Raw genomic sequence first — 72,089 nt, forward strand, 5'->3', positions numbered from 1 at the left:
AATTGTTTCAGCTCTCAAAACACAAAAGTCTTCGAAGGCACCCGGTCCCGATGGTCTTCCAATGTCCTATTATAAAACATTTCAAACCTCCTTGATACCTCATCTTACTGTGGCTTTCAACTGTATTTCAGAAGGTTCCTCATTTCACCCGCACACAACTAGAGCTACTATAACCGTCATCCCGAAGCCTAATAAGGACCCCCTTTTAGTGACTAATTACCGTCCCATCTCACCACTTAATACTGACCTAAAGTTCTTTGCTAAGGTAATTGCAAATAGACTCAATCCCCTCCTTCCCTCATTAATCCATCCCGATCAGGTGGGCTTTGTCCCGTCCAGGCAAGCATTGGACAATACCAGACGCACAATCGATCTAGTTCACTATATTAATACTCACAAACTCCCCTCTCTGGTGCTTGCTCTGGACGCGGAGAAAGCCTTCGACAGGGTCTCCTGGCCTTTTCTTTTCCAAACTTTGCGCCAATTCGGATTCCAAGGACAGTTTTTACAAGCCATCCAAGCCCTCTACTCCAATCCCTCCGCTACGGTCTCAGCAGGAGGCCTGCTCTCCGACTCCTTCTCAATAACAAATGGGACCAGACAGGGATGCCCTTTATCACCACTCATATTTGCCCTTATTATTGAACCACTCGCCTCTCGTGTACGGGCCAATCCCGATATTACTGGAGTCAAGGTTAAACATTCTCAATATACCCTATCTCTATTCGCAGACGATATACTTTTTACGCTAACCAAACCACTCACCTCTCTTCCCAATCTGTTTCGAGAACTCTCTATGTATGGCTCCCTGTCTGGTTACAAAGTTAACCATACCAAATCCGAAGCCCTTCCTATACATCTACCCGGCAACATGAAGTCATTATTGCAGTCAAATTTTAATTTCATATGGAAAAAAAAGACTCCCTCAAATATCTAGGAGTATTCATCACTAAATCCTATGAATCTCTATATAAAGCCAACTACCCCCCCCCTCATCAGCTCAATCCAGAGAGACCTACAACAATGGCAAACACACTTTCTCTCCTGGGTAGGTCGTATCAACGCCGTGAAAATGAACATTCTCCGCAAACTATTATACCTATTCCAAACTCTCCCTATTCCTATTCCCTCCCACACCCTCAACACACTTCAAACTGCACTTTGTAAATTCATCTGGAACTACCGCAAACCCCGAATTCGTCGAGATATACTCACTAAACGTTCCTGGGACGGAGGTTTAGGGCTACCCTCACTACACCGCTACTATAATGCAACCCGATTAAGTCAGTTGGCCGCCTGGCACTCTAACCGCCATGTTAAGAGATGGGTTGATTTGGAGAGCGACTTAGTGGATGTACACTCAGTCTCTTATCTACCCTGGATGCCCCGTAAACACAGACCTAGATCTGCTCTTCTATTCCCCACTATAGCACTGACACTTAATAACTGGGACTCCCTTAATAAAAAACTGGATCTTTCTTTCTCCACACCCTTCCCCTCTAATCCCCATTTGGAACAACCCTGCATTCCCCCCTAGTCTATCTCAAACAGTGGCTTCCCCCTGGATTTCAGCAGGCATTACTAGGCTTCACCATATAGTTGAAGTATCCTCACCTAGATCCTTCGCGGACATTCAAGACAAACATAAAATTCCCAATAAACTTCACTATCAATATTTACAAATCCGCCACTTTGCTAGCTCGAATCCCTCCACTCGCTCCCCTCCTAACCCCACACCTATAGAGAGACTATGCATGTACAGACCTAATGACAAAGGAGCTATTTCGCACTTTTACCACTTCATACTGGCGTTGAAGCCTCCTCCGCTCGAACCACACGAGCAGGCTTGGGAATCAGATCTTGGCCTTTCTCTTGGGGAAGAAGCATGGGACACTATACGCTTGACTATTTCTAAATGCTCCATCAGTGTGGCCATCCGCGAGAACTCATACAAGGTATATACCAGATGGTACTTCGTGCCAGAACGTCTACATCAGATCTATCCCAGCACCTCTAATCTCTGCTGGAGAGGGTGCGGTCAACTCGGAACTTATTTTCATACGTGGTGGTCATGCCCCCTGATTGTCCCATTCTGGAACATGGTCCGTACCCTACTTTCCCAAATTGTTACCATTCCGATCTCTCTTACCCCAGCTATTCTTCTACTTTGCGCTCCGATCGATTCCATCCCCAACACTACAAATAAACTAATCCTTCATTTCCTGCGCAGCCAAATTTCAAATCGCTCGTAATTGGAAAGTTCAACACACTCCCAGCCGCCAGGAGTTAATGAACAGAATTTGGTTTATAGCAAACATGGAATATATCACCAGTCTACAAAACAATGCTGTTCGGAAATTTCATACCGTATGGAATCCCTGGTATACCTCTCAAAATTCACCTCTCCCAGGCCTTGGTTAGCTTAGTCCCAAAGCTTCTCATATAATTATATGTGAATACACTATTGTGGCTTATTCTCTAACACTTCTCCCCCCATTTTTTTTTTTTTTTTTATATTATTATTTATTTATTTATTTTTAATTTTGTTTTCTGTTCCCTCCCTCCCCCTCATATAAGTTCCTCCTCATTCTACTCTCTACTAATTCCTTTTCTATTCCACTATACTCACATTTTAAATGGTTTTTGATTGTTAATTACTTATATATTCTGTGGCAAATGTCGTTACCTGTCTACAGTTGATATACGATTGAATAATTTTGTTCAACACGTCATTTATACAAATTACTGTGCCACCATTTACATTCAATAAACGAATACAAAAAAAAATGTATTACACTATGTTTTTTTTTCTGATTTTGTTTACATATTTGTACATGTTGGGAATCTGAGAGGAAAATTACCTTTTTTGAGGGAATAAGAAACACAGCGACTAAAAATAATCTGCATTTTATTATTCACATCTAGAAATTTCTTGATTTCGACCAGTGGATATAGATTCCTCATGTTTTCTGGCATTGGATACACGAATTCATAAATCAGTTGGAGCCACACAAATAAACAGCTCTGCCTGGATGATAAACAAGCTTTGGTGAAAAAACACAGAGGGAAGACAAACTAAGCAGTGTAAAAGTTGCAGGATGACATGTACAGGCCAATGAAAGGTACAGTTAGTGGTCTAATGGTGGGCAACACATTTACCTTTCATTGTATGCCATTCATCCTGTAGTGCTACAGGAACATTGTATGTATAATACAATAATGCCCAACCCCTGTATTTACAAATCTTTCCAAGAAGAATAAAAAAAAAATAATTGCAAAACTATATTTGCATTTAGCCAGAGGAACAAAATATATAGGTTTCGAAAGATAATACAAATCATATACAGGTCCAAAGGTCATGTAACACCAGCCGCTGAATAATTCCTCACTCAGAGCTCTTACCGTGCTGTCCAAGTGTATAGGGGAACAGGGAGGCACCTATCAATAAATGCTTGTGAGAAGAGTACTATTAAGGTCATTACAGTATGGATATGGTAAGAAAGGTGGGCAAGCCCAATGCAAGAAGACCTTCCTGTCTTACAGAAAGCGAGGCACGTATATACTTTCTAGATGAGGCACCTTCTGTAAATGTTGTCGGCAAAGGGCAGATGATTAATGATTCTGTTTTTATTGCAGGAGCTTTCAGTCATGGTTATTGAAAATACACAAATAAAGTTCTTATTTCCTTTGGTTTCACTGTGATCACAAAGCCTTCTATAGCCTTCATAGATTTCCTTGGATCTGCAAAATAAAAATGTATGTGATCAGCAGCATCATTCCCCTTAAAGAGCAAGTAGCCCAATACATGAGGCATTAAGGGTTAATTCCACTCAAAGCTGAATGTCCAGCCCCAAAAGTTTACTTGCAGTACCTGGGGTCTGGCGTTCAGGCCATCTAGTGCGTACCTCTACTGAAACAACAGGCCCCATTATTTGCAGGAGCACCGAGGGCAATGCTGAGATTTCTGGAGCATTCGCTTTCCTCCTGCTGACTTGATATTTTTGTAGACCGGCAGCAAGTTGTTCATAAACAACGGAGCCAGTTGGATGCTACATGAGAGATGGAAGCGGTGCCAGAAGAAAATTTGTTGGGTGCAACGAATGCCAGACATCAGGTAAGAAACTTTTGGACATTATTTTTTACTTTCACAATTCAGTTTTGGGTGAAATACTCTCTTTTGAGTGAAATTGACCTTGAAGATTATACCAGTGCCTGTGTACATTGCAAAGATACAGAACTGTATGGTTCATCTTTAATTAATATAACAGTGGTTCCCAAATCTGCAGGGGTGCCACATGTTGGTGGTCCAGTACTGAATCACATTATTTATGGTCCATGTGATACACAAAACCAGCACAGGTGGCTGCCAAGCATGAAATATGTGGGCAAACAGAATCACAACCCTGTCCTCCACCACGTAACTGACCCTAAGGGTGACATAGAAGCCCAATTTACTTAATTTAACTATTTTTGATTATTTTTTTCAATGAGAAACTTTTGGCCCATTTGGCAGATACTCTAGGGCGCCGTGATACAAGAAAGTTTGGGAACCACTGCAGTATGATATTCATTCTGTCCCATGCCTATCAGTGAGAACTGAATTCCAATGCTGTTTAGGTTGAATCACTCCAGAATGGCGAAAGGTTGCAGCAGCAACAACACCCAGTAGACTATAGCTACATAAATGCAATCAGAAAGCTTCAATCAAGCTCCGATACATGACCAGTGATGTTAATAAAATGTAATTTATGACAGTGCAAAAGCTCAGTGGACATACTGTTCTTTGACACCATGCACCAATCGGGTGCCTCTGTATGGTGAAGCACATAGATTCTGCCTCTCTGATACTGTAGTTTAATCGTCTGATAGTAAGAGCCTGGTGATTTAAAGGGGGTCTTAGCCAGAGTGAGGCACACCAATGCTCTTGTTTATGTACTCCTCCTGTGAAACAAAATATTGTTTTTGTATAGGTGTTATTTAACTGAGGTGAAGAAGGTACATTAATGAGAGGTTTCCTTTCATGCTGGGGCCACGTAACATTTTCCTCCCCACAAGGGATTCCGTAGTTACTTTCTACACATAAACATGACAGGGTTACTGAAGAGAAAACGCCCAGTACAGTTTTCTCTTCACATGTAGAGTACAGCTCGCTTAATAAATGTGGTCTACATCACATGTACGGAAAAAATATTTTCTCTTTCAGAAAAAGGTGATATTATGCTGAGATAGCTGGGTACCTCTGCTCACCAAAACCAACAGATTTCCTGTGGAACTGGTTCATATAACAGAAAGAAAAAAAGGCAGCACAGCTGTAGTTATGAGTTTATTCATTCACAGAAACGAAGCCAGAAAGAATCTGTACTCCATAATATGTGAAATTGTTGCAACACCCAATTCACTTTTGCTACATGGAGGGGAAAGAAGTTCAAATAATTTAAAGCAACGATCCCATGAGCTCTGTGTTTTATTAATGTAAAATGTCTTTTTTTTGTTTTTATTCTATTTTATGCTAATGATTTATAAATTCTATAACTTGTCCTAGAGTATCATGGCAACCACAGTCAAATGGCACATGAGGTAGTAAGCAGAGAGGCTTTAGAATACCCCTCTGAGCTCTATCTGTATTGTGACATCCGCCTCCTCCTTCTCCCAACTGCCATCACTTGACATACGAAAGCTGTGTGAGCTGGTGTCTGTGTAGCAGACTGACTGAATCTCTGTCTGGCAGCCATACTTGTTTTTCCTTCAGAGAGAATTTGAAAGCATATAATAATTTGCGGGAGGATAGCAAAGAAAATTCAGAAGAAGGCTTAAAAAGGAACTTGTTATTCAAGGAAAAATAAAATACAAAACCTTGTGCAGGGGATTGCTGCATTGCGTTATGCAATATATCCCCTGCCTTTCTATGTGCAAACTTTATCTACGCTATGACGCGCACTGAGATCACACCATGCAATCCTATGGACTCGCAGGTGCGAACGCAGTGCGCGTATACGCTCGCACGCCTCGCGCCATGTGTGGCGCAATTTGCCGCATATGCAGCAAAGATGCAAGAGGACACATCTTTATATATACACACACATATTAAACTTGTTGGAAGACTTGGAGTGCTGCTGTTTTTATATATACAGTCAGGTGCATAAATATTGGGACATTGACAGAATTTTCAGATTTTGGCCTCTATTCACCACCACAATGGCTTTGAAATAAAACAAACAAGATGTGATTTAACTGCAGACTTTCAGACTTAATTTGAGGGTAATTACATCCAAATCAGGTGAATGGTGTAGGAATTACAACAGTTTCTATATGTGCCTCCCACTTTTTAAGGGGCCAAAAGTAATGGGACAAACTAAACAATCCTAAATCTAACTTTCACTTTTTAATACTTTGTTGCAAATCCTTTGCAGGCAATTACAGCCTGAAGTCTGGAACACATAGACATCACCAGACGCTGGGTTTCATCCCTGGTGATGCTCTGCCATGCCTCTACTGCAAATGTCTTCAGTTTCTGCTTGTTCTTGGGGCATTTTCCCTTCAGTTTTGTCTTCATCAAGTGAAATGCATGCTCAATCGGATTCAGGTCAGGGGATTGACTTGGCCATTGCATAACATTCCACTTTTTAGCCTTAAAAAACTCTTTGGTTGCTTTTGCAGTATGCTTCGGGTCATTGTCCATCTGCACTGTGAAGAGCCGTCCAATGAGTTCTGAAGCATTTGACTGAATATGAGCATATAATATTGCCCGAAACACTTCAGAATTCATTCTGCTGCTTTTGTCAGCAGTCACATCATCAATAAACACAGGGGAACCAGTTCCATTGCCAGCCATACATGCCCACGCCATGACACTACCACCAGCATGCTTCAATGATGAGGTGGCATGTTTTGGATCATGAGCAGTTCCTTTCCTTCTCCATACTCTTCTCTTCCCATCACTCTGGTACAAGTTGATCTTTGTCTCATCTGTCTATAGGATGTTGTTCCAGAACTGTAATGGCTTTTTTAGATGTTGTTTGGCAAACTCGAATCTGGTCTTCCTGTTTTTGTGGCTCACCAATGGTTTGCATCTTGTGGTGAACTCTCTATAGTCACTCTTGTGAAGTCTTCTCTTGATTGTTGACTTTGACACATATACATCTACCTCCTGGAGAGTGTTCTTGATTTGGCCAACTGTTGTGAAGGGGTTTTTCTTCACAAGGGAAATAATTCTTTTGTCAGCCACCACAGTTGTTTTCCGTGGTCTTCCGGGTCTTTTGATGTTACTGAGCTCTCCGGTGCATTCTTTCTTTTTAAGAATGTTCCAAACAGTTGATTTGGCCACACCTAATGTTTTTGCCATCTCTCTGATGGGTTTGTTTTGATTTTTCAGCCTAATGATGGCTTGCTTCACTGATAGTGAGAGCTCTTTGGATCTCATATTGAGAGTTGACAGCAACTGATTCCAAATGCAAATGTCACACCTAGAATCAACTCCAGACCTTTTACCTGCTTAATTGATAATGAAATAACGAGGGAATAGCCCACACTTGTCCATGAAATAGCTTTTGAGTTGACAGTCCCATTACTTTTGGCCCCTTAAAAAGAGGGAGGCACATATAGAAACCGTTGTAATTCCTACACAGTTCACCCGATTTGGATGTAATTACACTCAAATTAAATCTGAAAGTCTGCAGTTAAAGCACATTGTTTGTTTCATTTGAAAACCATTGTGGTGGTGAATAGAGGCCAAAATCTGAAAATTCTGTCAATGTCCCAATATTTATGGACCTGACTAAATATATATATATATATATATATATCATACACACACACACTTATATATATATATATATATATATATACATACACACACACACACACACACACACACACACACACTAGAGGTGAACGGGTTCGGATTTCAGAGATACGAACCCACCCGAACTTAGGGGACCCGAGTCGACTCGGATTTTCCCGGCTAACTCTGATCAAAAAACGAGGCAAAACGTCATCATCCCGCTGTCAGATTCTCGCGGGTTTTGGACTCTATAAAGGTCCCACTATCGCCGCCATTTTTCATTCCAGCTGTGAAGAGGGAGGGAGCTGGGTGCGGTGCTGTGCATAGGGCTGGATACAGTTGTGTTGCTTAATGTCCATAGGGGCTGGCTGTTGTCCATGTAGGGTCTGGCTGACTGTTGTTGTGACTGAGGTTGCCCTGTCCATCCATAGGGGCTGGCTGCCTGTTGTCCATATATAGGGTCTGGCTGGCTGTTGTCCTGTCCACAGGGGCTGGCTGGCTGTTGTCCATAGGGGCTGGCTGTTCTGCTGTATTGTCCAGGGGGTGCTCTGTCCATAAGGGGTGCTCTTCACCCCCAGTGTGGCTTATTTTTTTTGGTGCGCATATTAGCCACACCTGTCATCAACGTAGGTGCGTAGGGGTCATGTGCTGCTGTCTGTCAAGGGGCTGCTGCCTCTTTCAGGGGTGCTCTTCACCCATCCCCGGTGTGAAAAAAACAAACAAAAAAAATTTTTGTGTGCATGTTAGCCTGCCACACACTACCAGTGTTCAAAAATAAAAAAATATTTTTTGTGTGTGTGTTAGCCACACTTATCAGCAACGTAGGTGCGCAGGGGTGCTGTGCTGCCTGTGTCTCATTTATTAAGGGGCTGCTGCCTCTTTCAGCGGTGCTCTTCATCCCCAGTGTGAAAGAAATATATATTTTTTTGTGTGTGGTTGTGTGCGTTAGCCGCAATTTAGCTGCGCTATAATTGCTTGGTGACACTGCTGTAAGACCGTAGTGAGTATGGAGGACAGTCACATGACAGGAGAGCAGGATCCACATCCCAGTCTTGTAGCTGTCGGCAGCAGTCATGATGACGATGCAAGGTAGTCAACGTCATCTATGAAGGCTGATGCACCAGGGCTTAAGTCAGGCCATGTAAAAAGATCAACAGTGACATTCAGCCAAGGGTTCTCAGCCCTCAAGGCTGCTTCATGGCCCAAAGGTCACCTGTCGTCACTCCTCACCAGCCCTCAAGGCTGTAAAAGCCACAACTTGCCAAGAGTTCCAGCCCTCAAGGCTGTTGCAGGACTGGTTCCTTCCTAATCATAGCTCTGTATTCCACTACTACTCAGCCCGGAGGCTGCATCAACAATTAATTATCATCTATCAATTCTTCAGCCAGTGGCTGTACCAATATCAACTATCAATTCTTAGTTCAGCCAGTGGCTGCACCAATTATCAACTCTTATTACTTCAGCCAGTGTCTGCGCCAATTATCAACTATCAATTCCTCCTTCAGTCAGTGACTGTATCAATTATCAACTATCAATTCTTCAATCCTCAAGGGGTACCCCAACCATCATCTTTGCACAGTCCCCAACTCTATTTATCACTCAGTTTTAAGCCAGCTAGCTGGATGCAACCTTTTGGCCCTTAACTAGATGAAAAAAAATCAATATTGTGAGCTGTGAGGTGGTCAAAACTGACTGGAAACGAGTGGAAATAAATGTTATAGAGGTTAATAATACTATAGGAACAAAAACGCTGTAATCATGATTTTTTTAAGAATAAAATCCAGATCCAAAACCGAAAAACAAAACACGGAGGTGAGGTTTTGCAAAACCAATCCAGATCTAAAACACGGGGGGGCGGCGCACACCTCTAATATATACACAAACATACACATACTTTGTGTACCAACTGCATATTGGCATTTCGCAAGTTCTGCATATCACCCATAAGGCAGCACATGGACAGCAGTAAAATATGCAGCACGGACAGGAAAATAATAACATCTTCACTACATTCATTTTTCACATTATTATCTATGTCAAGCATTTATCTGCTGTCTTCTTGGATATCACACATGGCAACTGATCCCCAGACACTGTAGTAATAACTGCAGCATATGTGATATGCTGCCATACACTGCTTTGCTAAGTAACCCTTTATTGCATTATACTGCTGCTCTATGATGCAAGGTTGTCATATCGCTTGTCTAAATAAAACAAACTTATTTAATAGCAAGGTACAAGTATTACAAATGCTTATCAATTAATCAGCAGTTCAGGAGGCTATCACTTCTTGTGGTCCATAATTAGGGAAGACAAATCACTATTCAATACAAATATTGAAGGTTTCTACCCACCGTTGTTCTTGGATCGAGCAGACTTCCATGTCCATCGTTCCATGGAGCCCAGGTCCCAGGTTCCGGTCAGAGAACGCTCAGTCACTACCGTCACAGTCCCGAGTCCTTTCAGGAGAGACTAACACAATAAAGTATTCAGTAGCTCATCTCCACAATGTCTCCTACTAATCAGTGCAGATATCACTGAAATGTTTCTAAATATATAACTATTTAAAAGGTTCTTTAAAAAAAAAAAAAAAATCTAAATTAATATACAGAAATCTAGAAGTTTTTTTTCTCTTTAAATAGCAAATCAAGTACTGTTTAATTGAGCATCTGCTTTTTGTTAGCTATAATCCTACAAATTATCTCCTTTTCAAAGAACTGTCTGGCAGGAACACAAATATGGCTGTCAGAAACAAAGCATGCCACGCCATGAAAGAGGGGGAGGAGAATCATTGTTTTGACGGGATCGCTGCTTCATATTCAAGTTAGTCAACAAATTGTACAATGTTTAAGCAGTTTCTGGGCCAGATTCAGAGGTAGACTCAGTGCCGACATTTGTGCAGTTGACAGATGATTTTTGTACCACGCATGCGTCCGAGCCACAACACACATGCGTCCCGGATGCCAGTGCACAGGGATGGATCACACAATTAAAAGCAGGGTTTGAAAATTTGGGTGGGCCTTCCCTGGAGGTAACAGGGGTGGCGAAGCTAACCCAGGCGTGTGTCTGGAAACGGCTGTGTTCAAAGTGGCACAGTCACACACCCAGGAAGCAATACTCAGCCAGAGAAACTGCACCTGCTGTAGGTCTGGTAAAAGTTTCGATGGTGTGTCTAAAGACACACATTGCCGGAAATCCTAAAAAGGCGCCATTAGCATAAAGACACGACTACGGCAAGAGACACAGCCTAGGCCCCCACAGCATCAGGTCCACAGTGCAAACCATCTCCAACACATTAAAGTTACAACTTAAACATTTTAGCTGTGTTTAAATGCAAATAGCGAATGGCAAACATCAAGTGAAAGCGAACCGCAGTGTTCAAGTTCAAATTTAAAAATGACAAATCTTTAAAATTAAAAAATATTATTTAAATAGTATTTACAAATATAATTACTTTAAAATACACATTTTTTTAATTTTTTTTTGTAAACATGCTCAAGGCCATCAAACCGGTGAAACGCGTTATAATATAAAACCAGTTCTAAACACCTGAGCATCTCAAATTATAACTTTATTGTAATAACGTAAAGATTCCTCGTAAAAAGGACGCCAGTAAAGTTACCTACAAACCTGATATTACCTACATGTCCCCATTGTAGCACATACACAGGTGAAGAAATGTGAGCTGAGGAAATGTAGGCTTATTTTAAAATGTTCTTTTAAATCACTCGGCGACCTATGTAGTGCATACATGTTTAGAACGTGTCACAGTCATAGTTGTAAGGAACAAATGTGATGCTTTTGTAAGTGACAGAACACTTCTACCACAGTCATTGTGATTATGGTGATCACCTCACTAACTACAGAAGTGACAGAGGATACTGTATGCTGGTGTTACATCTACAATACACATTGGTGACGCCCCCTGATCACACTGTTCTCAATATGATCAGTGGTGGGGACCACAAGTAGGGGGGTTTCAGAATACTTGATTTAGGGACAAAGCCAATAAAAACTGCCGCATTAAGCCTAAAACAGACACTTTTTGGGAGTTAAATTGTTTTACGTACTGTACATACGTACGGTTGAGTCCCAAAGTGTTGCTTAAATACACTACTAAGCTCAATCTTATTAAAGGTTCAAGTGTATTTTATACACTATAAAACAAAGTGTTACCTGCACTGAAGTTAGCTGCATTGATGTGTGTACATTCAGCACCGCGTTAAGTACGCAGCAAGATACGTTCGTTCATCAAAGAGACGGTAGTTCTCCATTTGGTCAATGCCACGGACTGCAAGTAACATTCTATTGTCTTACGTTTTCATGGTCGCCTAGTGTGCTGGAGCGCTTAGAATAAATACTGCACAGGGACGGACTGGGCCAGGGGGCAGATGCCCCCAGGGCTGAAGGTAAGGGTGTCACCTGCCAGGGGGCTTGGGGAACAGGGGAGGGTGTGATATTGTCAACTGTGAGGAAGCCTAGAGGAGGGGTAGTGAGGTGCGGGGAAGATGACAAACTCTTTTTGGGTACTTGATGCAATATGTACAAAGAATTCAGGTGGCCACAGCGATCAGGATAGATTTTTTGGTGTTTTGTAGATAGCACATATTCTTAATGCCTCACATTATGTCCTGTGAGCCAACACAGATGGCTCCATCTGTATGAGAACATACCTTGATATTTACAGTGGCAGGTTTGGAGAGGACAGGGTCTTCATCAGTCTCATAGAGGTGCTGGATCCTTAGCAGCACACGGTGAAAATCTGCACCACCCGGTCTTTTACCTGGAATTACCCTTATAAAAATCACTTATTTTCCTGACGAAAATGCAATCACCACGTCAAACTAATCTCCACTTGTCAGTGATTACTGAAGTCATTAGAGTTAGTGCAGTTATAATTACATTAACAACAACAAAGTCAAGGTAAGACATTTCAAATCCAGCTCCTAGTATTAACTCTTAAGCTGCCCATCCATTACACGATGCGGGGACGACGGCACGATTACGACGCCGTCGTCGTCTCTCACGGGGTGAAGTGCATACCCTGAACGTTCAGACGTTCAGTGTATGCAGATCAATCATCCCCGAACATGGCAACTTGACGGCGGTCGTCAGGTTGACCGTCATGTTCGGGTGATGTTTGATGTTAAAAACGACCAGCGGGCGCGCACATCGCTGGTCATTTTTTAACATTTTATTGCCCGATTAGCGGGCGAAAACCAAGCGATGGAGCGATAACGACCGTCGTTATCGCTCCTTCGCTAGGTTTAATCGCCTAGTGGATGGGCAGCATAAGTTCATCTGCTACTATCATATAAAAAGAATAATACTTCGTTAAGATTCTATAAAAGGTAGATTTACTAAAGTGTGTGTTTTTAGACGTGGAGACGTTGCCCATAGAAACCAGATTAGAGCTATTATCTACTAGAAAGTGCTAGATAAATGTTAAGTAGAATCTGATTGGTCGCTTTGGGCAACATCTCCACCTCTAAAAACCTGCATAGCATGTACTACTGCAGAATAGTCACACAGCATTTCCACCAAGGTAACATGAAATACAAGTCATTGAAGTTTCTTTAGCGATCAGCGTTTTTTTTGAGAGTTTTGCAGCGGGGTTTAAAGTGGCAACTTTTTTTTTTTATAATGCAATAGACGCCGCTTTAACTCTCACAGCAAGACTGACAATAATCAGTGATAGATAAATATAACATAGAAACCCTAACAGTGTGAATATCAAAAAACACACACATTAGCTTGGCATTACCCAACAAAACTACGAGATGGGAGGAATTGACTCAGTTATACTCAATTAAATGCCGTATTAAAAAGACTTCTCTTACCTCTGTGTACATTGTGCATATGTTCTGTGTGGTTTGCAGAATACCTCCAGCCTGGGATACTTAGGATCTGAAGGTGAAGATTGGGTGGTAAAGTAATGGGGACATCAGCCACCTTTTTAGATTTGGCTTTGCCATGTCCTGACAGACAATAATGAATATAAAACTCATTACATTAGGAATCTAGGTACAGGGTAAACAAAACAAGGAATAAAGGCACAGCAAGTTTTCTTATAAAGTATATAAGCCAACTGCTACAATAGGATATACAGGGCTTCATTTAACAATAAGTCATCACCACTCTTTCACTAGCTTCCTATGCTAATAGGGGTTAGGACAGCACTTTGATATTTAATAAACAATGGGAAATTATTACGCCAACTATAGATGGCATTAGCGCACAACCCCCATTCTCCTCTTTTATTTGATACCATGTATAAAGTACAACAGATAAAATGCATGGGTCAGACTCAGTGCTGGGATAATGAAGGGGTGGCTCTCACCTGGAAAATCAAAGCTGTAATAATATTGGGCCTTATTCACAGTTGTATACTGTTGCTGCCGCGGCTGAGGATGTGCGAAATGATGGTAATGGAACAGCCGCCGGGATTTGTACGGAAAAGCCCAGAGCTATCGCAGCTGTCCCGCAACTGCGTACACATACCCAGCATCGGACGCAGATCATGCAAACATCGACCTGAGCGAGTTTGTGGTCACTCAGAATGGACGCCCTAACTGAGGCGCCGGAGCCATATTTTCTGCATATGGGATCACAGATGCAGGATGTGACCACGTTTTCTGCGTACGGGATCACAGATGCAGGATGTGACCACGTTTTCTGCGTACGGGATCACAGATGCAGGATGTGACCACGTTTTCTGCGTACGGGATCACAGATGCAGGATGTGACCACGTTTTCTGCGTACGGGATCACAGATGCAGGATGTGACCACGTTTTCTGCGTACGGGATCACAGATGCAGGATGTGACCACGTTTTCTGCGTACGGGATCACAGATGCAGGATGTGACCACGTTTTCTGCGTACGGGATCACAGATGCAGGATGTGACCACGTTTTCTGCGTACGGGATCACAGATGCAGGATGTGACCACGTTTTCTGCGTACGGGATCACAGATGCAGGATGTGACCATGTTTTCTGCGTACGGGATCACAGATGCAGGATGTGACCATGTTTTCTGCGTACGGGATCACAGATGCAGGATGTGACCACGTTTTCTGCGTACAGGATCACAGATGCAGGATGTGACCATGTTTTCTGCATACGGGATCACAGATGCAGGATGTGACCACGTTTTCTGCGTACCGGATCACAGATGCAGGATGTGACCTGCCCCTGAAAGTGATGAGACTTGCAAAATCCAACACAGAGAACAAATGATTTCCTGTAATCTGCTATATTTCCCCTTTTGATTTATAGAAAGTGTAAGGAGTTACCAGTTAGCGGAGTAAACATCACCAGTGGTCTATGCTCTAGAGACAGCCCAAATCTCTGGTACAAAGAACCTGTGACCTCTTTGGATCCCATCATGAGCCAGGTGGTTGGACGGACAATGGAGGTATCGTTCAATGTAAGATTGTAGTTCAGGTCCCATTCCATGTTGTTCCATAGTCTTCTATGCAACATGAGCTAAGGAATAAGCATATTAACTGCAACAAAACTATACCTACTACTACTATTACTATTGCGGGCTATGTCATTAAAGATCAATCCTTTGTCCCTGCCCCATTCGCATCAGACATAGAGTCAGACATTGATTCCCTGTGACGATTTTGGCGCAATTCATTCAAGGTGTGTCGATTACAGTTTTCCAAAGTATGCCATGCTTACACCAATCCATTTCCTACTAATTACATGTTCCCTCCTTAGGATTTCTGCAGGACAATGGGATTAAAGTTTTAAATATATCTGTGAAATCATAAAAGTAGTCCCATTATCATATCCCCGCACTCTGGGCCTGATTCAGACCCGCTCGCTAGCGGGTCGATGATGGCCCAGTATGCACGCGAGGCGCGTGCGCGAGCCCCGGAGCTAGCGCAGAAAGCGCTAGCTCCGGGACTCACTACAAAAGGGGCGGCTGTCGATGTTGATCGACAGCTCGCCCCGTTTTGTAGGCGTGGCTTCACAAACGGAGGCGTTCCCAAGCAAACGCCTGCCATTTGTGGGCGGCCCCACTGACATCACCAGTGATGTCAGTGAGAGAGCTTCCAGCTCTATTTGAGCCAAAAGCTCTCTGGGGCTTGCGGCCACGAGACCCTACCACAAGGGTCTCGTCACAAGCCCGATGGTCACGATGGTCTTGACCATCACGACCATCATCATGGCCGCTCGCTATAGCTGTGGGTGGTCACCCACAGCTATGCGAGCGGCCAGGAGGCCACTCCTAAAAAAACCAGCGCCCGCCCTGATTCAGAACGAGCGCCTCTGAATCAGGCCCTCTGTCCATGCACTGGCTTTTTCTTATCATACCGGGACTCTATCCTGGCCACATTGGAGCCATCCAAGTGTAGAGTCCAGTGAGGGATTCCTTCATTATATCCCTGGCCGGCAAATCGTAGGACAACTGCTTTGGTAGTCAAGTGAGTTATGCTATCACCATGGGCATTTCAGGAGGAATTATAAAGCATGTTAAGAGATAACTCAGCAGGTTTTAGATCTAGAGAATCGAAGTTCCTGTCTGATTGATTAACATGAGATGAACAATACAAAGCAGATACAGTAGTTGTGACCCAGCAAAAGGCAGGGAGACTATGGCCTGGTGCTATCCATTCTTAGCGGTAGTGTGGGGACCATTAGACGGCTATACTGCCATTCTATGCCTTTTGCAAGTTTGAGTTGCGTGAGTGGGCTAAAAGCCAGTTAATATTATTTTATTGTTTGTGTTTGTCTTATATGTTAGCAGGCACTTTTATTACCGAGAGGGATTGTATTGTCAGTTGCTGGAAATTAAAATAAATGTGCTTTATTTTTCATAACACAATCCCACGGTGCACAACACAACTGATGGGAAATCAGTGAAATTCAGAATAGTCCCTGCCCTTTGAAATCATTACATCACCCACAATGCTTCAGCCAATTTTTTATTTTTTTTTATATCATCAAAGTCTTGCGATACCTCTATTTGACCACTGTCCTGACTGGAGACCCCATGTGATCGCTCAGCCAGAATGATGAGTCGTGACTGGTCATCTTCTATATAAGCTGTACGAACCATCGGGTAGTAGTTCTAAGAGAGGAAAACGCGTTAGCTATCATGGCTGACATGGTGTTAATGGAATTCGTATGGCCATTGCCGATGCTCTACAGGAAATCCTCAGAACACCTTTCACACATTATAGCTTAATCTACAATCCAAACAATACATAGCTATTAAATTAAACCTAGCCAATTACCGGGAGGACTAACCAATAAGATGACTTGGAATGACTGTAATCAATACAATACATAGGTTGATGTGACACAGATAGCTTTCCACATGGAAACAACACTGAATAGGACTCTACTGCTGCTGTTTAGGGCAGGTAGGCCTCAGGCATGATGTTTATCAATGTAGCTGTGGAAACTGATCTGGTCACCAAACACGTATGTCGGTGACTTACTATAGTCATCTAAAACCATAGGTTGAAAACATACCACAAGAACAATGACCATTTGTGAGCAGCAGACTTTCAATGCCAATGACGACTACAGAAGTCATATTAGGGGTGACCCTCAGGTCTAGCAGTGATTTCGGCGCAGGTTTCAGAAAACCATCATCTAAATCTAGCCTGTAACCAACAAATAAGCCACGTGTGCTCCTTAGTATGTACGGATGTTGAGGCCACCATACATGTCTTGGAAGACTCTTATATCCCGTAGCAGAATGCTTGCGGCTTTTCACTAACATAGTTATGGCGTTACTTAGCTACAGTATACACCATTGCGCATTTCCATTAACAAATGATAACCTGTATTTGGATATGGGCAATTCTGTGGCTTCCCTATGACCCTATGTTGGATAGAGTCACTCCAGAAGTAATAACAGGATTTTGGTACTTACCGATAAATCCCTTTCTCCGATTCCACAGGGGACACTGGAGATCAAGACAGTGGGCTATAGTCGGTGGTAGAGCATAGCCTGGCACTTTAAATAATTTAGAAGTGTGACTGTTTCCTCCCCCTCTATGCCCCATCAGCCCCAGTTTAAGAACTGAGCCCAAGAGGAGACGGAGGACAACAGAAAAAACGAGGAGAAGGAGAAGACCACAGAACAGAACAAGACCGACTGAAGGAGAACAGAGGAACCCACTGCAGGGAACACATGCAGTCACACAACCATACAAAACAAAACGGCAGGTACGCAGCGCTGGGCGGGTGTCCAGTGTCCCCTGTGGAATCGGAGAAAGGGATTTATCGGTAAGTACCAAAATCCTGTTTTCTCCTTCATCCACTAGGGGACACTGAAGATCAAGACAGTGGGGACGTCCCAAAGCCAACTTCCTGGGTGGGAAGCACGGAGAACTTGCTGACCCCTCGGCCAAACCGAAACAGGGACCGCTAAGAACAACAGGCCCAGCAGAGGATCAAGTGTCGTAGAGCACAGTAGACAAATACTACTTCTCAGAAGACAGTCACAGAAGAACTTCCACAACGTATGCACAGTAGAAGCCAAAAGGAACCAAACGGCTGGCGAGAAAACAACCACAATTGAGAAGAGGCTGAAAATAGACCAAACCAGACAGTTGGTAGCAGAGAGCCCCAACAAGAATCCATAGGAGAAGGGCAGAAAACGAGAAGAACTCGTGAACCTGCACAGGAAAGTGCAACAGCTGCAGACAGCAGAATCCCAGCACCACTGGTCATAATCGTATAGATAGAAGTATGACAATACCAATCAACAGATACAATGTTGATCCTGTCCACAGACTCCTAACAAAGAGTATGCCGGGAGGTCAAAGATAAGACCGAACAGTTGCCCTGAACGATCCTTGAGGTCCAACTACAACAAAGTTGTGAACCAGCGGAAAGGTTAGACCATAGACGTCTCCAACGAGTGGAGATCCCACGGGGCATGAGGCATAAGCGAATACGAGAGGAAGGTGACTACAATTCCTTTCAGAGGGTCAGACAGCAATACAACCCATACTGAAAACAGGGATAAAAAGACAACTTCCAACCTGATGGAAGTGCGTAGTCGGTACTAACTGCCGGCCCTGAACATAGTGTGAAAACAACCAGGAACTTAGCAGTAAAGGATCACGAATGTAACCCCACCCAGGGAGAGCTACCAATATAGGGAAGCATCCCACACAGCAAGGCCAGGGCAGCAGGACAACCATGAAAGTACCCGTCAGGTACCTATCAGTGTGATAAAAATCTCAAAAGATACTGAACAGGAAAACCCAACCAGGCTCCCTGCATGGAACATAGTGACTGTCACACTTATGTAAAGATGTGCACTAGCCCAGAGATGCACTTTGGTCCATAACCCCAACAGATTCTAGTACAATAGTGTCGCTAATCTCAATGTTCAAACTATGCACCCACACACCAGGGAAACAGAGCCAACTGATTAAAAGAGCAGAAGGCTGCTAGGACAGCAGCTAGGCTGCGTAAGGGAGATTAACGTTCTGTATATCAGGTTGCCTGAAATAGGAGCATCTTCTGAGGCATTAGTGAGGTAAGCTCTTACCTGTGAGCGACCAGAAGCCCTCTGGACGCTATGTAGAATGTCACTGACCTTTTTTATCACACAGCAACCCGCCACGTTAGGTATAGAGAGTAGCTTCAGTTGACCTAGACCAATGCTCCACAGCACGGACTTCAGTCTGGAGAAGTGCAGTAGAAATTAGTAAAATGTTAGTGGAGACAAGAACAGGACTCTAAACTGAGCCTATTCTGCGGGAGGCCCAAGGCCTCATGGTATGAATTGTACCTAAGCGCCCTTTTGAGACTCATTTTATTGAGATATGCGACAAAAATATGGAGTACCGGAATAGATACTGAGAAGGGTACTTGTAATTAAACATAGACTGCGTTGGTTATCCCAAGTAAGAAGGGATATATCAGTGGTGATAACCCCAGTTAGTGTTAAACAAAAAACAGGTTTTTCCCAATTATTCAGAAATATTAATACAAGTGCACCACTGTAGTTATAATGATAATGGGTCCCCCGAACGGGGCGCCATAGATATAGACTGAAGGGAACCGGACTATAAACCCCAGAGGGTGTAAGTACCTATCTTTATATACATGTGTGTACATACAAGAAGACTACAGGACATGTATAGGGTCCATACTGGAAGCAATGCCCAGGGAATTGTGACTATCACTATGTAAGCTGCAGAACATGACTCTAGTTTATAGAGCCACCATATAATAGGTATGGATATAGCCTACAGCTTCTGGTAAACCCAGATGGCTACGCATCCGTGGAATAATAGGTAAACCTAATGAATGTGGAAGTATAAACATAATATATACAGTCAGTCACACACACACAACCCAATACCTAGGGAGAGATAGTGTAAAGCGGAGTTATTGTACCAACTACCGCATCAGGAGCGTCCAGCCTCTAATCGCAGCACCTTTAATTATGCTAGTATGTTATGGTAAGGATAAAAAGCGATATCCACATATGCATACGTGTACCTACATCAGAGCCGGATTTAGACCTCATGGGGCCCTAGGCAAGATACCAGTTTGGGGCCCCCCTCCCTCAAACAAACCATAACACTATATGTGATTCATGCCCCTTGCATATTTTTTTGGTTTTTTCCTCCTTATATTTAACTTCTTAAAGCTTTTTAATGAAAATATTTCCACTATGTACAAAGGGGAACATACAGGGACAGTAATTGCGGTAACCGCTGTCCCTGCAAGTTATATCCCCAGCAAATTGCAGAAGTCTTTCACAAAAGTGAAAGACTTCTCCCGGAGAAGCTGGCACTGAGCATGCACACAGCGTCAGCTTCCAAAGCCGGCTGGGGGCTGCGGGGGAGAGATCTAAAGATCTCCTGCCCCTAACGCCTCCATAGGCTTACAGTAGTTTACACCATCTGATGGTGTAAACTAATAGGACTAAACTCTGAAAAGCTTCGCTTTTTGGAGTTTAGTACATAGGGGGTCAGTTCGTAGTCCCCATTGATAATAATGGGGACTGCGATCTGCAGCGCTAATTAGCACTACGCCGGAGATTTCTATGAGACATCCTGCATTGTGATTTATTACATATACTGTACTATACATGACTGGAGGGAGTGGCGGTAGGAGCAGGTGAGCCCCGGAGGTGTGAAGTGGTGAGAAAACAGGGCAGGGGGGAGAAGGGGTTGGATGTAGAGGAAGGTGAAGGAAGCTGGGCCAGAGGAAGGTGATGGGGGCTGGGGCAGAAAGTGACAGGGGCTGGAAGCAAAGGAAGGTGAAGGGGCAGAGGAAGATGAGGGAGGCTAGGAGCAGAGGAAGGTGATGGGGCAGAAGGTGACAGGGGCTGGAAGCAGAGGAAGGTGAGGGGGGTAGAAGGTGACAGGGGCTGGAAGCAGAGGAAGGTGATGGTTCCTGGTGACGGAAGAAGATGAAGAGGGCGGGGGGCATAGGAAGGCGATGGGGCTGGACACAGAAGGTGACGGGCTGGAAGCAGAGGAAGGTGAAGGGGCAGAGAAAGATGAGGGAGGCTGGGGCATAGGAAGGTGATGGGGGCTGGACGCAGAATGTGACAGGGGCTGGAAGCAGAGGAAGGTAATGGTGCCTGGGGACAGAGAAAGGTGATGGGATGTAACCCCGAAACGTTGATATTGTCAACGTTTCGGGGCTACATCCGTTCATCAGGATACACACATAGGGGGGGCAAAACATATTCTTTTACCTGGGCCACCACTCTCTGGTTCCACACTGGTTGTATAAATATAATACAATAATAGCGCCGCTCGTCTATCCCGGACCAAATTAGATAAAACAACTGATAGTAGTAATATGTTTAATAGAAGGACATAATATTCTAATTTACTGTATATAAGTCAATTCTGGATATATGACCAGGGTTAAGAAACATGAATAATTCAATAAAAACCAATGGTTAACCTGACATCACACACACCTAAGCTGTGAATATAACAGATCAATTACACTGTAAATTCTAAAGGTGCCCACACATATAGCGACATTTTACACGATCTGGCCGATTCTCACGAATCGTGGCGACAGATCGTGTAAAATATGGCCAAATTGTGAGGAAATCGTGAGTCCCCACTCACGATCACGATGCGCGTCCCCGCTGGTCGCACATCGCATCTTCAGATCTGCCGTGCAGTAGGGCTGATCTGACAATCTAGGACACGATGCACTGTGAAAGCCTGACTGCAGGAGAGATCGTTTGAAGATTGGACACCAAATCGTGTGCATATCGTGTGGAGATCATGTGCAGAGCTGCCGGGGAGAGTTTCAAGGGAAATCGTACACAAATCGTACACATCGGCTGATCGTGAGCACATCTGTATATGTGTGGGCACCTTAAGAGTGATGGCAATGTAGTATTGCTTATAGTTGCACACCACAATAAGTGCACAAATATTAACATATTAATATCCACACTGGTTGTGTGTGTGTGTGTATATATATATATATATATATATATATATATATATATATATATATATAACAAGAGATATGGTAAGAACTTACCTTTGTTATCTCTGTTTCTACGAAGTCCATAGGGTCCACAGGGTGACCTTGGGGTATAGCTGGATCCTGGATCCTCGGGCACCACGGAGTTAAAGCTTTTAGCTGCTCCCAGGATGCACTTGGGTCCAACCTCCCCTATACCCCGCCCCCGAGCCACAGGCACCTCAGTTGGTAAGCAGCCCAGGCCGGAGGAGGAGACGAAACAGAGAGAAGGAAGACTGGAACACACAAGAACCATACTCACAGAAATGGGAGACGGAAAACCGGTGACCAGTCACAGAGCCCATATGAAGCCAGGTGCGTCAGGGCGGGTGCCCTGTGGACCCTATGGACTTCGTAGAAACAGAGATAACAAAGGTAAGTTCTTACCATATCTCTTGTTTTCTACTTCAGGGTCCATAGGGGCCCACAGGGTGACCTTGGGGATGTCCCAAAGCAGTCCAACTAAGGGCGGGGACGCTCCTGTGCTGATAGGAGAACCCGGCGCCCAAAGGATGCATCCTGAGAGGCAAAGGTGTCAAACGCATAGAACCTCAAAAAGGTCTGAATGGAAGACCAGGTGGCCGCCTTACAGAGCTGAACAGCAGAGGCGCCACGGCTAGCAGCCCAAGAAGGGCCCACGGACCGAGTGGAATGAGCCTTAACAGAGGCTGGAACAGGTAAACCCTCCTGCATATAAGCCTCAATAATAACAGAACGAAGCCAACGGGCTAGAGTCTGTTTGTTGGCAGGCCAACCCCTCTTGTGAAAACCAAAGAGGATAAACAAAGAATCCGACTTCCTCACAGAACTAGTCCGGTCCACATAAACCTGGAGTGCCCTTACAACGTCTAAGGAAGTCTCCCCAGCCGAAAGATCAGGTGACTGAAAGGCTGGTACAACAATTTCCTGATTAATGTGGAACCTGGAAACCACCTTAGGCAGGAAATCAGGACGAGTGCGAAGCACCGCCCTGTCCTGATGAAAAATCAGAAAAGGGGGACGACAAGAAAGCGCCCCCAAATCTGAAACCCTCCTGGCAGAAGCAATTGCCAAGAGGAAAACAGTTTTAAAAGTTAGCCACTTGAGCTCCACTGACTCCAAGGGCTCAAAAGGAGGACCCTGTAAGGCCCTAAGAACCACCGCCAAATCCCACGGGGCCACAGGTGGCACAAAGGGAGGCTGGATTCTCAAAACACCCTGGAAAAAGGTGTGTACGTCCGGCATAGCAGCGATCCTGCGCTGGAACCACACCGACAGACCAGACACGTGTACCTTCAGTGAAGAAAGACGTAATCCTAAGTCCAAACCGGACTGAAGGAAAGCCAGAATACGCGAAACTCGGAACACCTGGGGATCATAGTTTCTGGCCTCGCACCACTGAAAGTAAGTGTGCCACACTCTGTGATAGATCCTCGCGGAAGCAGGCTTGCGCGCCCTCAGCATGGTGGTATTAACGGAGCTAGAAAAGCCCAGAGACCTCAGGACGGCTGTCTCAAGAGCCACGCCGTCAAAGATAGTCGACCCAGATCCGGGTGAAGACAGGGCCCCTGAGACAACAGGTCCCGCCGTTGAGGTAGGAGGTACGGAGCGTCGATGGACAGGCTCCGCAGATCGGAGTACCACGGCCTTCTGGGCCACGCTGGGGCCACCAGGATCAGTGTGCCTCCGTCCTGTTTGAACTTGCGCAGGACCCGAGGCAGCAGAGATATCGGAGGGAACAAGTAAGCCAGTTGAAACAGCCATTTCACCGACAGCGCGTCTATCAGACTTGCGCCTGCGTCCCTTGTCCTTGACCCGTACACAGGCAGCTTGTGATTGTAACGGGACGCCATCAGGTCCAGCTCTGGCAGCCCCCACTTGTCCACGAGTAGTTGGAATACCTCTGGATGAAGCGACCATTCCCCGGGATGCACATCGTAACGGCTGAGGAAGTATGCCTCCCAATTGTGGACTCCTGGGATGAAAACTGCCGAGAGAGCTGGAAGATAGCGCTCCGCCCAAGCCAGGACGCGGGACACCTCCGACATCGCAGCTCGACTGCGAGTCCCTCCCTGGTGATTGATGTACGCCACCGTGGTGGCGTTGTCTGACTGCACCTGAACGGCCCTTCCGTGAAGAGCCGGACGACTGCAGGGCTCTGTATACTGCCCGCAGTTCCAGGATGTTGATGGGAAGAATCGCTTCCTCCGCCAACCAACGACCCTGAAGTGACAAGGAGCCTGTCACCGCCCCCCAACCCCGGAGACTGGCATCTGTCGTGAGCAGAACCCATTCCGGGATCCAAAAGGGGCGCCCCTCCAGGAGATGCGCTGTCTGCAGCCACCAGGCTAGGGACAGACGCACCTCCGAGGACAACACCAGCATCTGAGAGCGGATCCTGTGTGGCAATCCGTTCCATTCTGAAAGAATCAGCCCCTGCAGGGGCCTGGAATGGAACTGGGCAAACTCCACCATGTCGAATGCCAACACCATGGACCCCAAAACTCTCATCGCTGAGTGCACCGACACTCTGCCACTGCTCAGACAACTGTGAATCCGCAGCTGTAAGGAGGAGACCTTCTCTGGAGTCAGAAAAATCCGTTGCTGACGAGAGTCCAGCAGGGCCCCCAAATGAACCATCCGTTGTGATGGGATGAGGGAGGATTTCTTCCAGTTGATCAACCAGCCGTGCGCCTGTAGACAAGCGACCGTCAGGTGGAGATGCTGGATCAGTACCTCCGGGGAGCTTGCCAGCAAGAGGAGGTCGTCTAGATACGGTAGCAACCGTATCCCCTGGCTCCGAAGGTGAGCCGCCATGACCGCCATCACCTTGGTAAATACCCTTGGTGCCGTGGAGAGACCAAAGGGTAGAGCCCTGAATTGGTAGTGGTTGTGGAGAATAGCAAACCGCAGAAACCGTTGGTGCGATGTTGCTATAGGCACATGGAGGTAGGCGTCCTGGATATCCAGGGAGACCATATAATCCCCCGGTTCCATCGCCAGTATGATGGAACGCAAAGTTTCCATCCTGAATTTGGGAACCCTGAGAAACCTGTTCAGGGACTTCAAATTGAGGATGGGGCGATGAGAGCCATTGGGTTTCTGCACCAGAAACAGCGTAGAGTAATACCCCATCCCACGTTGAGACTGTGGTACGGGTATAATGACCCCCGCCGTCAGCAAGGCCTCTATGGCTTCCTGAACCTGCAAGGCCTTGGTTTTGTCCTGAGAAGGACTTGTGCAAAAAAACTGGCAAGGCGGCCTGTGCCGAAAAGACAGGGCGTACCCCTGGGAGACCACTTCTCGCACCCAGGCATCCGTGGTGGTATTGTGCCAGCACTGGGCGAATTGAAGAAGTCGGCCTCCCACTCTGGGGTCCCCCAGAGGGAGGCCCGTCCCATCACGCAGAAGGCTTATCTTCTGGCTTGGAAGAAGGGCGCCTAGCACTCCAGGCTTGCTTCTTTGGCTTTGAGGCGGTCTTGGGTGCGGACTGCCTCGGGAAGGACTGACCCTTTGCCTTGCCCTGAACCCGAAAGGAACGAAACGCCGAGCTCCGGACCTTAGCAGGTGTAGTAGCTGAAGGGAGGAAGGCTGACTTGGATTTTGCCAGGGTATCTACTATTTTGTCCAGGTCCGGACCAAATAGTAATTCCCCATTAAAAGGTAAGGCCTCCAAGCCTTTCTTTGAATCCGCGTCTGCTCTCCAAGACCGCAACCACAAGGATCTACGAGCAGACACTGCTGCCGCCGAAACCCTAGAGGTCAACAGTCTAGCATCCAAAGATGCTTCTCCAACGTAGGAGGCGGCATCTCTCATCTGTCCTAACAACGCCCTCTGGACGTCCGGAGATTCATCCGTAAACGTGTCCTCCAAGGCGTTGGCCCACCCCTCAATGGCCTTGGCCACCCAGGAGATGGCCATGGACGGCCGGGCTACAGCCCCTGAGAGAGAATAAATAGACTTTAGACAAGTCTCCACCTGCCTGTCCGTAGGATCCTTCAGCGAGGATATAGACGGCAATGGCAAAGTAGCACTCCTGATGAGGCGTGTTACATGGGAATCGACTGCAGGCGGAGTTTCCCATTTCTTACAATGCGCTTCCGGGAATGGATAATTGGACGCCAAGCGTTTCTGTGGCAGGAAACGCTTACTGGGCGTCTGCCAGGCCACCGCCATGTGATCAGTCAACTGATCAGACAAGGGGAACGCTGTAGAAGTAACCTTAGCTTTTTTAAAACTAGGATACCTTGACTTGGGAGCGGGTGCCTCATCCTCAATCAGAAGAATAGCCCGCACCGCCTTAACCAGAGCCCGCACATTGATGGAAGACTTAGTGTCTACCTCCTGGACTGAGGCATCTGAGGCTGAGTCATCCTGTACCTCACCATCATCCGAGAACCCCTCAGAATCCGAAAGATGCGCAGCCTGTGCCATGACTGAGCGTTTAGACGCCCTGGAGGGCACGTCACTGCGCAACATCGACTGAAAAGCCGAAGATGCTGCCGCCAAATCTTGGACAGTGTGGGAAAGCGCATCCACCCAGGGTGGAGGAGCTGTCACAGGAGCCTGAAACGGCACCACAGCCGGCTGTGCCACAGGGGTGGACTGAATATACATTGGCAACCCCGCATAGGGACCAACAGGCTGAGACGCCGGGGGAGTCTGCAATAATTGTGGGACACCCGGGGAATGGGGGATGGCAGGCTGGGGCAACGCCCTAGTAGGGGCGGCAGTCGGGACCGACAGACGGTCCGCGATGGACACCAGCACCTGGGAAAACATCGCCCATGGTGGCTCCTGCGAAATGGGAGGTTTAGACGTACCAGGGACCGCCTGGCACCGTCCGCACAGGCCGTCCTGTGACAAATCCTCCCTATCCACTCCTGCAGAACAGCGCCTGCAGGAGAACAATGCTGGAGCCCCGGAGTGCTCAATCTCCTCCTCAGACATGACTTAGGAAGAAAACGTGCGCACTCACCAGTGTGCTGAACAACAGCCCACAATATGGCACCGTGTAGCACACAACTGTATGTGACGGACCTCACAAATACGTGATCTATATAGGTGAGGTCAGTAGAAACACCCTTCCCCCGCACACCTGTAGGGCTTGTAGGAGAAGGAAAGGGATAGGTACAGGCTGACAGTAAGTAGAAAAAAGACACAGACAGGCAGCACTAGCAAAAGTCACATACCATGCAGGAAGATATACTCACTGCACCTTTCCACTACAATCAACCTCCCAGATTCAGTGTCTGGGAGGGCTATAGCGCTGTGTACACTGTCCTTGTCGGGGGAGAGGTACACAGGGGGACCGGTCCGCGTGCTCCCTGAGAGTATCCACGCTGCCAGTAAGAAAATGGCCGCTGGAGACCTCAGAGGAGGAGTGGCCCGAGTAGCTGCAGCTCAGCGACGCCAGACTCCGAGCTGAAAGGCGCGCTGAGCTGAGGGGAGGAGCCGCTGACAGGGAAGGCTTCCTCCCCTGGCTAGCATATTTAACCCCCAAGGTTGCGGCATCCCGCTTGCCGCTTAATTACCCTGGTGGTCTAGTGGTCTGGCGGGGTATGCCTCCGATGGAGGGGGGGCCCGCCGCCACCGCTAGCGCCCCCGGTCTGTCCCCTAGACCGGGGGCATGGGACTGCATATGAAAGGCATTACCCGCGCACCGCCGCTAATCAGCGGTGCGCGGCTTACCTGATCTCCCCGGCGTCTTCCGGCAGCAGTCCCGGGGGAAACCAGAGTCCGGCTAGTACAGACTCTGGCTTCCCCCGCCGCGATCCCCAGTTCAGTGCTGGCGTCGCGGCGCCAGCAGGGAGAAGGAGCGGCAGCGTGGGCGTCTGTACAGACAGCCCATCGCTGCCGCTCTGGAGAAAAAGAAAAAACTGTAGTCAAAAAATAAATAAATTTAACTAAGTTAAAAAAGCTTTAGGGGGCTGCTCCTGCAGACCCCCCCCCCGCAGGGTGACCCGACTCCGGCCGGGCACCATCTTAAACTGAGGTGCCTGTGGCTCGGGGGCGGGGTATAGGGGAGGTTGGACCCAAGTGCATCCTGGGAGCAGCTAAAAGCTTTAACTCCGTGGTGCCCGAGGATCCAGGATCCAGCTATACCCCAAGGTCACCCTGTGGACCCCTATGGACCCTGAAGTAGAAATATATATAATCTGGTGACATTATAAAGACTGCATACTGTATATCACAGTGGGTGTCGCTAGGGCAAGATACACATATCATATACACACTATAAATATATATATGTATAGTGTGTATATGATATGAATATGTGTATCTTGCCCTAGTGACACCTCCTGTGATATTTGCACAGTTTTTAGTTATTTGCAGCTCATTGCATACTGGAGAATTCCCTACCTGCCTGGCTGCTCTATGTAGTAGTTCCCTGTCTGAGATCCTCCTTGCCTGTCACTCCGAATTGCCACCTTGCTGGGTGCTGCCGCTGATTGATGCTGCTGGTGGGCGGAGGGCCTGTCAGTGTGGCCAAACATCCTGCTGGGGCAGGCCGCAGCCGGAGGTAGCCTGGGAAGCTGGGACTGGTCGGCGGGCCGCGGAAGCGGTCCAGGTGACGTCAAAGACCCTTCTATAATGCGCAGGCACACACACAGTCACTCTCCGAGAGAGTACTGTGCAGTGCACTGCCGACAGCAGCGCTGGACTATCTGGGAGAGGAGGTGGGACCGCGTGACATCATGACGTCACGCGGTACTTGCAAAGTGCTCCTCTGGGAGCGCTTTGATCGGCCGGATTTCTTGGGGCAAAGGGGCCCGTTCACGGGCCCCTTGGGTCCCGCCGGGCCCTAGGCGAGCGCCTAGGCTGCCTAGTGGGAAATTTGGCCCTGACCTACATACAAGTTTAGCAGGTGACGATAATATTTAAAATAGAACATGAGCATAATTAACGCCATGGAAGGACAAATTCACTCCAGCATGTATATATTCTAAAGCAGGGCTGGTATAAAATACAATATATTATATATACATACATGTGGCTTACCTCCACGCGGGAGACTGCTCATGTGTCGCGTGTGGCCGTCATTCTGTTACGGCATAGGGGCTAGCAGCGTGCTGTCCCAGACTGGTGTCGATCCTGGGACTTCTGTTACTGGTGTACTCGCCTTATATGTTCAGGTGAGCTATTTTAGCTCCAGATTAACCCGTTTTTCGAAGGGGGAATCAAAGAGACGATCTCAGTAGCTAGTACACCATGGGGTAACCTTCACAGGCTATGATATCAGGCCATTAGATTAAGCTAGGCGCCCTTTGGTATAGAGCCAAGGGGAAGCCTGACAGTGGGTAATACCCTGCGCTGCAAAGGCGGCACTGTGTCCCGTCAGCCCCTGCAACAGGGGTTTAGACTAGTTCCCATTCTGCTAACAACTAGCTATTCACAGTAGCTAGCACTATACAGAACTTTAAGGTTTTAAAACCAGCCTATAATATATGTGCTGGCACCTATATAAGCCTACAGCACCTGGTATTCCCAGGCGGTCTCCCATCCAAGTACTAACCAGGCTGACCCTGCTTAGCTTCCAAGATCAGACGAGATAGAGCGTGTTCAGGGTGGTGTGGCCGTAGGCTGCATGGGAAGAGTACTGCCCCTTTTTAAGGCGAGCCAATGTGAGGCATAAGCCTGGGCCGCAATAATGTGCTAACCCTGGTTAAGGGTAAACTATAACCATGTTTTGGCCCCAGCACCAGAACAATGACTATTACAAGTACTATACATACTATATATCTTATATGTCAGCAATTAGGTTAAGCCAGGCGTCCTTTGTTATTGAACCAAAGGGGAAGCCTGACAGGGGGTAACGCCCGGCGCTTGCAAACTCCACACAGTAACACTAACCATTACACTGTCTGTCACTATACTCCCGTCGTAGTGACAGACATCCCCTAATTGCTGAAGCACTCCCAACAACGGAGGGGTCTTGTAGGAGACCAGCGCTAAAGCACTCCCTGCTGCAGGTAGTGCACTGAGCTATACTGCTTGTGTGCAGGTAGATACTGCTGCCCATCGCTGTTGTAGTCGCTGGACCGTATGCATTCCTGAATTACCACGCTGTGTGTGCAACTGATCTACTCCAATCAACACAGCGCTACTTGCCCCCGCAGTAGAACCGCATAAAAGCGGAGTAGTTGAATTGTGGCCGGCGCCGATAACACGGGAGGAGCGATCATGGATCCTACACAAGTGAGGGGGGCTAAATCAGCATTTTTAGTAGATGAGGAGAGCTGCTAATAGCTAAGGCAGTGCTGCATTATGCCTAGCCTGCATACTGAAAAGGCAGGCACATGTTTGCAGCGCGTGGAGTGCGCGCCAACCGCAGAGTATTTCCGGAAAGCCTCCTCCCTGTACAAGTACTGCAACAGTGCCCGCACTTCCCTGTAAGTGACAACGCAGCATATAGGGCGGGAGGGTGCGCGGTGCAACGGAGACTTCACCGTTGTCCGCATACTAACAGCCATGCCGTTGAGCTGTCATACAGCACATAGTGGGGAAGGGGCAGGAGACCCGGACCCAGCCGGTTTCAGCTGCAGCGGGTCCCGTCTTCTAGCCTCTCTCCCGAGCGGGGGAGGTGTCAGCGCTTGCCCACCTGTGTTGGAACTGCTGGCATTGCTCAGGCAGGATGTTCCAGAGCGTCACAGTGAGGCGCTTACTTGCTGCAGTACAAAGTACTGAGGGGGGAGCCCGTACAAAGGCGCAGCTGTGCTCATTAGCTCCACGCGCTGTCCTTGAGCCCAGCGTTTTGCCGCTAAGCCCCGCCCCCAACGCCACATTAATGGCAGTAAATCACCCCCGTCTCGCTAACGGGCACTCTGCACTACTAGCGCTATCCTAGGCAGGCATAGCGCTGGGAGAGCCAGCGTCGGTGCTTCTTCAAACAAGCACAGCACCGGCGCAGCAACCAACAGCTGAAAGCGCTGTACCACGCTCTCCAGCGGCTATGAGAATAAGCCAGCGCCGGTGCTTTCATACAAGCGCCAGCGCGGCAACGAAGAGCCGCGCTGAGCGGCTCCTTAAGCCCCGCCCCAGCCCCGTTATGCAGGGCTATAATAGCAGGGCTGTAAATGCAGACTCCCGTTATGGGAGTAGTGGGACGCGGCAGTCTCCCTCCTTGCATAGAGGAGTGAGGAGCAGGCATCTTCAGTGACAGCTGCGGCTAGCACCGCGCTGTCACCAACGTAGAGGGGCCTCTTGCTTTATCCATCCCCTCAATTAAATAGGAGGGGGAATAGTGGCTAAGCCAGAGACCCGGTCGCTGACTGCTGAGTGCAGATCCGGGTCTCATCAGCAGCTCCGACACTGCCAGGTTTACTTGCAGGGGGAAGGAGGCTATGTAGCAGTCGCGCAGCGCGCGCTGTCTTGAGCCGAGCATTTTGGCCCACCACTCCAGCTAGTCAGGAGTGGTGGGATATACTTACGGGCTGCTGCGGCCGGGATGCTGGGCTGAGGGGGCGGCGAGGAACCCAGACACAGGCCGCTGTCAGCAGTGGCAGGTCCTCGCAGGGTCCGATGACTCCATCTGCTGGTGCCCCCTCTTCAGGGTCACCGGACACAGGCTGCAGTAGCCGTGGCGGTGCCCTTCCCGGCAGCTCCCCCATAGCAGGCAGACTGCCACAGCAAGCAATCTGCCTGTCCTCAATGCTTGATTATAAAACCAAAAGATAAAAAACTATGAAAAAGGCTGGAGACAGCCTAATGTGCTACCGGCTCTCTCGGGCACATTCTAAAAACTGGGGCTGATGGGGCATAGAGGGGGAGGAGCCAGTCACACTTCGAAATTATTTAAAGTGCCAGGCTCTGCTCTACCACCGTCTATACCCCACTGTCTTGATCTCCAGTTTCCTCTAGTGGATGAAGGAGAAACACTCTCAATATCAGAGTACAAGCCAGTGACATGATACCGTACAATTTAAGTAGCACGTAGGGGCCTCTCGGGGGTGTGTGTGTGTGTGTGTGTTACCATGGCAAAAGCGGAGCAGGAAGTTGGATTACACAATGAGAGTGCAGTTCTCAGAGATATATATATATATATATATATATATATATACTGCTGCACATTTATATGTTATAGCTGTGGGTGCAGTGGGGCCGTGCTTGGCATAAAGTGAATGTAACCTCCATCTTTCTGAGCAGATCGCATTATAATAAGTGCCCAATTTATCTCCCACCTTACCCTGGCCACTTTGTTGCTGTCATAGTCTTTAAATCCTCTAATTTGCATCTGGTATGCATTGTTATCCGTGTATATCCTCTTGTCAGTGTGCAGGTCGGTTCGCGTTCTGACTACTGCTTCCCGATTAAGCTCCAAAGGCCCAACTCTATACTGCTGCTCTACGTGCCGGCACAGCAGCGTCTGGTCATAGCCTTCGGGAGCGTGGTAGAGTCTGGAGAGCATCGCATAGAGGTGGCTCTGCTCGCTGGCATCTCTGAAATCAGAATGATAGAACACGCTCTGCACAGTGCTTTACAAATCCAATAAGCCTGGGAGTAAGAAGTAACCCAACGTAAAAAGTGCTGCACACCCTACACCGCTATTATTTGTGACAGGGAATTATAGATCTATTTGCCAAATGTGGCAGCAATCCAAGCATAAAAGACACACCATGTAAATGTATAGAACTGAAAGCTCTGCATGTGTAACTGCTTACCCAGAAGTCTCCCTGTAGTTGGGTCAGTGCAGCCACTTCTCACACAATCATACAGCACAATACATTCATCCTTCTGGAGAAAGTACTGAAAAGACAGTGCTGCAGTTACTGTAATGTGTAATGTTTAGGGCTCATATCGAACGGTATAGAAAAACACCTGTTAAAAGTGTGGTTATGCCCTGTACTTTGTTCTCACTTTCAACAATGTGTCAGACCATGTTGTGGTATGCTCCCTGTAACACAGTGCACTATATATACTCAATGAGCACTTGAATACTACAACTCCATTATACTATACAGAGGTTATTTCTGCAGGCAATGCTGGAATGGACACACAGCCAATTCAGCGCTTGCTAGAAACTGTGTGTCCCCATTGGCCTACAGTACATTATTATTTGGACTATCAGGGGGCAGTGTATCAACCATTGGAGGGAGATAAAATATCAACCAATCAGCTCCTGGCATTTTTCAAACAGAACCTGTAAAGTGACAATTAGAAGCTGATTGTTGGTACTTGGGGTCTATGTATTAAGCCTTGGAGAGAGATAAAGTGGATAGAGATAAAGTACCAACCAATTTTTCAAACACAGCCTGTAAAATGGTAGTTAGGAGCTGATTGGTTTGTACTTTATCTCCATCTACTTTTATCTCTTTCCAAAGCTTAATACTGTACATAGACCCCTTTTATCGCTCTCCAAGCTTTGATAAATCTCCCCCATAGCCTGTATAATGGCAGTTAGAAGCAGATTGGTTAGCACTTTAATTCTCTCCGATGTTTGATACATCTCCCCCCTCAGTATTAAAGCATTAAAAACAAGCGTTGACCACCCCGTGTGTTCCAGCCCTGAATGTGTAATGGAAATATCATAATCTAACAGTATCTGATGAGGTTTTATTTCGCAGCTCTCAGACAGAATACCTTAGCTGCTGCTGCTGTGTACTGACTGCTGGGGACTGCCATGTATGTATTCATTTTATGTTCAATTTCACCATTGTTTGCTATATACTGTTTAACCTTTTTATGTTTATTTATTTTTTGGATTTCTGCCCCAAATTAATTCTACTAATATTTTAATTACTGCGCTAGTTGTATTCTATCATCAATATAATTTTTTTGCATTAGGTACCCATAAAAATGATACCTTTATAATACCCTTCATTTACCTATACCTTCATGTGCTGCAAATAAAATCTACCCAAAACGGCAATTTGTTTACTGAAACTACAAGAAAATTAACTAAAAGTAAAAAAAACTTTGTAGGACTTATTTTTATTTTTTCCATAAACACCAAGAAATTACAGATTCTACACATAGGTTTTCGTACTAATATCTGCACTTGAAAATGACAATTACTATACATTTGTTATGGGTTGGGTGTAATATGTCTGATGATCACATGCAACCAGACAAAACACTACACTACTAAGGGGGCACATCATTTGAAAGAATCCGTAGCTTACAGTATAGGGCAGATACAGTGGACATATTTAGTGACCCTCCCATCTACGGAAAACGTAATTTTCCCATAGTGCAGATGATCACCAGACTATTAAAGGGCCAAATTATTTGAAAGATGGGGCTCTCCTCTTGCAAAAACGGATGCCTCCGAGTTAACGCCACCACTTATATGATGAGGAAGGTAAGGGAACTCCAGTACCCCCATCCCCTGCATTATAGAAGTGTGCAGCCCATCCACCCCTACAGATTACTGTTGTGGCAAGGTAAATATTTTGGTTTTGCAGCGGATGACAAGTGTGTCTCCTCAAATGCTGTTTTTATGTATATGGGGAAGACGAGCCCCACTCATCGTCTATAGTGCAAAGGTTAATGCAGCTCCGCATACAAACTTTTTTTTTTTCATCCCATATTACATCTGCTCTTTGGATGTAAAATGCATCCAACTCTGATTAAGCCCCTGTTATATTCTATAAGCTAGTGCAGGTGGTGTTACTGACTGCATTCACTAAAGAGCCAGAGAGAAAGGATTTTAGGGGTCAATCCACTTAGGTGCGAATTGCGAGTAGAGAGTTTGTTTTTTGAAACTCGCACACTTGGCATCGAAGCGCACTCCCGAGAAATCTCCAATCCAATAAAAAATGCCTATTCGTGGTACTCGCAGCAGAGAGGTGCAAATTGACTGCCAAATGCGATGTGAGAGAAGTGCATGAAAAATTAGGGAGACCATCCTGGACCCCCCAAAATGGATAATTTTGTTAGCAGGACCATACAGAAGGCTATTTGTGAGCATTAGGAAGGTACTGTAGGTTTTTAAATGGTCTCAAATGGCTGATTTAAATGGAAAAAAAAAATTATAAAAAAACTAACTTTTCCGTTTAGTCTCAAATGAATGAAACGAAAAATGCAAAAAAAAGTAGGAAAAAAAGTGATTTTGGGGTACTTTGAGGGCACCTTAAAAAAAAAAAAAAAAAGAAATGATAAAAAAAAACAAATTATTTTGCAATTAAAAAAATATTGTAATTAAATTTGCAAGTAAAAAAATATTGTAATTAAATTTGCAATTAAAAAAATATTGTAATAAAATTCGGGGTGCCTAAACTAACAAAAAAGTTGATTTTGTGGTAAATTTGAAAACAATTTTTTTTTTACCCCAAAAAATAACATGTAATTATTGGACTAATTAAGTTAATTGGAAACTTCCAATTGCCTAATTAGTTATTAGGGGTGTGTCCAAGGGGTTCAGCACAGTATCCCAACATATTAACATTAAAATAAAGATTTTCCTTTCCATCTCTCACCCTCAGGGAGGTGTTAATGGAAAAATGCGAATTCAGTCTGACTGGTTCAGTGCGAGTTGCTAATTGGATTGCAAAATGAATTCGCTGTGCAAATTCAAAGAGAAAATAGCAACTAGCATCTAATTGGATTGACCCCTTTAAATGAAAGTATAAAAGGGAATACCATTAATGTGGAGCTTTTACATTAAAGTGCAACTTTATGCTTCATGCTTGACATGTACTAGGGAAATTATATAGCGAGCTCTGATGGCACAGAGACTAATGTGATCATACACTGCACAATGATGTGTAGTATGTTGGTGCTAAATAAAAGCAAATTAATAATAATAATAATAATAATAAACAAACAACAACGACATCATGTGTAGACAACTGTTCTTCCTTTTTTGTGTTTGCATAGATCTGTATCACTATCTGGGAACCAAATTTTAAAAAGGCCCTGGCTGCTCCTATTGCAAACACTGACCCTGCTTTATGTGCAGTATGAGAACCCATAAGGACATTGTGCTGGTGATGTGGGAAGAGCTCTCTGTAATGGGCCTTTATGGCTCTGATCTGAAAATGGCCTGTTTTGGGTCTAGTGGGCCTAATTATGGTCATGGACCTACAACGTTACCTGTAAAAATACTGTCTGACTTCCGTCACTAGCTTCCCTGTCACAATCTCCAGTCCTACAGCCTGGGCAGCTGGAACAGCAGATCCACTTGCAGTGAACATGTAGTTGTCAGATATGGGCCCGGCACCAGTGTCTCCGTTAGCATGGTATTCCAGGAATTCCTGGGTAGCTTGGACCGTGTAATTTCTCTCTCTGCAAATGAGACACACATGACAACGGCCAATGAAGAATGAGACACACATGACAACGGCCAATGAAGAATGAGACACACATGACAACGGCCAATGAAGAATGAGACACACATGACAACGGCCAATGAAGAATAACAACTGTTAAAATTTGTGTATATTTGAAGCCTTAAATCCCCATCTTTATAATATATCTGAAAATGGAACCAAATGAGTAAAAATGTCCTATACCAAGTCACCTCCCACTTTGTGTACAGATGGCTGTTGGGCTGTAGCTTTTATTTGCCTAATTCTGCTACCAGGCCTAGCGTCTGTTCACATCCGCAATCAGATCAGAACCCTGTAAATGAGCTGATGGTATACTGCAAGGAAGTGGTGTGGTTCAGTTTATTTGTGCTTTTGTAGCCTTTAGTGGTCATATATACACGTCTACAGCCATCCGGTCAAATGCATAATAAAAAAAAAAAATGAAGCTGAAACTTTTATCATTTCTGAAATAGAGGAAGTATAGATGTGTAGTGTGTGCAGCCCCCTGCTCTGGTACTCACTACCTCACCCTATCACACTCTCTTCCAGTATCCACACTTCTATACGATCCCTTAAAACTCACCTCTTCATAAAAGCTTATCAGCCCTGCTCATTACTCTTCCTCTCTCACCTACTCTCTGCCCCAGCTCACCCTAATGGTTACAAACCTCCCTCGCACACTGTAAGCCCTCATGGGCAGGGCCGCCTTCCCTCCTCCTGTCATCAGGGTGCCTCTCTTCCCATTTCCCACCTTCCACCAGCGCGTCTGATCCCTGAATACTGAATGCTGGGCTTGGTTGTATCATTCTGTTTATAGCTATCCTATATTAATGTACAATTGTATGGTCAATCCCTGTACAGCACTTCGGACACCTTGTGGCATCATATTAAATTTTTTTTTTTTTTTTTTTTAAATGATCATTTACAGTCAACAAGGAGACACAGTGAGGCTTATAGATCTCAGTGCATTATAAGCGCAGTGAGCAGCCCAGATCTAGACATTTGAAAAAGTCAAAGGGCAAAACATAACACACAGACACGGAGTTAATATAGAGCCGTCAGTGGCAAATGTGGACCGTGACGTGGCCATATTTAGGAGGGGGAATGATCAATGCAGTGACTTGTAAGAGGCATTGCACATATTAGGCAGAAAGGTAATTCTCTCTCGAATGTGCACTTACCACCACATGTACATAAGTAACTACTGTATGCTGTGCTTATAGGTATTAAACAAAATAGGAGGTTTAACACCATCAAATTCTGCACTGCTTCCTGTATGACACAAACTAAAGCTTATACAGCTTTAGCGATGGTGTAAAAATACCACTAAGGCATTGAAGTGAGGGAAGGACTATTACAGTTCTAATACATCTCACCTGTCTGTTATGCTATGGAGTAAGTTTGTGCTCTGGTCAATCCACAGGGTGTAGCAGTCGTTCATCACTGGCGTCAACCTCGGTTTGCTATTTTGTGAGCTGCTTGAGGGTTGTCTGTCAAACTTCAGCGGTATTCCCTCCGCCATTGCCTTCTTTCCAGGTCGTGCATTGTCCATCTCTAACGAGTATCTCCTATAGCTACCACCATGCAGGACAACAAGCACATACAGATCAAAAGCATGGCCGGGCTCCGTGGAGTTCTGAATCTGTAATACATTATGAAGTCCAGTGGAAAAAAAATAAGTAAAACGGTAAAAGTTGGATAATGAGCAACTTATAAATAAATAAGGAAAATTCCTCAATCAATGCTCAACACTGAGCAACAGGTACACGAGATAATGCCGCCGAGAGGATTCGGGATTGAAAAGGAAAAGCAATCGTTTTTCCCATAATTCCTCTCCTAGTTAAGGCAAATTGGTCTACCTCAAAAAGTAGCCGGAAATGTCATCATCTGGTTTTCCTGATGATAGCACACTATGGGGGAGATTTAGCAAAGCTTGGAGAGAGATGAAGTGGATGGAAATAAAGTACAAAACCAATCAGCTCCTAGCTGTCATTTTTGATTGGCTGGTACTTTACCTCCCTCCAAGATTTGATACGTCTCCTCCTACAGGCCTGATTCGGAGACAGATGCAAGCGAGTTTGCAGATGCATCTTGCGGATTTCAGCATATAGAGCATGCGCCCTAGATAGAAATAGGTGACGCGCATACGCACATGGACGGAGATCGCATGTGAGGACAGATTCATTGAACACCCCTTCCGTGAAATGGGAGACTCTTGGCAGTAACTAGGTGGTGATCATGTGGACGCACGGAACGGCTCCATCTAGTGGGAGCATTGTGAGCTTGTAAGATGACTTCAGTAGCGTGTGATCAGTGATGGGCCGCCTGTGTCAGACGGATCTTTTGCACTAAGCATGGAAGGGGGGCATGTCCAGGTACCAATGATGCCATTGGCGGCTGCAGACAGAAATACAGCGGACGGGACAGCCTTCCACATGCAGACACATGGATGTACGTCCGACTCAGATGCAGCTCCTAAGGGTCTAATGTAGTGCTGACTGCAAGTAAACTGTGTGTGTACAGACCGAGATGCGCATATTTACCGCCCCTATACGTATGCTTGGTTTCATAGTCATTGTCATCATCATCAGCAGCTCGTACTTGACCCAGCCTACACTTGGTTCAAATTGTAGGCCTGGAAAGTCTCTGTACAGCCTGCAGCTGCGTCAGCACACCCTAAGTGAGCGGTGCCTTGGTCAGAATGTGATAGGCCAGTTATACCTCCTCAGTAGCAAATGGAGATGCAACTGAAATGTGTACGACTCTGCATCATATCTTGTAGCTGTGTACATGTGGTTACAGAGCATGTGCCACGCGAGTATGCGTGAAATACGCTCCGCAAATGATGTGCTTACTACTCTGCATTAGCTCTACAGTGCACTTCATACAAGGGCTGACAACATTATTTGGTTCATTATTAATCAACATTTATTTTCTTTATTGAATTTGCATTACTTATTTATTTCAAACATTTTTTATACATACATTTTTATTTATTTATTTCTAAATATGGACATCCTTTAGAATGAGCGTAGCATCTGATGGATCTCCCCTCCACACAAACACCTTACTTCACACAACCCCCATATTCTATGTCCACATAATCCTCTACTTTATCCATCCCTCTCTTCCCCCTCCTGTTTCCTCCACTTGCTGTTCTTCCTTTTTTTCTCTCATCAGTCTGCTTCCAACCCTCTGCTTCTTTCCCCCACCTCTCCTATACCTCCACTCTCAACCACCTCCCTCCATGGTCTTGTTACCCCACTACTAAGCCCCATTCCCTCCTCGTTCTGTCTGTCACCTCCAGGGCTGCCAAGAGAAATTCTGGGCCCGGGTACTGCAACATCCTGTGGGACCACATCATGTATGGCTGCACCCATTTGTGAGTGGGTCTAGCATGTGAGATGCACCCACTCACAGGAGCATGGCATAGCACCCAGCAGCTGGAACGAAAGTAGTCACTACTGTATTAGGATGGCGGGACAGTCCCATAATAGCTGCATTTCTTGTCAGGCTGTATATAGATGCTAAAATGTAACACACAAATTAAAGTGCTTCTACTTTACTTTGTACATCTCTCATGTAAATAACACAAACAATCTATTTTCTATCATAGAGATAGATGTATGAAGGACTTAATTTTTACATAACATCAGGTCGTCTTATACACACACATTCCGCAGCACATATCCTAACCCACTGCTCCATGCTCCTTCTTCACTATCTACCCCTCTGTGTCGCCCCTGTCTGTCTGCCCTTCCCCTTTAGAATGTAAGCTCTCACGAGCAGGGCCCTCATCCTCACGTGCTTCTCCTCCCCCTACTTATAGTATAATTTACTCCTAACTCCCTACAATGGCACCTACCACCTGGTTGCTCATGTCCTGCTGCTTGTGTTTTGCAGCTGAGTTTATAACCTTGTCCTTGTCCTGCATTGTTTTGTATTACTATTAACTGTTTTTCTTGTGTGCTCATTTATGTACTGTGTAAGGCGCTGCGGAACCTTTGTGGCGCCATATAAATAAAGGATAATAATAATTTAACGTTTAGTTCTTGTATTATCTAAGGGCCTAATTCAGAGATGTACACCATTCCGATGTTTCTGGGACTGAGCGATTATTAGTAAACAGCGTATGCGTCTAAGTCGCCGTGCACATTCGTCAAGGACCATTACCGTACTCGCTCGCAGTGACTATTTATGCGCAAGGAATATGGCTCTGGCAGCTCAATTCCGACGCCCATTCTGTGGGAACAAAGACATAAGCCTGGTACACACTAAGATATATATACATTATATATATATATATATATATATATATATATATATATATATATAGTGTCCTATCAAGCGGATCGGAGCGACATATCAGGTGCATCAGCCAGTATGTACCCGCAATGTCGCCGACAATGCGCGCTCCCGGTCATTTCAACTACATCGCCCGTCGGACCTGCATGCAGGTCCGACAGACGAAATCATTAGCAAAGGCCATGCTGCCTTCATCACTGCTGGCATCGGCAAGTGTGTATGCCGGCACCCCGGCGGATCTCGTCACTAACGAGGTCGGAACACACTAGACATCGTCTAGTGTGTACCGGCCTTTAATCAGAATTGCAACAATCGAATGATCAAAAAATGATGCTGCATACTTGTAATACAGATGCTGCAACATTTTACACAGATGCTTAGATCTGCAATGCTGCAGGTGGGCGTCTCAATACATACAATGCATAGCAGCGGTGTACAAATTTGCAGCTGCGATGGCATTATTAGCGATCTACTCTGAATCAGGCCATAAGAGTGTTAGCAGAAATCCAGTCTGGATCCTCCATGCACTATTTAAGGAATCCCTGTGATGTCATATTGAGGTCACTGGTTGCCTACCAACTGCACAACACTGTATGTAGCAGTGCTCAGGCCACTCTGCATTATGAAAGAAATAAAGCATTCTGTTCAAGCGATCGTGAGGGCAGGACCAAAATACATTTTACTAGCCTGCACCATGGACTCATAGGGGTATATTGATTAGCCTGCATGGTGCAGACATCGGCAAGGTCGGGGCGAGTCTGCCTGATGTTTTAAAGGGGCAATCATGTAAAAGGCAAAACCAAGTTAGTTTTGCCTTTTAAATGACTGTCCCTTTACAGAAGGGTAAATGGAATGCGCAGGCTTTTACATTTACCCCATAGACCGCCAGTGAGAACAGCCCTTCTACTATTTAAAATGGTCTCGGAGCAATAGAGCCGCTGTGAGGATGTAGAAAGTCAGTGGGCGGTCAGGAAGTGGCTTATTATGATCAGTGCAAGCTGTGCATAGAAATCCATTTACACTTTAACCCTAAAGAGCACACTACCACAGCCACTTTGTTGACTGGAGAGAAACTTCAGGAGAAATGAGAATGGAGCCAACCAATTATTGTACAACACTGAGAAAGTAGTCTGAATGCATTAGAATCACGTTTTCTTCAAAACTGGGGATATTTCCCCATTGCCTTAACATTGGCAGTTCATGTGCAACAAACGCATAACATGGTGATCGTTGGCTCCAATGAACGGACTGACATGGTTGGTCACATTTACAAAACCTTCACCTCCATTGCAAGATTTGCTGTTCTACGCATCAATGACGTGGCCCAGTCAACACAATGTCATGGGCGTATGTATTAGCTGCCCCTCCGGGAAAGCAGGGTCAGGATTAGGTTTTTTTTTTTTTTTTTCAACTAAGTGAACAGTGCAACTTACCAGACAGAAGAAGAGACATAGAAGTAGACACAGAAACATGAAGAATAAAGAGGAGACATACCTGGGCCGGCACAAGCTGACCGTGCTCATCATACACAGCACTGACGGAGACGTTCAGAGCCACGGTGACATATGTGGTAACGTCCCATGCCAGTGGGTTGTAAACGGTAATATTTATGTGGCCTGTAGGTCAGGTAAATAAAAGGACAAGATCTACATTATTACTATTACAAGTTACACGTTAATAAGTGGTTATAGCTTCAGCGCTGTCGGTCAGTGCCAGAGAGCGGATTATTTCTTTTTTAAAAAGGGACCACATGGACCAGCCAACCTTAGCATCTAAGTTTGGAACCTGTAATTCTTATTTAAGATTAACTCAAACACTTGGGCTACACATGTCTATATTTGCAGCTAGGCAGCGACTCTTTACAGCTCGATGTAGTAAGTAGGATCAGTGTGAGGTAGTTGAACAGAGACCAAATGTCTGCTACTGTTTCGGTCTTATTAGATGTCATGAGTAGAAGATATGGAACAATGGGGCAGATTCCATTGCAGTACATGTAATGTGCCATATATCGCGTTCCGGAACGGCACATCGCGCAAACCCTTATATCGCCAATTTTGCCTAAAACCCACAGAGGTGCACAAGAATGAGCGATGCGGAGGCTGCCATATAAGCCAAATAGGTGCATAGCCGAGCATCACAGCAATGCTTGGTGGCCCATCAAGGCCAAATGAATTTACCCCAATGGGTTTTAAGAGTGACTGCCCTGCCAAACCACAGGCATCCACTGTGTGACACGTGGTCTGGGATCATGGGATATGGATTCCCCATAAACAGAGTTCTGTTACATAAAGGGACTGAAAGTGAATTAGTAACAATGCATTCCTCCGTCATTTTTTTTTGAGATTTTATGTGTATGTTTTATATGCAGTTCTTATAGGGATGTAATTTTCAGACCAGCGGACGGCATGCCGCCTGTCTAAAACCCAGAAAGTCCGACTCAGGACTTAAGATAGGCGTCGAAATACCCCTGTCGGGATTCCAACCATCGGGATGCCGCTGTCGGTATTTTGACAGGAGGCATCCCGACAGCTGGCATTCCGTTCTTATGTGTTCAGATTATAAAAGTAAAAACTTTTCACATATTTTCATTGACATCTGTTTTTTGGACAGCGCTCCACACATCTATATCTACAGTCGAATAGGGCGACAGTCAGGGATGAAGAGAGACAATGACCTACCCCTGCTGCACCCAAAGAACCACCTGCGCAGTGGATGGAGAAGTACTCTGGGCATGCGTGAGGGTCAAGCAACATTGGGGTTAATGTATCAAGCAATGAAAAAAGCGGAGATGTCCATAGCAACTAATCAGCTTCTACCGATCATTTTACACCTGATAATTGTCACCTTGATGCTGATTGGTTGCTATGGGCAACTTGCCCACTGGTCCACCTCTCCATTCGTTTCACTGCTTGATACATCAAACCCATTGAGCTACGAGTCTTATATGCCAGCACACACTAGATGGGGCATATGAAACTATATTGAACTAATTGGCTATATGGGGGCACATAAGCTATAGAGTGGCATATGAGAATTAGTTGTACAAACTTTCCAAATGTTGTTCATCCATAATCAGGACAAGACAGTGGCACATGCGTGGAACGATGATTTGGTCACACGACATGGGGTCATGAACACACTAGTGCACCCTCAGCTCTTCTCCTAAAAACATCCTTTCAATGCCTCACACAACGCTGCTGGAATGCCTGGCATTAAAGGGGCACATCTCCCAAATGCCCAGGAATCAGGACAAAGTCCTCACCCGCAGGGCAGTTAGTCAGCCCTTATACAGGTATATGAACACATATTAGGTTATGTAGAGGCATAGTGTTCATACTGTAAGTTGGTATATTACCATCATGTCGGTAGTGAGGATATATGGAGGTATACTACTATGTTGCTAGAAAATTGACTATAAGGGCAGTGTAATTCTACTCAGAGACATGTGAAAGGAGAATTCGGTCCACGCGTGTTATATATTTACATTCATTGTGCTGCACTACATATAATATCTGCTCTAAGAGCTTGTTCAATTAAAGGCTTGCTACTAATGTCATACACTAATTATGCAGAATAAAAGCAATGTGCTTCCTACGCTACACCCTGAGCCCCTTAGTGTGGGCACAGAAATATAAATACTCAGACTCTGCATCACTCAGAGACATCTTTAGGGTGTAATCACCCTGCTTTCTACTAATCAACCAGCCATGGAAAACATTATTAATAGAAATGTGCGGGTTCGGTTTTTATCGCAAGTTTGGATCAGTTTGGATTTCTCTTATTGGCTATCCATAACTCGTTACAGCTGAATAGCCAATATGATGCCGTTTTTGAGATCTGAACATATCCGAGTAAATCCGAACCGCACATCTCTAATTATTAATGACTTATTTGTCATCGAACACTTACACTTTTGTAAAACGAGCCACCTCTATGCTACAGCAATATACTAAAATTACTGTACTGTACCTTCTGAGTGTCCATTATTCTCAGAGGAGAACTGGTCTATGACAACGGCTTCCATAAGCTTCCGCACTCCCGTCATTCCCTGATGCAAGTGTGCCATATACATATCCCCGACCTTCGGGGACTCTGTACCAGTAATGCCATCATGGTGCTGGACCTTTAACATAACAGCCATACAATAAGAATCTTATTACTGCTCCTGATCCCAGTGTACATTCTGTATCTTTGCCATATCAATTTTCCCAATATTTACCTTTAATACTGAATTTGGGCCCTTGGCCTATAACCCACAATGGTGATGAAATAAGGGCCCCTAACCCATAACCACGGAGATTTGTCCAGCGATAAGCCACAAGTTATAGAAAGTGAAAGCACTTACAGTATATACTACTAGTAATGGTGCAGTAATGTATTAACAAAGCTGCCACTCTTTTGATGACTTCAATGCACAAAATTATGCCAGTAGCAATTATATGCCACTAGTAGTTACCCAGTAATGCCAACAATAAAGGCAGCAAGAAGTAGCAAGTAGTAGCCCAACAGGATGCCAGCACTTACTTACCCCGCCACTTTCACCCCCTTTTTCATGTTGGTCTCCCCCTGCTGTGACCCCCTCCTCTTTATATGTCCTATGGTGCTGCCACATCAGTGCTCAGTGACCTACGGGTATTTGCCGCCTTCTCACTGGACGTGGCATTTAAAAGTTGGCTACACACACCAGGAAGGCTGAGACTCCTCCTGCTTGGTATTTGCACCCCACCCATCTGCCCTTAGGTGCTTTTAATCACCTGAACAGCTTCCTACATTGCTGTCTACATATTAGAATGGGCACTATTACAGGTAAGTCCTGGATAAATTGACACAATGTGTTAGTATTAGGGATGTCAGGGACCCATCTTATGGGGTTCACCTTGACGTGGTGGATGGGCAAACATTCTTGCCCAAACTTGTACTTAGAACCTCACTTATACCCATTTTAATTGTAGAGTTTATCAGGATTATCTTGACTATCATTGTTCTTAGTACTCAGAATGTGCACCGGTGTTCTTTGTCCCCTGCATTGTACTACAAGTCTCAGCATGATAGCACCTCTTATTAGGTTTAAAATTATGGTGTGCAGTCAAGCCCCCTCCCCTTTTACACAGACCAGGTAATCACTTAGTTGCCCCCTTTACGTCACTACTTCTTCCCAGTCCCCGAACAGATCAGAAAAAGAAGCAGCCGCCATGGCATGAGGGTGGGCACCAAAGGGTGGCGCACTCACGCTACTTCTATCCGGTGCTCAAGCGGATTTTGATTCTCAGCTCCAGAGTTACCTCGGATACGGCCCATCGTAGGTCCCGCAGCTGCTCCAGGGCCCACATCCTGCACACGGCTCCAGACGGATACTTCAACAGATACTGAGCGTACGCAGACTCCCCGGCGTACAGCAGTGAGCTGGCCCTGCGGGCTGCTCCTTTCAAGACGTTGCGGGATGCAAAGAATCCTGACCAAGCTTGGAAAACATCTACAGAAAAAAAATATATATATAATAATAATAATAAAATAAATAATATATTAAATTAATTCGATAACCAAGAACTGCAGCGAGCCTCAATTATAAGGAATGTATATCGGAACTTATGGCCTGATTCAGACCCACTCACGATGGCCGAGCGCTCGCAAGCAGGTCGATGTTGGCCCAGTGCGCATGTGCGAGACCCGGATAGCGACGGACAAGCCGTCGCTCCGGGTCTCGTACCAAAGGGGGCGTGCTGTCGATGGTGAGTGACAGCACGCCCCCTTTGGTGGGCATGCCGGGGGCATGGCTGCCCAGACGGAGGCGTTCCTATGGGAACGCCTACCGTCTGGGGCCGGCCCAACTGACATCACAAGTGATGTCAGTGGGAGTGCCTTCGGCTCTGACAGAGCCGAAAGCACTCCAGGGCTTGCGGCAATGAGACCCTACCACAAGGGTCTAGTCGCAATCCCGATGGTCGCGATGGTCTTGACCACTGCGACCATCTTCCTGGCCGCTCGCTATAGCTGTGGGTGGTATACGAGCAGCCAGGAGGCTGCTCTAAAAATTAAGGACGGCCCTGATTCAGAGCGAGCGCTCTGTCAGAGCGTCCGGCTCTGAATCAAGGCCTTAGTATTAAAGTTCATTGAAAGAAATCCCGTGACAAATGATTGACATAATCAGAGGACACTTATCGTCCCTATATAGGAGGAGTGAGGCATGTCGTGCCTCTCACAGTCATCAGAAAGGAGCTTATCAACACCGTAGCAATTTTTGTCTCACACCCTAAAATAGTTGTCTCCATTTATTTATATTTACGAAGATGCATCTCTCTCCACTAGGAAGCAATGGCCCTCATTCAGAGCCGTACGCTCTGAGCAGAGCGCACGCTCTGCATGAGGGCCGGGCTCCTTTTTCATGGAGCGTCCTCCTGGACGCTCGTATAGCTGTGGGTCACCACCCACAGGCTATACGAGCGTGCATTTTGATGGCCGCGATGGTCGTGACCATCGCGACCATCGAAATTGCGAGCCGGAGCCTGCGGTTGAGGTTTTCAACCGCAAGCTCCGGAGTGATTTTGGCTCTATCAGAGCCAAAATCACTCCCACTGACATCACTAGTGATGTCAGTGGGCCGGCTTCTGACGGGAGGCGTTCCCGTGGGAACGCCCCCGTCAGGGAGGCACGCCCCCGGCACGCCCACCAAAGGGGGCGTGCTGTCAATCAACATTGACAGCACGCCCCCTTTGATCGGACACAACGAGCGAAGGAAAGTCCTTCGCTCGTCGTGTCTGGCGCATGCGCACGACGGAGCTCCCTCCGTCGTGCGCATGCTCAGTGCAGACCATCGACCCACTTGCGAGCGTACAGCCGCTCGCGAGTGGGTCTGAATCAGGCCCAATACCCGTAGTGGGCCTGATTCTGTGATGAACACAAGTGAGTTTGCGGATGATCATGCAGATGTCAGCATACTGCGCAAGTGCTGTAGAGAGAAACCGGCGACCACTCATGCACCAAATTAGGCATAAAACACACATACAGAGACTGACGGATTGAACGGACCCTTTTTCCATGAAACGGACGTTTCTGGGCGGCAACCACAGAACTATTCCGTCTCTAGTGAGAATGTAACCGGCGTGAGCCGACATCAGTAGCGTGCGGATGTAGATGGGATGCCTGCGGCTGCAGAGGAGGAGACAGTGGCCGGGCGGCCTTCCACATGCAGACGCACAGAAGCTCGCTATACATGGATGATACACGATTCTCGAATTAGCTAATAAGCGCCAAATTCAATTAAAGGCGAAAAGTCCGTTTTCCGATTTGAGCTTTTCGCCTGTTTTCCGCCCTATTCAATTCCAGGACGTTTTCGCCTGCACGAAAACTCAAAAGGCGAATAAGTTTCTCCACCCAGAGGCAGGCGAAATTAGGTGCACAATTTCTTTTTTGGGGTACAAATGTGTGGACTTGATTCAGAACCCTTTTTTGCCTGACTAATCAGGCAAAAACTAAAATAAACTTAAAAACCACCCTAAAATCGACTTGTCATTTTTGGGGCGAAAATGTAAAAAAAAAAAAAAAAAAAGTGTTGAAAAATGGGTAAAAAGTAGTGGGCCTGGTATTTTGGGGGGGTATAAGGTTGAGACCTGTTTTTAAGATTGCAGGAGGCTGCAGCATGTGTATTTTTTAGATTTTTTTTAAATCTTCATTTCAGAGACACCAAAATATACACTAGTACCCATTTACATGTACCCCAAATTTAACTGCGGTACTTATTTTCTTCAAAAAACATTGCTTTAGATCATTTTTCCACACTTATGCACATATGCATATAACAGCCCTTTAGACTCAATATAAGATCACAAAATACTTTTATTAGGGCTATTAATACTCTTCTATATTGATTCCTCGGGTCAATTGGGCTTTTTATGGGGTACAGACTGATATCCCCAAAATATGCTGTACTTTTCGCTATTTAGTACATTCGCCTATCCGCGTTTTCGCCTGTTTTAGAATTGAATAGGGAGAAAAGCGGGGACGCGCACGGAGAAAACATCGCATCCCAACAGGCGAATGAGGCGAAATCATTGCACTTTTCACCAAACAGGGCCCAATTCAATTAAAGGCGAAAAGTCCAAAGTAGGCTACCGCGGCGGCACGAAAAATCAACAGCAAATGCGCCTGACTCAGAATCAGGCCCTATGTGCCTCGTGCCTCTGCAATCACACCAGTTTCCTAATGAACTGACAGGCTGCAAGCTAATGAATATTGGTTTACCCAACAACATGGCTGCTCCCACTCTGTGAGGGTGACAGGTCAACCTTAAGGGGGAATGAAAATAAATCCATTTCTAGGCACTATTATTTCTAAGAAAGAAACATGCTACTAAATAGATCAATATATGTGTAAGACAGAGGGTTAGATCAAGGTAAAGCTCTACAAACCTTCAGGTAACCAAACTAACTAATACTCTGTAAATGGTCACTACAAGCTTCATAAGGAAGCCCTGAGAGGAAGTAACTGTGATGCTTTACAGTCTGTGTCCTATAACCGCGATCCCAACACACCTGAAGAGTAAGGGAGGAAATCCTGACTATCGCGGACCCCCCAGGTGATGTTTCTACCATGTATGCCCGTGAAGTAGTCTCCGAGGGTTGCGTACTGCACAGTCACGCCAAACTCTGTGCGACTATTTATATATTCCAGCAGCAAATCCATGTTCTGAAACTGGACAGAGGAATTGAAGAACTGCTTGTCACACCCCTGCCGAGAATAACATAAACCCAATTAGCTGCGATACATATATACATAACATATATCATATATTTGAAATTCGAATTTGTAAAATGTGCTGCAGTATACAGTATGTGATGTATGGCGAGAAGTGATGTCATCACTGCACATACGTCTCAGTACTGATGTGACTTTCATTAAATATAGACCATACATAGAAAGCAGTGATGTCACCAGTGTCACATGACTCATTGTGAGTGTTACAGAAGGGAATGTAGAGCTCTGAATGAGAGTAGAACACACTTGGATATGAGGAGAACCTCATACAAGCAACTTGTATTTTTCATACTGTTACTTGAGCGCAACCAGAAATTATGTGCCCTCTTACTGACGCCACCTTACAATTCCAAGACCTGTATTGATGCTCAAAGATACATGTAGGCATATATTGGCCCTGGCGGAGCAGTGGGTGGTTATGCACGGCGAGAAATAAAACCCGACAATTTGTGTGTGATGTTGCCAGAAAAAAAACTGGTGTGATCCTCTCAATGGCGAGAGCGGCAGTTATAGAACTCAGGTCCTGCTATTGCGACATATCCCACACTTCAACTAAAAAAAACAACGAAATAATAAGGAATTAAAAAGAAACCTCAGACCTCAAACCCAGCGCTACAATTTGGACAACCAACCCCAACCGCCCATTATGTTACCAGTCCCACGCTGAAAAGCACTGGGGCTCTTTTAGACACCCCCCCCCCCCCCCTTGGTGTGGTGGTCCGAGTAATAAATGAATGAAATCATGAAGCAGCAACTCTGCCAAGATGTCCAAAAGACCCCAAGTTCATTATCCCACTTCCATAAATACATTTTAATAGGAGAAAACACACTCTCTAGCCCAAAACAACACTCTTCTACTCAAAAAGTATTCTGCTCTTGAACTGACATAGGAGCGTATGTACTAAGCCATGGCGAGAGTTAAAGTGGTTGGAGATAATGTAGCAACCAATCAGCTCCTGTCTCTTTACAGGCTGTGTTTGAAAAATAACAGGAGCTGATTGGTTGGTACTTTATCTCCATCCAAGGCTTAGTAGATAGACCCTATAGTCCGGCACAGCCTATACTAAGCCCACCAAATGGCAAGTTGAGAATGAACAAAAAAAAAACCCCACAAAAACACAAATGCAACATTTGGCGCTCCTACTATAATGGAACTACAAGTCACAGCATGCTCAGCAGGCTGTGTGTACTCTATGGTTTGGTACTTTATTGCTCTTTGGTGTCCCCCTCTCATCACACAGCTGTGTTTTCGGGAGTCTGTAAATAGTACCAACAGCACTATCAGCAGGTTCCTCTGCCGATTGCAGATCCTAGTGATTACCTGGTAGTTTCCCTTAAAATGTATGTAATTTCCGGGAAGTGTACTATAAAGTGGAAGCATGTTTACTGTTGTACGGGACAGTGAGCGGACTTACCCATGGCCACAAAACATCATTACTTCTAAACCACTCTGCTCGCATCTTAATATTCTTCACCATGGTCTCTGCATACTGCTGAATGGTGCCACTTGTAACAGGGAGGCTCATGTTGGGATAGACCCCGTCCTTCGGGGGGTCAGGGAATAGTGCGACTCCATTCCAGTAAAATCCTGATCTGCCAGGGTGAAAGAATCAAACATCGTAAGACGACAATCTATGTATATGATGCAGTGTCTATTCGTGTGCATCTCACTACAGCAGGGAAGTATAAAGCACATTTAAAGTGTACCAGTTGTGTATAATCTGGGTAGAGGTTCTAAGAGCTGTACATTTGTAAGAACAAAGCCTTTCCATTCATTATAAACCAGTGATATCATGCCTGTTATATCACTATTCCCCAGGGAACTGAACGGCTGAACATTGGTTGAGTCTCGATAATGATTCCATACACTGCATGCAAACATCAGATACACATTGCATGACCTGGAATATCTGAATTAAGTCATCTCAAACTGACAGTCATTACCATATGTAGGAGAAGCCAAGCAAAGGACGACAGCCGTGACGGGACTGTAGAAATAGTCCATATCTGAATTCTCCAATTTATTTCACTTTTTTGCTGAATGGTTTAGTGCAGCCACTCAGAACAGAACAAGCATAGACGATGCACAAATTAATTCAGAGCGGCTTAATTCACAAACGGTCCTAAGCAGGACACCAAAATATTTAAAGCTAAACTAAAACTTTAGAAAAATAATCAAAATAAATATTTAATGGCAAAAGATCATAATGCTCACTCTATGCAAAGATTCACCTACATCACTGATTTTGATGGTTGGATAGACTCTCTATCTAACAGTTCCTCCCTATTCTCAAGTGGATTCCATGGAAAACCATTCTTATCAGAAGGAGAGTGCAGAGTATGGAGTTCCGATATACCGTTCTTATCATGTTACAAGTTGCCGATACAATGTGTGATTAGGTACATTTTTTCATTACAGTCCTGACCAATTACTGTTCACTTTGTGTGACCTTAGCTTGATGATGAATTTGCATCCTGATAGCATGTTCCCACCCACTTTGCTGAAGAATTCCCAGCTCTCATGGGAGTCTTGGAGATCTCTCCGAAGTCTGAACTCTCCTGAATATTCCAGGGCAGTAAGCAAGTACGTCTGACAGCTCCTATCATAGGCAAACACTTCATGTTTATCACAGATTCTTATTCTATAGATTACCTGTTGGAAAACGGCAGGTAGGACGGGGTACAGTAACTAAACTGGTCCATGACATGCGTAAAAATCTCTTGTATTTCGGCTAAGGAGCGAGAGCCTCTCCAAACAAACTGAAGTTTCTATAATAAAAAAAAAAAAAAAAAAAAAAAAAAGCAAAAATATATATTAAAATAAAATAAAATAAAATGTGCTGGAGGCACTGTGGTCACAAAGGCACATTCCTGCATATCTGGTGGGACTGTCCTTGGGAACAAAGTCCTTGCCCTTATTAGTAGGGTTCTTGGATTGTCCCCCCCTAAAGACCCCGTAAATACCATACTATGTAAACCTTTGGGAGGGATTTCAAGTCCTTAACTAAACTTTGTAACCATATTTTTAATGCTGCCAAACATTTAATTGCTGTTCAAAGGAAGCAACTTGCTGCTCCATCTTCACAGGCACTTATTGATAAAATATGGTATACAGCTTCCATGGAATACATTTCTGCCCTGCTTCATGATTCAGTAGACACTTTGGGTCCCTGGTACCTCTACTTCCATAGACAAATCCCCAGTACTGTATAATACCGCTGTCTGACCCCAATACAGATTGTGGATTTCTAGTATTTTATTCCTTTCTATATGTTTATTCCGATTTGTAGGGGTGTATGCCTTTTTTCTATTTCCCCCTCCCCTGACCCCCCTCTCTACACTGTTATTTTGTTGTTCATTTTATATTGTGTAGCGAAAAAAAAATAAGTGGAATTGTTACATTTTTATTGTATCTATGGTTTTCTATCACACAATACAGCAACTGTTTGTATATATATATATATATATATATATTGACGTTGTATGTTTATATGTAATTCGTCAGTATGTGACTATTTCATTTTCCGGTTTTCTACTCTTAAAAATAAAGAGATTAAAAAAATAAAATAAAATAAACAATAACAGAATTCTGGTCCATAGCCCATTGATTGTGTTAGATACTTGGGGTGTGAAACATAGGGGGCAGATTTAATTAGCTGCGGGATGTGTCGCTCCATCTCTTCTCATGTGTAAATTGTCCGGAGCTATTCAATTAAAGACATGCAGAGCAGCAATGTGGTAGCAGCTAACGCTTATGTCGCACCTTAGTGAAGAGACCACGAGTCATCACATGACACAACCTGCAGCTCGAGCCCATATTCTACTTTATGAATGAGAATACAGGCCCAAATCCTCCCAGTGATGACATAAGTAACTGTGTCAGGGAAGGGGGTGAATCCCACCATCAGAGGGAGATGTCTAAGATGAATTAAGTGAACACTCAATCAACGTTAGTATTTTTATTTTTTTGAAAGCATAGGACAATAGGGGTAGTGTAATGCTCTATACCAGTGATTTTCAACCTTTTTTAACTCGCGGCACACTACACAAGATTTTAAAATTGCCAAGGCACACTATCCGGCGATGCGGTGTGCGCGGACTATGAAAAAACACACTACAATAGTTCCCACAGGAACAAAACACACTACATTGGCCCCCACAAGAATAAAACAATCCCATTGGCTGGCCTAACAGAAAAAAAAACCACATTGCTCCCCACGAAAAAAACAACCATACCACATTGCGCCCCACAGAATTGCTCCACACAGAAAAAGAAACCTACGGCTGGCCCCAAAGAAACAAAAAACAAAACAAAACACATTGTTCCCCACTAAATAGGCAAATATATGGCTGGATAACATATGGCTGGTACTCACTAAAAAAAAATGACATGACTGGTTCCCACGAAAAAATAAACTATGGCTGGTACAAAGAAGAAGAAAAAAATGTCTGGTCCCCACAAAACCCACATTTCTTCCCCCCTTGTCACTCACACTGCAGCAGGATCGCGTGCGTCTGCCTGGACAGAGCGCGGGCTGGCTGATTGGCGCAGGGCGTTGGCTGGCAGAGCGGGCTGGAGGGCAGTGGACAACGCGGCGTGCGTGACCTGTGATGTCACGCCGCTGCATCTTTGCAGGTCACTACCCGGTCGCGTCTGAGTCTCCCAGAGGAGCTCAGCGGCCCGGGATGCTGAAGTACAGTAAAATGTGCCCGGTGGCTCTGACAGCCCCGCGGCACACTTCACAACCGGCCACGGCACACCGGTTGAAAATATAGCTATATATGCATAGAACATATTTTGACATGCAACAATATTGATAAAGAGGACTCAAGACACAGCCAATATGCAAGGCTGTAACTAGCTATGGGCGAACGGTGCCGCCACACAGAGTGCAGCGCTCTGTGGGCGGCACCGCTGACCAACCACTGTCCCTGCATCTGGTTAGCAGGGTGCCGGCAGCCAGAATCGCAGATGCACTGCTGCCTCTGGATGCTCCAAATGGCAGACTGCAGCCATAACAGCCCCCCACCGGAGCATCATCAGGAGCACCAGGTAGCGCTGTTGTTCCGGTCGCTTGTGGCCCCGCCTCCCGTAGCATGATGCCATGCGCTGAGGAAACGTGGTTGGCACCGGGCGTCGTAACTCGAAGTTACGGCATTACTTACAAATAAAACAATGTCTGCGTATTTGTACCTTTGAGCCCTGCATGCTAGCTTTGCTGTCATAATCAATACGGGAGATGAGGTGGGCATCGAATCCAGACATGGCAAACAGCGTCGGTGACGTGGCGGAAGCCCCAAAAGGATCCACGTGCCAAGAAAATCGTGGTCTCACTCCAAACGTTTCATACAAAAAGCCATGTCCCTCTGCACACAGGAAGAAGTTTAATGATGTTAATGGAAAGTTGGTGGGTGTACGGTATAGTGCCAGAGTAAGGGGTAATTACAGGGAGTACCTGTTAGCTGTAAGATCTGATCGTCTATCGCAGTGACCGCTTCATCATGCATAACTTGTCCTCCAATAATGAACTCTAACCGCCCTTCTTGTACTAACTGATGCACCTGTTAAATATATAACAAGGAAACCATCTGTATCCCAGTAGCACATATTGAGGTTGTACGCAGTTTGCTATTGGCTAGTTTTGTCTCCCCTCCCACCCCCCTACCAACGGAACTATGGGATTCCAATGCCTGGGATAGCCGACAGTTTGTAAATCTACCCCTAAAAGAGAACTTTGGGCCTGATTCACTACAGAACGCAAATGCGAATGCAATAGCGATTACGCACGCAGTTCTACTGCGATAGCATGCTAATCCATTGCGATCGCAACGCCCTCGCAGCACTACACAAGGACGCCCACTTTACTTAGCACACATCTGTAATGTTCAGCAAGACTGCAAAACCATCGGTACAATAGAGTACCATCGCAGCCTCACGCACACTTGCACAAGCCCTGACCTTACCTCAGAAATTGCTAACTTCCATGCACGTTATCAGTCCTCAGGCTGTGTAGGCCCACGCAATGGATAATTTATGCACACTCATACAACGCCGTTGAAACGCACTGGCTCGCCTGCATTCGCTCGCCCCCCCCCCCCCCATCACCACCCACAAACGGCACTTCCTGTCAATCACTCTGCGATGGGCCTGCGTAGTCACTGCAATCGCAGTACCGATCAGTGACTAGTTCATGCATACGCAGTACGCAATCGGACGAATGCGTGCATATTAGCATCTGCGTTCCTTGCTGAATCAGGCCCTTTGTACAGTGTAATAATGATGTTGGTGCAGCCCATTGAACAAGCTCTTACAGCCATCTGATTTCCATCACCTAGCACTGCACACAGCTTACATTCAGCGGTCTCCAGTATTTTCCAAGCAATAAAAAAATATATGACTTCTATATTTCTCATATAAATATATTCTACCTTGTCTGTTTTGACTGCTCACCATAGTAATATCAATCATAAATCTAAATAATAGTAATAGTTATAATAACAATAAAATTTATATCAATAGGTGTACAACATGCTAATAATTAGAAAAAAAATAATCATTAAGTACATAGATAGTAACAGGTAAGGAAAAAACAATATAAAATACCACTGTAAAAGAATAATAGTCAGATACAGCCAAATTCTAGGTCTGGATGCTTTAGAGGTCAATGCCTGAAAAAAAAAAAAAAAAAAAAAAAAAAAAAAAAGAGTATAGAGAATGGCAGGGAATCCCCCATTAGCCAAGAGCAGATAAAGGACTTTGCAAAAACTCATCGGCTGCCCACTTATTACGGCATACCGACAAATTACGACCTAATGCTTTTAAGTACTTATTAAGATCAGTATAATACAAATTATTGATTTCAGCGTTAGTATAAATTAAATTGTCAAAGTTTATAGAGCAGTGGTTCTCAGGACCCCACACAGGTCACGTTTTCCAGGTCACCCAGCAGGTGCACAGGTGTATTCTTTACTCACTGACACCTTTTAAAAGATCCACAGGTGGAGCTAATTATGTTACTTGTGATTCTGTGAGGAAACTTGGAAAACATGCATTGTTTGGGGTCCTGAGGACAGAGTTTGAGAACCTGTGTTATAAAGGGAGCTGTCAGCAGGGGCTGTGAGTGCCATTTGCTCTACTGAGCATGCCTTAGATCACAGGTTCTCAAACTTGGTCCTCAGGAACCCAAACAGTTCATGTTTTCCAGGTCTCCTCACAGAATCACAAGTGAAATAATTAGCTCCACCAGTACAACTTTTAAAATGTGTCAGTGAGTAATGACTATACCTGTGCACCTCCTGTGTGACCTGGAAAATGTGAACTGTGTGGGGCCCTGAGGACCGAGTTTGAGAACCACTGCCTTAGATGGACACAATAGCAAATTATATAATAAATGTATCGGCACTAGTTACCACCACGGTCACAGTATAGCCAGTAATGTATACCTTGTATACCCCCCTACCACCCAACAGAACAATAGCATCCACTGTACAGCCACTACAACATCTGCTGTATGGTACCAACCCCAATTAGCCCCACAGCAAAGACTTTCCCAAGTACACAATTCATAAAATAAATTGACAATTTACAGGATGAATTATGTCAACAATTCCTATTTGTATCTTTTACATCGCTGATACCACACAATGGAGTAGATGTACTAAGCCTGTGAGAGATATAGTACCAACCAATCAGCTCCTGTCATTTTTCAATCACAGCCTGTAAGGAGCTGACTGGTTGGTACTTTATCTCTCTCCAAGGCTTAGTACATATACCCCTATTTCCCTAATGACATAGATAACAAAAATCCTAATCACAAAGATTATGGCAGCATGACAACAGCATATACAAAATAATATGGAACTGTCCACAATTGAACATGTTGTATACTGGTGTTGACCACTGGCTTAGAGCAATAGGTCCTCCTGCCCATCCTCCGGTATGACATCCAGGGCTCGCCTCTGAAAAGACACTACAAGCTGACCTGCTCTTTCTGCAGATCTCCGGCCACAAAGTCCCACCACAAGCGGAAAAACTCCTGTTCCACCACAATAAACCTCCGATGCTTCACTTTCATCAGCTCCTCCACAACAGTAGTGTAGACGTTGGCAGCGTAGGCATGCATGCTTTCCTGATATAGAACAGAGACACAAACTTCATTGTTAAATCAAACCAAAAAAATAAAAATTAGGAATTTAACATAACAAAAAAGTTCTCAACTCCAGTCCTCAAGTACCCCCAACAGGTCATGTTTTCTGGATTTATTTAATCATAAACAAGTGAATTGATCTATTTTGTTGGGTCAGTAAGCAATCCAGTTTCCACAGACTGAAATCCGGAAAACATGTTCTGTTGGGGATACTTGAGGACTGGTGTGGAGAACCACTGGCTTAGGGCAATTGGTCTATCTGCCCAGTCCAGAATTAACCTGGATAAGAGTGACGAAGCAGGGGCTCTCAGTACATGGTGCCCGCCACCAGAGCTGCATCTGCTGTTGAATGTAGCTCAGATAGGGTTCCATAATGCCCTTTTTAAAAACCTAAGACCAATGGGGGCTTCTCACAGGTCCTTCTGGGACAACACAGGTGGATGTAATGCTGGGTACACACTAGAAGACCCAACGACCTTGCCGATTGTCCTGAGCGGACATGTGAACAGACTATCCGACCCTTTGTAAAGTCTTGTCTAAACTGCATTATGTTATGTTCAACAGCAGATGTACAGAAAACAGCTCAGATGGAGAGACTACAGGGGCTGAACCCATGGTGGGGTTTAAAATAATTACAGTATATTCTAGCAGTCTATGTATTAATAATCGCGGTACTGTCACAATTATTAACGGTCCAACTCGCCGGGGATATTTACATTTTTAATAAAAATATCCCAGCTATGTACTACAGGGACAGTGGTTGTGGTAACCGTTGTCCCTGCGAGTTATATCCCCGACATTCACAGAAGTAAAAGAATTCCCTGGGGGAAACTGACGCTGCTCATGCACTCAGTGTCAGCTCACGGGGCCGGCCGGGGGCGAGATCGAAAGATCTCTCTCCCTCCCCTGGAGACCCCATAGGCTTACAGTAGTTTACACCATCTGAAGATGGTGTAAACTACCGGTGCTAAACGCCAAAAAGCTTAACTTTTTGGAGTTTAGTACATAGGGGTCAGATTGTAATCCCCATTGATAATAATGGAGACGGCGATCTACAGCGCTAATTAGCACTTTACCAGAGATTTTTGTGAATCTCCTGCATTGTGCTATTAGTACATAGGATCGATACATAAAATTATGCAGAAACTGCAATTTCTGCATAATTTTATGTAAAAATTAGCCCAATTCGTGGGCCCCCTAGTCTTAATACAGGAGACAGATGCCAGAAAGTAGTATGACATGGAAGGTGGTCACTGTAGCTGTGGTGACATGGATTAAGGAATGAGGATTGAAAAAAAATAAATAAATAAAAAGAATTAAATAAAAAGTATAACAGACAGGCACCTAGATCGGTGCCTCTCAAACATTGCTCTCAAGCACCTAGATCGGTGCTTCTCAGAACATTTTTAATTATACCCATACCAGAGAAGAGATAATTAAATCAAAACAACAGAATTAGTTCACCTTTGCTCAAACATGAGATATACTGAAAGCCTGGATTGTTGGTGTACCGTGAGACTAAGTTAGACAAGCACTGTACTTGATTTATGTTTATGGGGCCACAATGCCTAAAATAGAAGTTGTGTTATAGAACAGAGCTACATTAACAAAAATATCACTGTACATATTCCCTATATTTAAATTCCCTATGTACAGTATAGGTTCCCAAACAAGGTCCTCAAGGCACCCGAACACTTCAGGTTTTAGAGATATCCATGGCATAGGCAGTTATATCAAATTGACTGAGGTACGGTACTAATTAAGTCACCTGTGGTAAAGTATGGATATCCTTAAAACCTGGACTGTTAGGGTGCCTAGAGGACCAAGTTTGGAACCTCTGCCATATACCTTCATAGATATTGTAACAGATACAGCATGAAGACACTTCACTGCTATTGCTCCCTGTTATCAGCCCCTTGTGGTAGGGGAGAGGCTGCCTGCAAGTGTGATTACTGAAGTCTGCCATCCAGGTGAGCAAAACACTCCCAATATTCTAATACTCTCCAATACTAAAACTTTTAAATATAAATTTCTGAATGCCATTAGCAGGAACTTTTACAAAATTCAACTTGTATTTTTAATTCAGTGATCTGGGCAAGTAGTCAGTCATTTGTGGAACTGCAAGTCCCAGCAAGCAACCCATTGCCTTGAACAAAATATGGTGTAATATTAAGAGATTTTCATTAAACAGTATTTAAGGCTGAGACCTAAAACAAACAGTAACAGAATTGTCCATCTACAGTGTATGTATATATGTAGTGCTCGTGTATATATAACCTGCACTGTGCACTGCGTTAGTCACTATCACATGACCTATAAAGTGCTGAGTGTATGTGATACTGTACCTGCACTGTGTACACCCAGCCCACATCCATGTGACTGTGGGGTATGACATACACATAGATGGGATCAGTGATGTGGGGGGTGACAGACCCCCATAGGCAGAGGAGGGGGAGCACCAGCAGTATCAGCACCATCATCACTGCGGTCCCAGGATCATCATAGACAGTAGATGAGGAATCACAGCTGCAACATTTTAACAAAGACAGCCAGCACTGACTACTACGGCGAGCGGCAGGAGACACAGCAAGCCAATCTCGAGTCGTAATTTATTCACTTCCTGATATACTAACAACTCTCACATATATAAATGTATTATATACAGTAGTTGTGTTACTGTATATAGGCCGGCATTTAATGTAAACTGAAAACGGCAGCTACCTATTGGCCCAGATATCACAGTTGTTCATATGTATGCAGCCAGACAAAGTGTGCAGGATAACAATGTAACCTGTTATTAATGTTAATACATGCAGATATGATTTTATATATATATATATATATATATATATATATATATATTATACTGGGATAGGTATTTGGGATGCTGTATGGATATATATATTATATTATATATATATTATTATGCTGTGATAGGTATTTTGGAATGCTGTATGGATATATATATTATATTATATATATATATTATACTGGGATAGGTATTTGGAATGCTGTATGGATATGTATATTATATATATATATATATATATATATATATATATATATATATATATATATATTATACTGGGATAGGTATTTGGAATGCTGTATGGATATATATATTATATATATATATATATATATATATATATATATATATATATATATATATATATATATATATATATATATATATATATATATATATATATTATACTGGGATAGGTATTTGGGATGCTGTATGGATATATATATTATATTATATATATATATTATACTGGGATAGGTATTTTGGGATGCTGTATGGATGGGACAGGTGTTTTTAAGATTGCAGGAGGCTGCACCAGGTGTATTTTATAAAAATGTTTAATTCTGCACTTTACAAACCCCAAAGTATACTAGTATTCAACTATCCATTTACATGTACCCCCAATTTAACTACAGCAATTATTTTTCATATAGGACATTGCTTTATATAATTTTTCCACACTTATGCAAATATCCATATAACAGTCCTTTGACTCAAAATAAGTTCCCTAATTACTTTTATTATGGCTAATAATAATACACTTCTATATTGATTCCCCAGGTGAGTTAGGCTTTATTGGGGGTCCAGACCGATTTCCCCACAAAAAACTGACCTTTTCGCCAGTTCCGCTATTCGCTGCATTCGTCCATATGCATTTTTACCTATTTTACAATTGAATAGGGCGAAAGCGGGTGTGCGCATTGAGTAAGCCTCAAAACACGCGAATGAGGCGAAAACATTTCGCTTTTCGCCGACCTTGGCTTTTCACAGCTAATTGAATCCGCCCCAAAGAATGAGTCAGCATCATATTTATTAATAGCATTGGCCAGACACAGACAGACTGTCTTCTTTGTATACTTTATTAAAGTACAATATTGGGTATGAACTAGGGGTGTGCACCGGCCACTTTTCGTGTTTTGGTTTTGGATCTGGATCTTTCTTCGTGTTTTGGATCTGGATTGGTTTTGCCAAAACCACCCTTCCGTGTTTTGGGTTCTGGGTTTTGTGTTTTGGATCTGTATTTTTTTGAAAAAAAGCATAAAAACAGCTAAAATCACAGAATTTGTAGGTTTTTCTGCTCCTATGCTATTATTAACCTCAATAACCTTAATTTCCACTCATTTCCAGTCTATTCTGAACACCTCACACCTCACAATAGTGTTTTTATGTCCAAAAGGTTGCACCGAGGTAGCTGGATGACTATGCTAAGCGACACGAGTGGGCGGCACAAACACGTGACCCATCTAGGAGTGACACTGCAGTGGCAGGCAGGATGGCAGTTAGAAAAACTAGGCCCCAAACTGTACATAATGCAAAGAAAAAAAGAGGTGCAAGATGGAATTGTCCTTGGGCCCTCCCACCCACCCTTATGTTGTATAAACAGGACATGCACACTTTAACAAATCAATCATTTCAGCGCCAGGGTCTGCCACACAACTGTGGCTGAAATGATTGGTTCGTTTGGGCCCCCACAAAACAAGCTGGCAATTAATGTGTCCCTGCACAAACTGGCTCTACGGAGGCAAGATGTCATCCTCATCCTCCTCATCCACCGATTCCTCACCCTCTTCAGTGTGTACATCCTCATCCTCACAAAGTATTAACTCGTCCCCACTTGAATCCACCACCACAGGTCCCTCTGTACCTTCTGGAGGCTGGTCTCCCTGGAAGAGCTGATAATTCATTTTGATGAACATCATCTTCTCCACATTCTGTGGAAGCAACCTCCTACGCCTTTCGCTGACAAGGTTCCCGGCTGCACTAAACACTCTTTCGGAGTACACACTGGAGGGGGGGCAACTCAGGTAAAATAGAGCCAGTTTGTACAGGGGCCTCCAAATTGCCTCTTTTTCCTGCCAGTACAGGTATGGACTGTCTGACATGCCTACTTGGATGCTGTCACCGATGTAATCCTCCACCATTCTGTCAATGGTGACAGTATCATATGCAGTGACAGTAGACATGTCAGAAATTGTTGCCAGGTCCTTCAGTCCGGACCAGATGTCCAAACTTGGTCCTGCCTGCCCTGCATCACCGCCAGCGGGTTGCTTAGGATACCTAAGTTTTTTCCTGGCAGCCCCAGTTGCGGGAGAAAATGAAGAAGGAGCCGTTGACGTGTCACGTTCCGCTTCAGCTGACAGTGTGTTCACCAGCAGGTCTTTGCACCTCTGCAGGCTTGTGTCGGCCGGAAAGAGAGACACCACATAGGCTTTAAACCTAGGATCGAGCACGGTGGCCAAAATGTAGTGGTCTGATTTCAACAGATTGACCACCCTGGAATCCTGGCAAAGCGAATGAAGGGCTTCATCCACAAGTCCCACATGCCGAGCGGAATCGCTCCGTCTTAGCTCCTCCTTCACTTTCTCCAGCTGCTTCTGCAAAAGCCTGATGAGGGGAATGACCTGACTCAAGCTGGCAGTGTCTGAACTGACTTCACGTGTGGCAAGTTCGAAGGGCTGAAGAACCTTGCACAACACGGAAATCATTCTCCACTGCGCTTGAGTCAGGTGCATACCCCCTCCTTTGCCTATGTCATAGGTGGATGTATAGGCTTGTATGGCCTTTTGCTGCTCCTCCATCCTCTGAAGCATATAGAGGGTTGAGTTCCACCGCGTCACAACCTCTTGCTTCAGGTGATGGCGGGGCAGGTTCAAGAGTGTTTGCTGGCGCTCCAGTCTTCGGCACGCAGTCGCTGAATGGCGAAAGTGGCCAGAAATTTTTCGGGCCACCCAAAGCGTCTCCTGCACGCCCCTGTCGCTTTTCAGAAAATTCTGCACCACCAAGTTTATTGTGTGAGCAAAACATGGGACGTGCTGGAATTTGCCCAGATGTAATGCCCGCACAATATTGGTGGCGTTGTCAGATATCACAAATCCCCAGGAGAGTCTAAGTGGGGTAAGCCACTGGGCGATGATTTCCCTCAGTTTCTCTAAGAGGTTGTCGGCGGTGTGCCTCTTACTGAAACCGGTGATACACAGCGTAGCCTGCCTTGTAACGAGCTGGCGTTTCTGAGATGCTGCTACTGGTGACGCTGCTGCTGTTGCTGCGTAAGGTGATACATCTACCCAGTGGGCTGTCACAGTCATATAGTCCTTAGTCTGCCCTGTTCCACTTGTCCACATGTCCGTGGTTAAGTGGACATTGTGTACAACGGCATTTTTCAGGACACTGAGGACACTTTTTCTGACGTTTCTGTACAGTCTCGGTATCGCCTGCCTAGTGAAGTGGAATCTAGACGGGATTTGGAACCGGGGACACACTACCTCCATCAATTGTCTAAATCCCACTGCACTAATGGCGGATACCGGACGCACGTCTAACACCAACATAGCAGTCAAGGCCTCAGTTATACGTTTTGCTTCAGGATGACTGCTGTCGTACTTCATCCTCCTCGCTAAGGACTGTTGGAGGGTCAATTGTTTAGTAAAAGTAGTGGTGTTCCTACTTCCTCTCTGGGATGATGAACGACTCCCAGCAGCAGCAGCAACAGCAGCAGCGGCAGCAGTAGGCGTAGCAATGCAGGATCCTCCGGAGGAATCCCGGATAGGAGAGTCAGTCATGCCAGTGATATGGCCTGCAGGACTACTTCCGATCCTGACTAAGGAGGAAATTGACGAGGAGGGAGTTGACGGTGTGGTTTGCAGGCGCTTGGATACAACAGGACAACGGGATTTAGGTGTCCCTGGACTGCTTACGGTCTGAGCCAAAGTTTCTGAACTTGACAGTAACTTTTTATGAACGCGCTGCAGGTGCCGTATAAGGGAGGATGTTCCTAGGTGGTTGACGTCCCTACCCCTACTTATTTCACCTTTACATATGGTACATATGGCAAGACAGTTGTTGTCCGGATTTGGATAGAAATATTGCCAGACCAAAGAGGTGGAATGTTTGGTCTTCTGCCCAGGCATGACCGTGATGGGCTTTTTCATCCCACGGACAACAACTGTCTCCCCCGGAGCCTGATTTAAACAAACCACATCACCATCAGAATCCTCCTCGCCAACTTCCTCCTCAGCGCCAGCTACACCAGTATCCTCATCCTGTTGTACTTCAACAGTGACATCTTCAATTTGCATATCAGCAAGTGGACTGTGGGTGCTCCTTTCAGCACTTGCAGGGGGCGTGCAAATGGTGGAAAGAGCCACCTCTTCCCGTCCAGTGCTGGGAAGGTCAGGCATCGCAAACACCACCACACTTGGACTCTCTTTGGGGATTTGTGATATCTTCTTAGAAAGCACAGTTCTTCGCTGTGCTTTTGCCAGCTTAACTCTTTTGATTTTTTTAGTGGGAGGAGTGCTTCCATCGTCATGTGAAGCTGAACCACTAGTCATGAACATACTAGGGATCGACCTTAGCCGTTCCTTGCCACTCCGTGTCGTAAATGGCATATTGGCAAGTTTACGTTTCTCTTCAGCTGATTTAAATGTCTTTTTCAAGGTCATTTTCCTGAACTTTGCCATTTGGGATTGTATGTGCCCTCTACTATGACATTGGGCATCGGCCTTGGCAGACGACGTTGATGGCATGTTATCGTCTATGTCATGACTAGTGGCAGCAGCTTCAGCACTAGGAGGAAGTGGTTCTTGATCTTTCTCTATTTTATTTTTATCGGAGAAAGTTTGGTCCTCCATTTATGTTATATCGATTTGATATATACGTGCGGCTAAACACAGAAAATAAATTTTTTTTTGGTTCGGACTGGAGTGTACTTTGTGGGTTACAGCACCCTTTAACGGTCAAGCCAGCCGGCCCTTTACTTATGACACAGGCGCACTCTTGGCACTACTTTGTTGATGCACGTGCGGCTACTGCGCACACAATTCACAAACACAGAAAATAATTTTTTTTTGGTTTGGACTGGAGTGTACTTTGGGGGTTACAGCACCCTTTAACGGTCAAGCCAGCCGGCCCTTTACTTATGACACAGGCGCACGCTTGGCACTACTTTGTTGATGCACGTGCGGCTACTGCGCACACAATTCACAAACACAGAAAATAATTTTTTTTTGGTTTGGACTGGAGTGTACTTTCGGGGGTTACAGCACCCTTTAACGGTCAAGCCAGCCGGCCCTTTACTTATGACACAGGCGCACGCTTGGCACTACTTTGTTGATGCACGTGCGGCTACTGCGCACACAATTCACAAACACAGAAAATAATTTTTTTTTAGGTTTGGACTGGAGTGTACTTTCGGGGGTTACAGCACCCTTAACGGTCAAGCCAGCCGGCCCTTTACTTATGACACAGGCGCACGCTTGGCACTACTTTGTTGATGCACGTGCGGCTACTGCGCACACAATTCACAAACACAGAAAATAATTTTTTTTTTGGTTTGGACTGGAGTGTACTTTCGGGGGTTACAGCACCCTTAACGGTCAAGCCAGCCGGCCCTTTACTTATGACACAGGCGCACGCTTGGCACTACTTTGTTGATGCACGTGCGGCTACTGCGCACACAATTCACAAACACAGAAAATAATTTTTTTTTTGGTTTGGACTGGAGTGTACTTTCGGGAGTTACAGCACCCTTAACGGTCAAGCCAGCCGGCCCTTTACTTATGACACAGGCGCACGCTTGGCACTACTTTGTTGATGCACGTGCGGCTACTGCGCACACAATTCACAAACACAGAAAATAATTTTTTTTTGGTTTGGACTGGAGTGTACTTTCAGGGGTTACAGCACCCTTTAACGGTCAAGCCAGCCGGCCCTTTACTTATGACACAGGCGCACGCTTGGCACTACTTTGTTGATGCACGTGCGGCTACTGCGCACACAATTCACAAACACAGAAAATAATTTTTTTTTTGGTTTGGACTGGAGTGTACTTTCGGGGGTTACAGCACCCTTAACGGTCAAGCCAGCCGGCCCTTTACTTATGACACAGGCGCACGCTTGGCACTACTTTGTTGATGCACGTGCGGCTACTGCGCACACAATTCACAAACACAGAAAATAATTTTTTTTTTGGTTTGGACTGGAGTGTACTTTCGGGAGTTACAGCACCCTTAACGGTCAAGCCAGCCGGCCCTTTACTTATGACACAGGCGCACGCTTGGCACTACTTTGTTGATGCACGTGCGGCTACTGCGCACACAATTCACAAACACAGAAAATAATTTTTTTTTGGTTTGGACTGGAGTGTACTTTCAGGGGTTACAGCACCCTTTAACGGTCAAGCCAGCCGGCCCTTTACTTATGACACAGGCGCACGCTTGGCACTACTTTGTTGATGCACGTGCGGCTACTGCGCACACAATTCACAAACACAGAAAATAATTTTTTTTTTGGTTTGGACTGGAGTGTACTTTCGGGGGTTACAGCACCCTTAACGGTCAAGCCAGCCGGCCCTTTACTTATGACACAGGCGCACGCTTGGCACTACTTTGTTGATGCACGTGCGGCTACTGCGCACACAATTCACAAACACAGAAAATATATTATTTTTTTAGCACTTGGGGGGAGCACCCCTGATGGACAGAGCACCCCCTGGACAACACTACAGCACCCCTTTAGGACTGGGACACTGCACAGGACTTTGGAACTGACTGCACAACACAGTCCAGCCAGCCCCTATGGACTTTGAAGTAGTGGACACAGCCCCTATTAACAACAGCAGCACAGCACAACACAGCCAGCCCCTATGGACTTTGAAGTAGTGGACAACAGCAGCACTACACTACACTACACTACACAGCACTAACTCCCACCCTCCCTCTTCACTGTCCACAGCCGAGTGAGAAAATGGCGCCGACGCGGGTACCTTATATAGGATCCAAAACCCGCGAGACTCGGAAGGCGGGATGATGACGTTTTGCCTCGATGTCAGATCCGAGTCAGGCGGGAAAAGTCGAGCCTGACTCGGATCGGACTCGGATCGGGGGGGCTCGGGGGGGTTCGGATTTCAGAAATCCGAACCCGCTCACCCCTAGTATGAACGTAAATATTTGCTACCAACATTGACGACTTCATGGCTAAAACCAGGCCAATATACTACTGCTTTATCCTGGTGTGACCCAGGTACATATACCACTGTTTCTCCTGGCGTAAAACTGGGCGTTATGCTACCCTTGCAGAGCTGAATGCATCGAGATTCATCCAGCTCTGCAAGCCACATAAAATATGCCTTGTGGTGCAAAATCCAACTCTACATGAGCCCCTCAATTTCAAAGTGTCCCTGGAATATATATTTTTACTTTTGGCGACTGTACAAAAGTAGGAATGGTCTCAAAAATTATATGTAGTATTTCTATTTTTCATTATTTGTAGACCAGTGTTAACAAAAGACGGAATAGTGATGTGTTGGCGAGGTGCACAGGCACATTTTTACGAGGCGTCGGATACATACAGTAGGGATGGCCGTCGACCAGTAGCAACCATCGATGGTTTGCTACTGAAAGTTGATGGTTTTGCCATTGATGGCAACTGGGAGAGCAGAGGACATTTATGACACCTAGGCAGCCAGCTTGAGGGTTAGGGTTTATAGTTATGTTACAGAAATTTAGATGTCAGGTCAGTAACTGTTGGTTGGAATATTATTAACAGTTATTTTATATAATTGAGTTTGAGGTTAAAGAAATTACATCCAAGATGAAATGGCAGAAAGACATTTAATAACGGAGGTGGTGAGAGAAGCAGAGGGTAGATCAATCTGGGCATCATTTGCATAGAGATGATACTGAGCACATGCTAAATATTTATTTAAACAATGGCAGATTCATTTTGGAAGCCAACAAATGTGGTAGAGCACTAGTCCCCTATCTCCCCCCCCCCCCCCCCTCATTTCTTCCTTTGGGGAGTATGTAGAAAATTCAATTTCCAGATAAATTGTTTAATAGAATGCATTATGTTCTATGTGGATTTGTCTGAATTGCCCTTCCACATATGTCTATGTAATAAATAAGTTATCTATTAAATAATAGTATGTATGTGGCTTGTACTGTAATCTGCTCAGGAACCTTTCCCCTAGATCTGCTATAAATACAATTGCCTCCTACAGTGGCTGCATGCTACTTCCCGTTGCTGTACCCAGGAGTAGAGGCATACAGTACTTGCCTACTCTCTCCTATAACAACCGGGAAGCTCCCGAAAATTGGGCGGCGCTCCCAGAGACCCAGAAGAGTGGGCAAGTCTCCCAGAGCCGGCCACCACCTGCCCCCACACCAAGTGAAGTAGGCGGTCTGGGTGGCTGAAGACATGATTGGCATCGGATCGTGTCAACATGGCCCCACTTCACAATGCCAGTAATGGCTGCATATTGTAGCAAGGGAAGGGGCCATGTTGACTCAATTGCGGCATTAGGCTCACCGCCCCTCCCACTTTGCCGCAGCACCCACCCCTGCTGAGCCGACCTGGTAGGTGACATCTTGTGCAGTTCAGGTACACAGTGGAGCAGGGCATTAGCAAGATGCGAGGTTCCGGCAATGCAATCTTCAAGTTCCACTCTTTCTCCGCCATTACATAGGGAACCATTCCGCACTGTATTTGTAAATCACTTTTGTGGTCAGATCTTACCAGCTTTAATGCTGCCTATGCTTCTAAGCCAAGGATATGTATATGGGTGATACAGAGATGTATGCAGCTCAGTCACATCTCCACCTCAGGCAGCAAGGGCGAAACTGCGCAGTAATGTAGGCTAAGGTTAATGAGCCTCTGGAGAAGATGTGATAAAGCAATGGCGGGCTATCCGAAGGGGTGCGTGCACGTGAATACGGATCTTCAGATGCATTTGTTGCACCAAGGATAGGGCTGGCGTAAGTGGGCAAGAAGAAGATGGCTATGAAATCAAACGTATAAACAGCACTGGCACACTCACAAAAATACGCACAGCTATGTATACAAGCAAATATTCGTATTTAATTCCATCCACGCAATACGAGTGCGAATGCAGCTAACCTGCATTCAACTCCGCATAAAGGGCCTGATTCACTACGGATCGCTATTCTGCTTATACGCACGCAACGCAATTGCTAATATCAGCGGTGATATGTAAATTTTGCATTCGCATTGCGATCGCAGCCTGACATAATGGCGCCCACTTCCCCTTACTCACATCCATATACTTGGGCAACACAGCAAAATAATCGGTAACATCGTGTAACATTGGACCCATACGCACAGTTAACGGTCAGACCTCACTCAGGAATTGCTTCAGCGCGCGCTATGAGGCCTCAGGCTGCGTCTGGTATCGCAGTGGCTAATTTATGCACGCCCCTGCAACGCCGTTGAAACACACTGACACGACTGCTTAGTGCCTAACCCCTCCACTAGTGCCTAACCCTAACCACTAACCCTCCCCCTAAACCTGCTACTTATCTTCGGGATTCCGGCAGTCGGAATCCTCGTGGTCGGGATATTGACCGCATCTCTGGTCAGGGTAGGACTGGGAGCACTAGAAAATCATGCAAAGTGTTGTGTCCAAATGTGTAACAAGACTAATATTTTGCAGAGCAATTTTGATAGTTATCCTGTAGTTGTAGGGAAGACGTATTTGAGGGACAAGTAAATAATATTTTCCAATTTAATAAAGAGACTTTGAAATGTGCACAAAGCCAGTGCTTTGGTTGGACTCATTTACAAAAGAGATAAGTCCTCAGAGCACATTTGTCATAACCGCACAACAGCACTAAAACAAACGCTCACAAAGTGGCTTCAGCGCTGTAAAGTAACAGTGCCACAGATGTGCCCTCAATCACCCATCCTTTTTTGTGCCATCTGGCACAGGACGTAGCTTGCGAGATAGAGACTCTGCCATGGGTAGCAATTCTCGGACTTTCGTACCTATATCTTAACTTGGTATACGTTCAGAATGTCAACAGTTGACATGGTCTCAATGTTGACATTCAGAATGTCGACAATGAAAGAATGTCGATACAATATAATGTTAACTTTGTGAACGTCTACAAAAATATTTTTCCAATATTAGAGTTTGACTTGGGAATAGGGTTAGGCATACTTACCATGCCAATGGAAAAGCTTCCCACAGCTTGACCGGGTGCTGGTCACTTAGGAGGGCAGGAATCCGCTGATGCATACCCTGGCCTCGTTTCTGCCGGAAAAGAGGGGCGACGCCACTGTTTCCAGGAACGGTGACCAGCCTCGCCCCCCCCCCCAACACAGCAGCATGTCAATCATGCTGCGGCTTGGGAGGGGTCTGCGAGCACAATAGCAGGACCCGTTCTTGCACATGCGCGGAACAAGTCCTACGCAGACCCCCTAACCATCGGAGATGTACGTTCATCATCGGATGAACGGTACAGTACATCTCTGAATCAGGCCCTTAATGAGGCTATATGGCGCGATTAGTACATAGATTAGTGTGGACATATCTGTATATGAGATGCACAGATCTGCACTGTGCCATTATGCTGTATGTAAACCCCAATGAGCTGACTGAACCTGTTTTAGTTTTGTTCTTTTTATTTTTTAAGAATCTAGTAATTGCGAGACTGACCAGAGAATTAATACTGAAGGTCACATTGTGTATCCCACAGACACAAAGCAATAAGAATCTGATATCACGGCGGCAGTCTGGAAAGGCACAGAACAGTATATATCATGTTCCACCGCTCAAACACTAACAGCCCAGGTCCAGGAATTAGAGGGTTGTGGGCAGAACGTAATGTGGCCTGTTCAACATAACAGTGAAAATAAAATGATATTGCACAGGTGCCTGCCGAGAAACCATCAGTGACCCTTCCAGGGGTAAATACAGTAGTCTAACATAAAATAACTACAGTACTGGTTTGTTCTTCATCAGATCAGCATTTTATCCTCAGTGTCACTGTCAGGGGGTTGTGGAAATTTTGTCTCTCAGCTGCCCAAGTAATTATTTTTTTTTTTACAAACTTTCAGCTTTTATTCATACTTCAATAGTTGCTATCTAAAGTGACATACTGTAGATACAGAAGAACAATGTGTCTTGCATACTTGATATGGGACTGCTAAAACTCTGTCTTTCTATAGAAGTGTGAACACACGTGGTTATAATAAAACCACATATGTACAGCTTCTATAACACATATAGCCAGCACACCCACATCTAGAAGAGCGTAAAAAAAATCTTGCATGCTTGATATGGGACCGCTAAACCTGTTTTTCTGTAGAAGTGTGAACACACGTGGTTATAATAAAAGCACATATGTACAGCTTCTACAACACATCTAGCTAGCACACACACATCTAGAAGAGCGTAAAAAACACACACACATACACCCCCCCCCACATATAATACAGTACTGTGCAAAAATTTTAGGCAGGTGTGGAGAATGCTGCACCGTAAGAATGCTTTCAAAAATAGAAGTGTTAATAGTTTATTTCTATCAATTAACAAAGTACAAAGTTGATGGACGGAA

At 45.2% G+C, this 72,089-nt stretch overlaps 1 protein-coding gene and 1 pseudogene across 1 annotated transcript; both read right to left on the reverse strand.

Annotated features, from left to right (window-relative positions):
* Window positions 1-2,891: 2,891 nt before the first annotated feature.
* MAN2B2 (mannosidase alpha class 2B member 2) lies at window positions 2,892-60,279 on the reverse strand. Its single transcript, XM_088463564.1, has 19 exons — window positions 60,053-60,279; window positions 57,543-57,689; window positions 55,017-55,122; window positions 54,755-54,927; window positions 52,214-52,329; window positions 50,976-51,153; window positions 49,338-49,533; window positions 46,092-46,282; window positions 44,779-44,932; window positions 42,304-42,425; window positions 37,881-38,146; window positions 36,290-36,481; window positions 32,442-32,694; window positions 16,754-16,864; window positions 15,075-15,267; window positions 13,621-13,758; window positions 12,454-12,563; window positions 10,135-10,252; window positions 2,892-3,741 (listed from the first exon to the last, which is right to left on the reverse strand). Exons 1-19 carry the CDS (start codon window positions 60,185-60,187, stop codon window positions 3,653-3,655), a joined length of 2,988 nt encoding a protein of 995 aa, XP_088319690.1. The 5' UTR covers window positions 60,188-60,279; the 3' UTR covers window positions 2,892-3,652.
* On the reverse strand, window positions 29,723-29,840 carry LOC148442711 (5S ribosomal RNA; annotated as a pseudogene).
* Window positions 60,280-72,089: the final 11,810 nt, after the last annotated feature.

Source organism: Taudactylus pleione, unplaced genomic scaffold, assembly GCF_031769625.1.
Source record: "Taudactylus pleione unplaced genomic scaffold, aTauple2 ptg001408l, whole genome shotgun sequence".
NCBI lineage: Eukaryota > Metazoa > Chordata > Amphibia > Anura > Myobatrachidae > Taudactylus > Taudactylus pleione.

Excerpts from the sequence above, each read along its gene's own strand:
- MAN2B2 (XM_088463564.1), bottom strand. The coding sequence starts at position 60,187 with ATGATGGTGCTGATACTGCTGGTGCTCCCCCTCCTCTGCCTATGGGGG. Across the intron at positions 15,268-16,753 it reads AGGACAGTGGTCAAATAGAG|CTCATGTTGCATAGAAGACT; the intron begins GTATCGCAAGAC and ends CTTATTCCTTAG. Across the intron at positions 3,742-10,134 it reads TGCTCGATCCAAGAACAACG|ATCCAAGGAAATCTATGAAG; the intron begins GTGGGTAGAAAC and ends TTTATTTTGCAG.